Source organism: Hyperolius riggenbachi, chromosome 3 (assembly GCF_040937935.1).
Source record: "Hyperolius riggenbachi isolate aHypRig1 chromosome 3, aHypRig1.pri, whole genome shotgun sequence".
Taxonomy (NCBI): domain Eukaryota; kingdom Metazoa; phylum Chordata; class Amphibia; order Anura; family Hyperoliidae; genus Hyperolius; species Hyperolius riggenbachi.
Window position 1 is genome coordinate 391,184,027 of NC_090648.1, and position 72,089 is coordinate 391,256,115.

Below are 72,089 nucleotides of genomic sequence, written 5' to 3' on the forward strand. Positions count from 1 at the left end.
GGACACCTCTAAAATAATTACAATTTTTTTTTTCAAATTAATGCAGCTATTGTTGAGCGTAATAGCTGGTGGCGCATGGGCAGCAGCACCTTGTAATGTGTTCCTTGGCAGTGGAAACACACAGACAGCAGGAGGCAATACAGCAGCAGGCAGCGTGAGGAGGATGAGTGTGTGGGGCAGACTGGCATTTGGCAGCAGGCAGGAGGGCAGGCAGCGAGACATAGTAGGCCCTGGGTCCTAGTGGTGGTTCCAGGGCCGTAAATACACAGTATGAGGTGTCAGACAGCGGTCGTGAAGCCCACATTGTGTCCAATACACAATTGGGACATCACAGTTTTCAACCCGGACACCTCTAAAATAATTACAATTTTTTTTTGTTTCAAATTAATGCAGCTATTGTTGAGCGTAATAGCTGGTGGCGCATGGGCAGCAGCACCTTGTAATGTGTTCCCTGGCAGTGGAAACACACAGACAGCAGGAGGCAATACAGCAGCAGGCAGCGTGAGGAGGATGAGTGTGTGTGGCAGACTGGCATTTGGCAGCAGGCAGGAGGGCAGGCAGCGAGACATAGTAGGCCCTGGGTCCTAGCGGTGGTTCCAGGGCCGTAAATGAACATCATGAGGTTCCAGACAGTGGTCGTGAAGCCCACATTGTGTCCAATACACAATTGGGACATCACAGTTTTCAACCCGGACACCTCTAAAATAATTACAATTTTTTTTTGTTTCAAATTAATGCAGCTATTGTTGAGCGTAATAGCTGGTGGCGCATGGGCAGCAGCACCTTGTAATGTGTTCCCTGGCAGTGGAAACACACAGACAGCAGGAGGCAATACAGCAGCAGGCAGCGTGAGGAGGATGAGTGTGTGTGGCAGACTGGCATTTGGCAGCAGGCAGGAGGGCAGGCAGCGAGACATAGTAGGCCCTGGTTCCTACCGGTGGTTCCAGGGCCGTAAATGAACATCATGAGGTTCCAGACAGTGGTCGTGAAGCCCACATTGTGTCCAATACACAATTGGGACATCACAGTTTTCAACCCGGACACCTCTAAATTAATTACAATTGTTTTTTTTTCAAAATAATGCAGCTATTGTTGAGCGTAATAGCTAGTGGTTCATGAGCAGCAGCACCTTGTAATGTGTTCCCTAGCAGTGGAGAGGAGACACAGACAGCAGGAGGAAATGTAACAGCAGGCAGCGTGAGGAGGATAAGTGTGTGGCAGACTGGCATTTGGCAGCAGGCAGGAGGGCAGGCAGCGAGACATAGTAGGCCCTGTTTCCTAGCGGTGGTTCCAGGGCCGTAAATGAAAATCATGAGGTTCCAGACAGCGGTCGTGAAGCCCACATTGTGTCCAATACACAATTGGGACATCACAGTTTTCAACCCGGACACCTCTAAATTAATTACAATTGTTTTTTTTCAAAATAATGCAGCTATTGTTGAGCGTAATAGCTGGTGGCGCATGGGCAGCAGCACCTTGTAATGTGTTCCCTGGCAGTGGAGAGGAGACACAGACAGCAGGAGGAAATATAACAGCAGGCAGCGTGAGGAGGATAAGTGTGTGGCAGACTGGCATTTGGCAGCAGGCAGGAGGGCAGGCAGCGAGACATAGTAGGCCCTGGGTCCTAGCGGTGGTTCCAGGGCCGTAAATACACAGCATGAGGTTCCAGACAGCGGTCGTGAAGCCCACATTGTGTCCAATACACAATTGGGACATCACAGTTTTCAACCCGGACACCTCTAAAATAATTACAATTTTTTTTTTCAAATTAATGCAGCTATTGTTGAGCGTAATAGCTGGTGGCGCATGGGCAGCAGCACCTTGTAATGTGTTCCTTGGCAGTGGAAACACACAGACAGCAGGAGGCAATACAGCAGCAGGCAGCGTGAGGAGGATGAGTGTGTGTGGCAGACTGGCATTTGGCAGCAGGCAGGAGGGCAGGCAGCGAGACATAGTAGGCCCTGGGTCCTAGTGGTGGTTCCAGGGCCGTAAATACACAGTATGAGGTGTCAGACAGCGGTCGTGAAGCCCACATTGTGTCCAATACACAATTGGGACAGCACAGTTTTCAACCCGGACACCTCTAAAATAATTACAATTTTTTTTTTTTTAAATTAATGCAGCTATTGTTGAGCGTAATAGCTGGTGGCGCATGGACAGCAGCAACTTGTAATGTGTTCCCTGGCAGTGGAAACACGCAGACAGCAGGAGGCAATACAGCAGCAGGCAGCGTAAGGAGGATGAGTGTGTGTGGCAGACTGGCATTTGACAGCAGGCAGGAGGGCAGGCAGCGAGACATAGTAGGCCCTGGGTCCTAGTGGTGGTTCCAGGGCCGTAAATACACAGCATGAGGTTCCAGATAGAGTTGGGCCGAACCTCCGATTTTAGGTTCGCGAACTTCCGCGGAAGGTTCGGTTCACGTTAAAGTTCGCGAACCACAATAGACTTCAATGGGGATGCGAACTTTGAAAAAAAAAATAATTATGCTGGCCACAAAAGTGATGGAAAAGATGTTTCAAGGGGTCTAACACCTGGAGGGGGGCATGGCGGAGTGGGATACATGCCAAAAGTCCCCGGGAAAAATCTGGATTTGACGCAATTCAGCGTTTTAAGGGCAGAAATCACATTGAATGCTAAATGACAGGCCTAAAGTGCTTTAAAACATCTTGCAGGTGTGTACATCAATCAGGTAGTGTAATTAAGGTACTGCTTCACACTGACACACCAAACTCACCGTGTAACGCACCGCAAACAGCTGTTTGTGTAGTGACGGCCGTGCTGGACTGGTGCACACCATGGCGAGAGTGCAGGTTTTGGGGGCTTTACAGCCCATATGGTCGCCTGGCTGATGTAGCTGAATGACAGAACAGTGACTGTCCAGCTGATCAAATTTGGTCTGACCACAATGAAGCAACGACCTTATTATCTTTTGTGTGCCCCCCGAGACACTCATCTAGGCGCCGGTCATTGCTTCATTGTGATACGCAAGCCCCTTCACCACGGCAAGGTAATGATCACGAAGGGGAATGGGCGCATGTACATGCCTTTTCTTTTGTTGTTGCAGCTGCCCGCAGTGCAGCCAGAAAAATTAGGCAGTCATGTACACGCACCAGAAAAATTATTACAGCGGCCGCTGCTAGCAGCGGCCTAAAAAATTCAGCAATCCGCCTGGAGTCCCGGACCCTGTTGGTGGTGGCGGAGAAGGTAGTCAAGCGGCCTGCAGGCAGACATGCTGTGTGGAGGGACTGGGAGCGACTTAGTCTTCTTGGGGCAGGCCAGGCAGCCAGTCACATGGCGTGCAGGCAGAGATGCTGTGTGTGCGGGGACTGACTTAGTCTTGGGGCGGGCAGCAGCCCTCCGGGATCCATGCCTCATTCATTTTGATAAAGGTGAGGTACTTAACACTTTTGTGACTTAGGCGACTTCTCTTCTCTGTGACAATGCCTCCAGCTGCGCTGAAGGTCCTTTCTGACAGGACGCTTGCGGCAAGGCAGGAGAGAAGTTGGATGGCAAATTGTGACAGCTCTGGCCACAGGTCAAGCCTGCGCACCCAGTAGTTCAAGGGTTCCTCATCGCTGTTCACAGCAGTGTCTACATCCACACTTAAAGCCAGGTAGTCGGCTACCTGCCATTCCAGGCGTTGGTGGAGGGTGGATCCGGAAGGGATACGGCGAGGCGTTGGACTAAAGAACGTCCGCATGTCCGACATCACCATGAGATCGCTGGAGCGTCCTGTCTTTGACTGCGTGGACACGGGAGGAGGATTAGTGGCAGTGGTACCTTGCTGGCGTTGTGCTGTCACATCACCCTTAAAGGCATTGTAAAGCATAGTTGACAGCTGGTTCTGCATGTGCTGCATCCTTTCCACCTTCCGGTGAGTTGGTAACAGGTCTGCCACTTTGTGCCTGTACCGAGGGTCTAGTAGTGTGGCCACCCAGTACAGCTCATTCCCCTTGAGGTTTTTTTGAGGCTGTCCTGCCTGCCCTCAACAGGCAGGACAGCATAAAAGACGACATCTGCACAAAGTCGGATCCCGTACCCTCCATCTCCTCTTGCTCTTCCTCAGTGACGTCAGGTAAGTCAACCTCCTCCCCCCAGCCGCGAACAATACCACGGGAAGGTTGAGCAGCACAAGCCCCTTGCGACGCCTGCTGCGGTTGTTCTCCTGCCGCTGTCCCCTCCTCCTTCTCCTCCTCCCCCAAAGAAACACCTTGCTCATCATCCTCTGAGTCTGACTCGTCTTCTGCACACGACTTCTCTTCTTCCTCCTCCTCCCCCCTCTGTGCTGCCGCAGGTGTTAAGGAAACAGCTGGGTCTGATGAAAATTGGTCCCATGCCTGTTCCTGCCGTAACGGTTCCTGGTCACGCTCATTCACAGCTTCATCCGCCACTCTACGCACAGCACGCTCCAAGAAGTAAGCGTAGGGAATTAAGTCGCTGATGGTGCCCTCACTGCGGCTCACCAGGTTGGTCACCTCCTCAAACGGTCACATGAGCCTGCATGCATTTTTCATCAGTGTCCAGTTGTCGGGCCAGAACATCCCCATCTTCCCAGACTGTTTCATTCTACTGTAGTTGTAGAGGTAGTGGGTCACGGCTTTCTTCTGTTCTAGCAGGCGGGAGAACATGAGCAGGGTCGAGTGCCAGCGAGTCGGGCTATCGCAAATGAGGCGTCTCACCGGCATGTTGTTTTTGCGCTGAATTTCCGCAAAGCGTGCCATGGCTGTGTAAGACCGCCTCAAATGCCCACAGAACTTCCTGGCCTGCTTCAGGACATTCGCTAAGCCAGGGTACTTTGCCACAAATCTTTGAACCACTAGATTCATGACATGTGCCATGCAGGGTATGTGTGTCAGCTTCCCCATATGCAAAGCGGCAAGCAGATTGCTGCCGTTGTCGCACACCACGTTGCCTATCTCCAGGTGGTGCGGGGTCAGCCACTCATCCACCTGTTTCTTAAGAGCAGCCAGGAGAGCTGCTCCAGTGTGACTCTCCGCTTTGAGACAAGACATGTCTAAGATGGCGTGACACCGTCTTACCTGGCATGCAGCATAGGCCCTGCGGAGCTGGGGCTGTGTAGCTGGAGAGGAGAACTGCCACTCAGCCAAGGAGGAGGAGGACAGCGAAGAGCATGTAGCAGGAGGAGAGGAGGTGGCAGGAGGCCTGCCTGCAAGCCGTGGAGGTGTCACAATTTGGTCCGCTGCGACCTGCTTGCCATCGTTCACCACCAGGTTCACCCAATGGGCTGTGTACGTAATGTAGCGGCCCTGCCCGTGCTTGGCAGACCAGGCATCCGTGGTCAGGTGTACCCTTGACCCAACGCTCTTCGCAAGAGATGACACCACTTGTCTCTCAACTTCACGGTGCAGTTGGGGTATGGCCTTTCTCGAAAAATAAGTGCGGCCTGGCATCTTCCACTGCGGTGTTCCGATGGCCACAAATTTACGGAAGGCCTCAGAGTCCACCAGCCGGTATGGTAACAGCTGCCGAGCTAACAGTTCCGCCACGCCAGCTGTCAGACGCCGGGCAAGGGGGTGACTGGCCGAAATTGGCTTCTTCCGCTCAAACATTTCCTTCACGGACACCTGACTGCTGCTGTGGGCAGAGGAGCAGGAACCGCTCAAGGGCAGAGGCGGAGTGGAGGAGGGTGACTGTGAAGGTGGAAGGGAGAAAGCGGCAGAAGCAGATAATGCACCTGATGGAGGAGGAAGAGGAGAAGGAGGGTGGCTTTGCTTTTGTGTGCTGCTGCTGCTTTTGCTCAGGTGGCCATCCCATTGCTGTTTGTGCCTTTTCTCCAGGTGCCTTCATAAGGCACTTGTCCCTACGTGAGTGTTGGCCTTTCCACGGCTCAATTTTTGTTGGCAGAGCGAACAGATGGCTTTGGTCCGATCTGAGGCACACACATTAAAAAATTTCCACACCGCTGAGCCACCCTGGGATGTGGGCTCTATGGGGACCTCAGCAGCTGATGCTGAAGGGCAAGTTGGCTGGCTGTACATAGGTGGCGATACATGGTGCCGGACTCTGCCACCAGCTGTTTCTGACGAAGAGCTGCCCCAGCTTCTTTCAGCAACTTCTCTCCTCCTACTACTCTCTGACTCCACCTCTGAACTGTCCCCCTCTTCATCTCCTCTATTGGGAACATACAGAGGATCCCTATCATCGTCATCATCGTAGTCATCCTGCCCAGCTTCGCTTGACTCAGAAAAATCCAAACATGCACCATCAGTAGGTCCTTCATCCTCCTTACACGTTACATCCATAGTGTTGCCGCGTAACGCAGACATATGAGCTGGTGAAAATTCATCTGGCTGTAACAACAATGGCTGTGCATCAGTGATTTCACCACTAAATAATTCTTGCGAAGTGTCAAATGCAGCGGAAGTGGTGCTAGTAGTAGCGCTGGTGGCTGAGCAAGATGAGGTGTTCTGTGTCGCTAAATACTCAACCACGTCCTGACAATCTTGGGAGGTGATGGGATGTGCCTTCTTCCAAGCACTGTACTGTGGGCCAGGTCCACACGAAATTACATTTACACAACAGGTATGCAGTGGCGGGTTCACTGAACAGGTATACAGTGGCAGGTTCACTGAACAGAACAGGTATGCAGTGGTGGGTTCACTGAACAGGTATGCAGTGGTGGGTTCACAGAACAGGTATGCAGTGGCGGGTTCACTGAACAGTACAGGTATACAGTGGCGGGTTCACTGAACACAACAGGTATGCAGTGGCGGGTTCACTAAACAGGTATACAGTGGCGGGTCCACTGAACAGAACAGGTATGCAGTGGCGGGTTAACTGAACAGAACAGGTATGCAGTGGCGGGTTCACTAAACAGTACAGGTATACAGTGGCGGGTTCACTGAACACAACAGGTATGCAGTGGCGGGTTCACTGAACAGGTATACAGTGGCGGGTTCACTGAACAGAACAGGTATGCAGTGGTGGGTTCACTGAACAGGTATGCAGTGGTGGGTTCACAGAACAGGTATGCAGTGGCAGGTTCACTGAACAGTACAGGTATACAGTGGCAGGTTCACTGAACACAACAGGTATGCAGTGGCGGGTTCACTGAACAGGTATACAGTGGCGGGTTCACTGAACAGGTATACAGTGGCGGGTCCACTGAACAGAACAGGTATGCAGTGGCGGGTTCACTGAACAGAACAGGTATACAGTGGCGGGACGCGAACGTGAACCACTGAAGTTCGCATAGAACCGTTCGCAGGCGAACCGTTCGGCCCAACTCTAGTTCCAGACAGCGGTCGTGAAGCCCACATTGTGTCCAATACACAATTGGGACAGCACAGTTTTCAACCCGGACACCTCTAAAATAATTACAATTTTTTTTAAAATTAATGCAGCTATTGTTGAGCGTAATAGCTGGTGGCGCATGGACAGCAGCAACTTGTAATGTGTTTCCTGGCAGTGGAAACACGCAGACAGCAGGAGGCAATACAGCAGCAGGCAGTGTAAGGAGGATGAGTGTTTCTGGCAGACTGGCATTTGGCAGCAGGCAGGATGGCAGGCAGCGAGACGTAGTAGGCCCTGGTTCCTAGCGGTGGTTCCAGGGCCGTAAATGAACATCGTGAGGTTCCAGACAGCGGTCGTGAAGCCCACATTGTGTCCAATACACAATTGGGACAGCACAGTTTTCAACCCGGACACCTCTAAAATAATTACAATTCTTTTTTTTGTTTTTAAATTATTGCAGCTATTGTTGAGCGTAATAGCTGGTGGTGCATGGGCAGCAGCACCTTGTAATGTGTTCCCTGGCAGTGGAGAGGAGACACAGACAGCAGGAGGAAATATAACAGCAGGCAGCGTGAGGAGGATAAGTGTGTGGCAGACTGGCATTTGGCAGCAGGCAGGAGGGCAGGCAGCGAGACATAGTAGGCCCTGGTTCCTAGCGGTGGTTCCAGGGCCGTAAATGAACATCATGAGGTTCCAGACAGCGGTCGTGAAGCCCACATTGTGTCCAATACACAATTGGGACAGCACAGTTTTCAACCCGGACACCTCTAAATTAATTACAATTTTTTTTCTCAAAATAATGCAGCTATTGTTGAGCGTAATAGCTGGTGGTGCATGGGCAGCAGCACCTTGTAATGTGTTCCCTGGCAGTGGAGAGGAGACACAGACAGCAGGAGGAAATATAACAGCAGGCAGCGTGAGGAGGATAAGTGTGTGGCAGACTGGCATTTGGCAGCAGGCAGGAGGGCAGGCAGCGAGACATAGTAGGCCCTGGTTCCTAGCGGTGGTTCCAGGGCCATAAAAGAACATCATGAGGTTCCAGACAACGGTCGTGAAGCCCACATTGTGTCCAATACACAATTGGGACATCACAGTTTTCAACCCGGACACCTCTAAAATAATTACAATTTTTTTTTTCAAATTAATGCAGCTATTGTTGAGCGTAATAGCTGGTGGCGCATGGGCAGCAGCACCTTGTAATGTGTTCCCTGGCAGTGGAAACACACAGACAGCAGGAGGAAATATAACAGCAGGCAGCGTGAGGAGGATGAGTGTGTGTGGCAGACTGGCATTTGGCAGCAGGCAGGAGGGCAGGCAGCGAGACATAGTAGGCCCTGGGTCCTAGCGGTGGTTCCAGGGCCGTAAATACACAGCATGAGGTTCCAGACAGCGGTCGTGAAGCCCACATTGTGTCCAATACACAATTGGGACAGCACAGTTTTCAACCCGGACACCTCTAAAATAATTACAATTTTTTTTTTCAAATTAATGCAGCTATTGTTGAGCTTAATAGCTGGTGGCGCATGGGCAGCAGCACCTTGTAGTGTGTTCCCTGGCAGTGGAAACACACAGACAGCAGGAGGCAATACAGCAGCAGGCAGCTTGAGGAGGATGAGTGTGTGTGGCAGACTGGCATTTGGCAGCAGGCAGGAGGGCAGGCAGCGAGACATAGTAGGCCCTGGGTCCTAGTGGTGGTTCCAGGGCCGTAAATACACAGCATGAGGTTCCAGACAGCGGTCGTGAAGCCCACATTGTGTCCAATACACAATTGGGACATCACAGTTTTCAACCCGGACACCTCTAAAATAATTACAATTTTTTTTCTCAAAATAATGCAGCTATTGTTGAGCGTAATAGCTGGTGGTGCATGGGCAGCAGCACCTTGTAATGTGTTCCCTGGCAGTGGAGAGGAGACACAGACAGCAGGAGGAAATATAACAGCAGGCAGCGTGAGGAGGATAAGTGTGTGGCAGACTGGCATTTGGCAGCAGGCAGGAGGGCAGGCAGCGAGACATAGTAGGCCCTGGTTCCTAGCGGTGGTTCCAGGGCCATAAAAGAACATCATGAGGTTCCAGACAACGGTCGTGAAGCCCACATTGTGTCCAATACACAATTGGGACATCACAGTTTTCAACCCGGACACCTCTAAAATAATTACAATTTTTTTTTTCAAATTAATGCAGCTATTGTTGAGCGTAATAGCTGGTGGCGCATGGGCAGCAGCACCTTGTAATGTGTTCCCTGGCAGTGGAAACACACAGACAGCAGGAGGAAATATAACAGCAGGCAGCGTGAGGAGGATGAGTGTGTGTGGCAGACTGGCATTTGGCAGCAGGCAGGAGGGCAGGCAGCGAGACATAGTAGGCCCTGGGTCCTAGCGGTGGTTCCAGGGCCGTAAATACACAGCATGAGGTTCCAGACAGCGGTCGTGAAGCCCACATTGTGTCCAATACACAATTGGGACAGCACAGTTTTCAACCCGGACACCTCTAAAATAATTACAATTTTTTTTTCAAATTAATGCAGCTATTGTTGAGCTTAATAGCTGGTGGCGCATGGGCAGCAGCACCTTGTAGTGTGTTCCCTGGCAGTGGAAACACACAGACAGCAGGAGGCAATACAGCAGCAGGCAGCTTGAGGAGGATGAGTGTGTGTGGCAGACTGGCATTTGGCAGCAGGCAGGAGGGCAGGCAGCGAGACATAGTAGGCCCTGGGTCCTAGTGGTGGTTCCAGGGCCGTAAATACACAGCATGAGGTTCCAGACAGCGGTCGTGAAGCCCACATTGTGTCCAATACACAATTGGGACAGCACAGTTTTCAACCCGGACACCTCTAAAATAATTCCAATTTTTTTTTTTAAATTAATGCAGCTATTGTTGAGCATAATAGCTGGTGGCGCATGGACAGCAGCAACTTGTAATGTGTTCCCTGGCAGTGGAAACACGCAGACAGCAGGAGGCAATACAGCAGCAGGCAGCGTCAGGAGGATGAGTGTTTCTGGCAGACTGGCATTTGGCAGCAGGCAGGATGGCAGGCAGCGAGACGTAGTAGGCCCTGGTTCCTAGCGGTGGTTCCAGGGCCGTAAATGAACATCGTGAGGTTCCAGACAGCGGTCGTGAAGCCCACATTGTGTCCAATACACAATTGGGACAGCACAGTTTTCAACCCGGACACCTCTAAAATAATTACAATTTTTTTTTTCAAATTAATGCAGCTATTGTTGAGCGTAATAGCTGGTGGCGCATGGGCAGCAGCACCTTGTAATGTGTTCCCTGGCAGTGGAGAGGAGACACAGACAGCAGGAGGAAATATAACAGCAGGCAGCGTGAGGAGGATAAGTGTGTGGCAGACTGGCATTTGGCAGCAGGCAGGAGGGCAGGCAGCGAGACATAGTAGGCCCTGGTTCCTAGCGGTGGTTCCAGGGCCGTAAATGAACATCATGAGGTTCCAGACAGCGGTCGTGAAGCCCACATTGTGTCCAATACACAATTGGGACAGCACAGTTTTCAACCCGGACACCTCTAAATTAATTACAATTTTTTTTTCAAAATAATGCAGCTATTGTTGAGCGTAATAGCTGGTGGTGCATGGGCAGCAGCACCTTGTAATGTGTTCCCTGGCAGTGGAGAGGAGACACAGACAGCAGGAGGAAATATAACAGCAGGCAGCGTGAGGAGGATAAGTGTGTGGCAGACTGGCATTTGGCAGCAGGCAGGAGGGCAGGCAGCGAAACATAGTAGGCCCTGATTCCTAGCGGTGGTACCAGGGCCATAAATGAACATCATGAGGTTCCAGACAACGGTCGTGAAGCCCACATTGTGTCCAATACACAATTGGGACATCACAGTTTTAACCCGGACACCTCTAAAATAATTACAATTTTTTTTTTCAAATTAATGCAGCTATTGTTGAGCGTAATAGCTGGTGGCGCATGGGCAGCAGCACCTTGTAATGTGTTCCCTGGCAGTGGAAACACACAGACAGCAGGAGGCAATACAGCAGCAGGCAGCGTGAGGAGGATGAGTGTGTGTGGCAGACTGGCATTTGGCAGCAGGCAGGAGGGCAGGCAGCGAGACATAGTAGGCCCTGGGTCCTAGCGGTGGTTCCAGGGCCGTAAATACACAGCATGAGGTTCCAGACAGCGGTCGTGAAGACCACATTGTGTCCAATACACAATTGGGACATCACAGTTTTCAACCCGGACACCTCTAAAATAATTACAATTTTTTTTTTTCAAATTAATGCAGCTATTGTTGAGCGTAGTGGTGCTCAAATACCCCTTTTTAAAATTCGAGTTTGGTCGAATTCGAATAGTAAATTATTCGAGGTCAGTCGAATATTCGAGTCGAATAATTTTTACTATTCGATTCGACCTCGGACTTCGAGCTCACTATTCGAGTCGGTATTCGAGCTCATTATTCGAGCTGACTATTCGAATTGGCCTTAAATAGCTTCCAACACTTGTTTTGAGGGTGAATGATGCAAGAAACATCTTTTTTTCCAAGTAACAACAGCAAGTGATTATGTGGGGATGTTCCTTTAAAAAAAAAGGTGGAAAGAGAAGTTGTGTCCAGAATTTTGTTCAGTACTGTATATACTTCTTCTTCTTCTTCTTCATCTTCTATATCTTCTTCTTCTTCTTCTATATCTTCTTCTATATCTTCTTCTTCTATATCTTCTTCTATATCTTCTTCTATATCTTCTTCTTCTTCTTCTATATTGTCTTCTTCTTCTTCTTCTTCTTCTTCTTCTTCTTCTTCTTCTTCTTCTTCTTCTTCTTCTTCTTCTTCATCTTCTTCAACATCATCTTCTTCTTCTTCATCTTCTTCTTCTTCATCTTCTTCTTCATCTTCTTCATCTTCTTCTTCTTCATCTTCTTCTTCTTCATCTTCTTCATCTTCTTCTTCTTCTTCATCTTCTTCATCTTCTTCATCTTCTTCATCTTCTTCATCTTCTTCTTCTTCTTCATCATCTTCTTCATCTTCTTCATCTCCATCTTCTTCATCTTCTTCTTCTTCATCTCCTTCATCTTCTTCATCTTCTCCATCTTCTTCTTCTTCATCTTCTTCATCTTCTTCTTCTTCATCTTCTTCTTCATCTTCTTCTTCTTCTTCTTCATCATCTTCTCCATCTTCTTCTTCATCTTCTTCTTCTTCTTCTTCATCATCTTCTTCTTCTTCTCCTTCTTCTTCATCTTCTTTTTCTTCTTCTTCTCCTTCTTCTTCTTCTCCTTCTTCTTCTCCTTCTTTTTCTATATCGTCTTCTTCTTCTTCACTTATTTCTCTTTTCAATTTTTTTTTTAAAGAAATGCAGCTATTTTTGAGCGTAACAAATAGCTGGTGGCGCATGGTGGAAGCGCCATTGTATGTGCTCCCTGGCAGTGGAAACACACAGACAGCAGGAGGTAAATTCAGCAGCAGGAGGAGGAGGATGAGTGTGTGGCAGCAGGCAGTCAATGAGGCAGGTAGCGTGACATAATAGCCCTGGTACCTAGCGGTGATACCAGGGCTGTAAATAAACACAGCAGGCAGGAGGTCCCAGACAGCGGTCGTGCAGCCCACATCGTGTCCAATACACAACTGGGACAACACAGTTTTCAACCCGGGCACCTCTGAAAAATTAAACCTTTTTTTTTTGTATGGTTTTTTGGTTTTGTTTGTAAAACAAATTACACATATATATAGCTATTGTTTGACGTAATAGCTGGTGGCAGAGTGGCAGCAGAAGGTAAATCTGTGTACCCTGGTGTTGGGAAACACAGACAGACAGCAGCAGCAGCAGGAGGAATGGAGGAGTAATTATGTGAGCAGCTATTGTTTGACGTAATAGCTGGTGGCAGAGTGGCAGCAGAAGGTAATTCTGTGTACCCTGGCAGTGGGAAACACAGACAGACAGCAGCAGCAGCAGGAGGAATGGAGGAGTAGTGTGAGTGTGGCAGCAGGCAGGCAGCGTGACATAATAGCCCTGGTACCTAGCGGTGATACCAGGGCTGTAAATAAACACAACAGGAGGTCCCAGACAGCGGTCGTGCAGCCCACATTGTGTCCAATACACAACTGGGACAACACAGTTTTCAACCCGGGCACCTCAGAAAAATTAAACCTTTTTTTTTTTAAAAGGTTTTGTAGTTTTGGTTTTACAACCAATTACACAGATATAGCTATTTTTTGAAGTAATAGCTGGTGGCAGAGTGGCAGCAGAAGGTAAATCTGTGTACCCTGACAGTGGGAAACACAGACAGACAGCAGCAGCAGCAGGAGGAATGGAGGAGTAATTATGTGAGCAGCTATTGTTTGACGTAATAGCTGGTGGCAGAGTAGCAGCAGAAGGTAATTCTGTGTACCCTGGCAGTGGGAAACACAGACAGACAGCAGAAGGGCAGTACACAGCAGCCCACTGTAGGTGTTAAATGTGTGGCTGCAGGCGACGTAATAGTCAAAGTGAACCAGGCTGGCTTAGTGAGCAGGAGCCAGGAGGTGGTAAAGGGTGGTAAGGCACATTAACGATGGTTCTTCAGTTCATGTCCCCCTCTCGCCAACAACAGGGGCCAGGAACTTGCCTTCCACCCACGCCTGGTTCATTTTGCGAAACGTCAGTCTGTCCACAGACTTGTGAGACAGACGTGAGCGTTTCTCGGTGACCACGCCACCAGCTGCACTGAAGCAGCACTCGGACAGCACGCTGGAAGGGGGACAGGACAGCACTTCCAGGGCGTACTGCGCCAGCTCGCTCCAGATCTCCAGGCGCTTGACCCAATACTCCATGGGATCAACAGGGGCATCGCTGTCAAGCCCGCTGTAGGACCCCATGTAGTCAGCCACCATGCGGGTCAGGCGCTGGCTGTGACCGGAGGAGGATGCTGCTGCATGCACCTCCTCTCTAGTCACTGCTGCCGGAGCCTCTACAGTCCTGTAGAGCTCGTTGCTGAGAGACAGCAGGTCTGTGGGGCGCTTGCTGCTGGATGCAGGCACCTGCTGCTGCCTCTGTGCTGGCTGGACAGTGGGGGTGGAAGGCTGGGGGAAGGCTTCCTCCAAGCGCTCAACAAGGGCCTGCTGCAAGCTCCTTATTTGTTGCGCTGGGTCTCCTCCTGCAGGCGGCAGGAACTGGCTCAACTTCCCCTTGAGGCGTGGGTCCAACATCATGCTGATTCAGATATCCTCCCTCTGCTTCATCTGGATCACCCTGGGGTCCTTGCGCAGGCACGTCAGCATGTGCGCTGCCATTGGGAAGAGGCGGGCAACGTCTGCTGGCACATCGACGGCAGTGCTGTCCTCCTCATCCTCCTCCTCTGCCGCCTCATCCTCTCTCCACCCCCGCACCAACTCAGCTGCGCTGTGCTGATCCCCCTCATCAGCAGCAAGGTCAGGGACCTCCACCAAGTCCTCCTCCTCCTCCCCCTCAGAGGTGGACTGTGCAGCTGCTTGCCGCTCCTGCTGGTCCAAGGCTGCCGCTCCCTGTTCCAGCAAAGCATCAACGGCCCTGTTCAGCAGACAAACCAGGGGCACCCACTCGCAGACCATAGCATGGTCCCTGCTCACCATGTTAGTGGCCTGCAGAAAGGGAGCCAGCACTAAGCACACTTGCTGCATGTGCCTCCAGTCATCATCGGGGACGATGGACGGGATGTTGCTGGTCTTGTCCCTTCTCTGAGCGGCGGAAACAGTGGCCAGGGCAAGGTACTGGTTGACAGCGTGCTTCTGTTCAACCAGACGCTCCAACATCGCCACGGTGGAGTTCCAGCGAGTCGGAACGTCAAGGATCAGCCGATGGCGTGGCAGCTCCAGCTCCTTTTGCACGTCTTCCAGGCTCGCACAGGCTGCAGCCGAGCGCCGGAAGTGACGCACAACGTTCCTTGCCGTTTCCAGCAGTTCGCCCATCCCCTGGTAGGTGCGCAGGAACTTCTGCACCACGAGGTTCAGCACGTGGGCAAGACAGGGGATGTGGGTCAGGTTTCCCCTGTCTATTGCGGCAACCAGATTGGCCCCATTGTCGGCCACCACCTCTCCGACTCTGAGGCCTCTGGGGGTCAGCCAAATCCTCTCCTGCTCCTGGAGTTTGGCCAACACATGGGTTGCCGTCAGCTTGGTCTTCCCAAGGCTGACCAAGTGCAGCAGCGCTTGGCAGTGGCGGGCCTTCACGCTGCTGCTGAGGCGGGGGGTTTGGCCAGGTGTGCCGGAGGATGGCAGAGGATCGGAGGAACCTGCTGCAGTTCCCCCGACCCTGCGGGGTGGCACCACCCACTGTGTTGCTGCTGCTGCTGTGCCCGCTGCTGCTCTCCCATCCTCACCCCCTTCCACCAAGCTGACCCAGTGGACAGTGAAGGACAGGTAGCGGCCTGTCCCGAAGCGGCTGTTCCAGGAGTCCATGGTGACGTGGACCCTTTCACCAACCGCGTGCTCCAGCCCTCGCTCCACATTGGCCATCACAAAGTGGTGCAGTGCAGGAATGGCCTTGTGGGCGAAGAAGTGTCTGCTGGGGAGCTGCCAGTCTGGGGCTGCGCAAGCAAGCAGCGCACGAATGTCGCTCCCCTCCTGCACGAGCGTGTACGGCAGGAGTTGGGAGCACATGGCCCGTGCCAGCAAGCCGTTCAGCTGCCGCACGCGACGGCTGCTGGGAGGCAGAGCCCTAACCACCCCCTGGAAGGACTCGCTCAAAAGGCTCTGGCGTGGCCTTTTGCTGGCACGGGAATCAGCAGACACAGCAGAGGAGGCCACTGAGGACTGGCTGCCAGAACAGGCCTCAGTGTCGGCGGCAGGAGTTGCAGAGGCAGGAGGAGCAGTGCGTTTCCGCACTCCTGTTGGTGCTGCTGGAGAAGCAGGAGGGCGGGTGGCTGCTGTTGCCGCTACTGCTGCTGAAGGCTGTGCAGTGATGGGTGTGGTGCCACTGCCAGCACCAGATGCCTTCAGCCTCTGGAACTCCTCATGCTGGTGGAAATGTTTCGCAGCAAGGTGGTTGATGAGCGAGCTGGTGCTGAACTTTAAGGGGTCTGCACCTCTGCTCAACTTCCGCTGACAGTGGTTGCAAGTGGCGCACTTGCTGTACACTGTGGGCATGGTGAAAAAGCGCCAGATTGGTGACAAAAACAACCCCCTACGGCATGGAACCGCTGCTGCCTGTCTCCCTGTGGTGGTTGGGGGGGGGGGGCTTGGGTGCGGCTGGTGGTGGTACTGGCAGATGCTGCTGCTGCTGCTGCTGAGCCTGAGACACCAGCAGGCTGTGGGACCTGCCTACTGCTGCCAATGCTTGCAATGATGCACCTCCTTGCAAGGCCCACAAGCGCATCCTCCTCCTCCTCCTCAGAGCTGCTGATGACGACATCCCCTGGAGCTGGTGGCACCCAGTCTCTGTCTGTCACCACGTCATCATCATCATCCTCCCCCTCCTGAAACATGTACTGCTGGGATGATGACCCCCCAAACTCCTCTCCTGATGCATGGATGGGCTGCTTGACTGTCGCCACAGTCTTGCTGTCCAATCCCTCATCCCCCAAAGTGCCCATCAGCATCTCCTCCTCCAAATCGCCAACAACAGCAGACAATTGACTCATCATGCCTGGGGTCAAAAGAGTGCTGAGTGACAGGTCGGCGACTGACGGTGAACTGGCCTCCTCCCCAGGCCCTGCTGGGCGGCTGCTGCGAACAGGGGTGGTGGTGGTGGTGGTGAGGGTGGAGGCCTCGGATGCAGAGCTGATGGCGGGCTGCTCATCCTCCGTCATCAGTTGCACCACAGTGTCTGCATGCTTTTCCTCAATGGGACGTTTCCGACCCGGCTGGAGGAAAATCGGAGCAGGTGCTACACGCTGCTGCTGCTGTGTCTCTGCAGCGTGAGTTGCAGATGCTCCTGCTGGGCGGCGCCCAAGGCGTCCACGGCCAGTGGCTATAGGAGGAATGTTAGCCACTGACGCTGCTGCTGCGGAACTGTGCATGGTGGCGCAGCCGCACCTGCGGCTTGCCACAATGCTGCTCCCTCTCCTCCTGATTCCCTTGCTGCCCTTCCCCTTGCCCAGACCGCGCTGGCTGCCACTTCCAGACATCTTCGATGTTTTGGGCGTAAACACAAAAGTTTTTTAAAAGGGCGGGTGAAAAGTGGGGTACTTTAATGCAGTGGGTTGGTGGGCGAGGTGACTGAGTGAGTGTCTAGTACAGTAAGTAAGTAGTAACAGAGTCAGTAAGTACAACTAGAAGTTACAATAATCAGTAGTAATAATCACAAGGAAATAGAGTGTGTGTACACAGACAGTGAGTGAGTGCACGCACACGCAGGAGCTAGCCTATGAACAGTGACTGAGTGTCCCTACTAGTACAGTAAGTAGTAACAGTAAGTACAACCAGAAATTACAATAATCAATCAGTAATCAGAAGGAAATAGAGTGTGTGTACACTACAGTACACAGACAGTGAGTGCACGCACACGCAGGAGCTAGTAGCCTATGAACAGTGTCAGTGAGTGAGTGTCCTAGTACAGTTACAGTATATAACTATTCAGAAGGAAATAGAGTGTGTGTACACTACAGTACACAGACAGTGAGTGCACGCACACGCAGGAGCTAGCCTATGAACAGTGACAGTCAGTGAGTGTCCTAGTACAGTTACAGTATATAACTATTCAGAAGGAAATAGAGTGTGTGTACAGTACACAGACAGTGAGTGCACGCACACGCAGGAGCTAGTAGCCTATGAACAGTGACAGTCAGTGAGTGTCCTAGTACAGTTACAGTATATAACTATTCAGAAGGAAATAGAGTGTGTGTACAGTACACAGACAGTGAGTGCACGCACACGCAGGAGCTAGTAGCCTATGAACAGTGACAGTGAGTGTCCTAGTACAGTTACAGTATATAACTATTCAGAAGGAAATAGAGTGTGTGTACACTACAGTACACAGACAGTGAGTGCATGTACACGCAGGAGCTAGTAGCCTATGAACAGTGTCAGTGAGTGAGTGTCCTAGTACAGTTACAGTATATAACTATTCAGAAGGAAATAGAGTGTGTGTACACTACAGTACACAGACAGTGAGTGCACGCACACGCAGGAGCTAGTAGCCTATGAACAGTGTCAGTTAGTGAGTGTCCTAGTACAGTTACAGTATATAACTATTCAGAAGGAAATAGAGTGTGTGTACAGTACACAGACAGTGAGTGCACGCACACGCAGGAGCTAGTAGCCTATGAACAGTGACTGAGTGAGTGTCCTAGTACAGTTACAGTATATAACTACAATACAAAATACAATCAATCAGTACTAAAGGACAGCAGAAATACTGGTATAGATGAGAAATAAACAGAGGACAGGAGAGAACAGCTGCCCACACAGGCAAGGCCCTGAGGCCTAAAGCTGTAAGCCTGCAGCAGCTGTCTGAGTCTCTCTCTATGTAACACAAAAGCTACTAACTAAAATACAATGTCTATCTAACTAACAACAATATAGGTGTATATAGGAGGTGTATGTGAGCAAAAACGCTAGGTAAATGACCACAATAAAGCTCTTGCTAAGCCAACGCACAAAGGAGCAAATCTCTCTCTGTGCAAAGTCGGGCAAGGACGGAGAAACGGAACATGGCGGCCGCTATTTATAGGGTAGGGGCTGGCCAGGGTCCCCCTCAGTGATTGGCCGCCGTCAGAGGGCCTGGGAGCCCTCTGATTGGCTCTAAGGACATCAATCTGGGCTATGACGCTATTCGAGCTCGGTATTCGAGCTCGAATAGCGCTGTTAGCTCGAATAGCGCGAATAGTGAATGGGCTATTCGAGTTCACTTGAATAGCCCATTCGAATAGCTCCAGCTATTCGGAGCTCGAATACCGAGCTCGAATAGCTGAAAAAGAGCTTGAATATTCGAGCTACTCGAATATTCGAGCTCTGCTGAGCACCACTGGTTGAGCATAATAGCTGGTGGCACATGGGCAGCAGCACCTTGTAATGTGTTCCCTGGCAGTGGAAACACACAGACAGCAGGAGGCAATACAGCAGCAGGCAGCGTGAGGAGGATGAGTGTGTGTGTGTGGCAGACTGGCATTTGGCAGCAGGCAGGAGGGCAGGCAGCGAGACATAGTAGGCCCTGGGTCCTAGCAGTGGTTCCAGGGCCGTAAATACACAGCATGAGGTTCCAGACAGCGGTCGTGAAGCCCACATTGTGTCCAATACACAATTGGGACATCACAGTTTTCAACCCGGACACCTCTAAAATAATTACAATTTTTTTTTTTTCAAATTAATGCAGCTATTGTTGAGCGTAATAGCTGGTGGCGCATCGGCAGCAGCACCTTGTAATGTGTTCCCTGGCAGTGGAAACACACAGACAGCAGGAGGCAATACAGAAGCAGGCAGCGTGAGGAGGATGAGTGTGTGTGGCAGACTGGCATTTGGCAGCAGGCAGGAGGGCAGGCAGCGAGACATAGTAGGCCCTGGGTCCTAGCGGTGGTTCCAGGGCCGTAAATACACAGCATGAGGTTCCAGTCAGCGGTCGTGAAGCCCACATTGTGTCCAATACACAATTGGGACATCACAGTTTTCAACCCGGACACCTCTAAAATAATTACAATTTTTTTTTTTTCAAATTAATGCAGCTATTGTTGAGCGTTATAGCTGGTGGCGCATGGGCAGCAGCACCTTGTAATGTGTTCCCTGGCAGTGGAAACATACAGACAGCAGGAGGCAATACAGCAGTAGGCAGCATGAGGAGGATGAGTGTGTGTGGCAGACTGGCATTTGGCAGCAGGCAGGAGGGCAGGCAGCGAGACATAGTAGGCCCTGGGTCCTAGCGGTGGTTCCAGGGCCGTAAATACACAGCATGAGGTTCCAGTCAGTGGTCGTGAAGCCCACATTGTGTCCAATACACAATTGGGACATCACAGTTTTCAACCCGGACACCTCTAAAATAATTACAATTTTTTTTTTCAAATTAATGCAGCTATTGTTAAGCGTTATAACTGGTGGCGCATGGGCAGCAGCACCTTGTAATGTGTTCCCTGGCAGTGGAAACATACAGACAGCAGGAGGCAATACAGCAGCAGGCAGCGTGAGGAGGATGAGTGTGTGTGGCAGACTGGCATTTGGCAGCAGGCAGGAGGGCAGGCAGCAAGACATAGTAGGCCCTGGGTCCTAGCAGTGGTTCCAGGGCCGTAAGTACACAGCATGACGTTCCAGACAGCGGTCGTGAAGCCCACATTGTGTCCAATACACAATTGGGACATCACAGTTTTCAACCCGGACACCTCTAAAATAATTACAATTTTTTTTTTGTTTCAAATTAATGCAGCTATTGTTGAGCGTAATAGCTGGTGGCGCATGGGCAGCAGCACCTTGTAATGTGTTCCCTGGCAGTGGAGACACAGACAGCAGGATGAAATACAACAGCAGCAGCAGGTGTATGTGTGTATGCCAGTCGTCACTTCATGTCCCCCTCTCGCCGACAACAGGGGCCATGAATTCGCCTTCCACCCAAGCCTGGTTCATTTTGAGAAACGTCAGTCTGTCCACAGACTTGTCAGACAGACGAGATCGCTTCTCAGTGACGACTCCACCGGCTGCACTGAAGCAACGCTCTGACAGTACGCTGGAAGGGGGGCAGGAGAGCACTTCCAGGGCGTACTGCACAAGCTCGCTCCAGATCGGCAGGTGCTTGACCCAATACTCCATGGGATCAACAGGGGCCATGCTGTCAAGCCCGCTGAAGGACCCCATGTAGTCAGCCACCATGCGGGTCAAGCGCTGCCTGTGACTGGAGAAGGGTGCTGCTGCAGGCACCTCCTCTCTAGTCCTTGGCAGCTCTACACTCATGTAGAGCTCTTGGGTCAGAGACAGCAGGTCTGTGGTGCGCATGCGCTTGCTGCTGGTGGATGCAGGCACCTGCTGCTGCCTCTGTGCTGGCTGGACAGTGGGGGTGGATGTCTGAGGGAAGGCTTTCTCCAAGCGCTCAACAAAGGACAGCTGCAAATCCCTCATTTGTTGCCGCATGGTCTCCTCCTGCAGGCAGGAACTGGCTGAGCTTCCCCTTCAGACATGGGTCCAGCATCATGCAGATGCAGATGTCCTCCCTCTGCTTCATCTGGCTCACCCTTGGATCCTTGCGCAGGCACCTCAGCATGTGCGCTGCCATTGGGAAGAGTCTGGCCACGTCTGTTGGCACATCATCAGCATCCCCAGAGCCGAGAGTGCTGGCCTCCTCTTCCTCTGCCCCCTCCACCTCATCCTCTCTCCACCCCGCACCAGTCCAGCTGCGCTCTGCTGCTCCCCTTCATCAGCAGCAAGGTCAGGGACCTCCACCAACTCCGAGCCCTTCTCCTCAGAGGTGGCCTGTGAAGCTGCCTGCAGCTCCTTCTGGTCCAAGGCTGCCACTCCCTCTTCCAGCAGTGCATACAGGGCCCTGTCCAGCACACACACCATGGGCACCCACTCGCACACCATTGCATGGTCCCTGCTCACCATGTTGGTGGCCTGCAGGAAGGGTGCCAGGCCTGAGCACACCTGCTGCATGTGCCCCCAGTCCTCCGTGGAGATGATGGACGGGAGGTTGGCGGCGGCACGCCCAGTTGCAGTGAGGGAGGCAACTGTTGCTCGTGCAACGTACTGGCTGACAGCCTGCCTCTGTTCAACCAGAAGCTCCAACATCGCCAGGGTGGAGTTCCAGTGAGCTGGAACATCGAGCATGAGCCAGTGCTGTGGCAGGTGCAGCTCCTTCTGCACCTCTTTCAGGCTCGCCACGGCTGCAGGCGAGTGCCGGAAGCGACACACAACCTTCCTTGCCGCCTCAAGGAGTCGGTCTATCCCCTGGTAGGTCCGCAGGAACTTTTGGACTACCAGGTTTAGGACGTGCGCCAGGTAAGGGATGTGGGTCAAGTCTCCCCTGCTGATGGCAGCAACCAGGTTTGCCCCATTGTCGGACACCACTTCTCCGACTCTGAGGCCTCTGGGGGGTCAGCCAATTCCTCTCCTGCTCTCGGAGTTTGGCCAGGACGTGGTTCGCCATCAGTTTGGTCTTCCCCAGGCTGACCAATTCCAGCAGTGCTTGGCAGTGGCGGGGCTTCACGCTGCTGCTGAGGCGGGGGGTTTGGGCTGGTGTGCCGGAGGATGGAAGCGAATCAGAGGAACCTGCTGCTGTTCCGTTGACCCTGCATGGTGGCACCACCCACTGCGTTGTTGGTGCTGCTGCTGCTCTGACAGTGCCGGCCGATGCTGCTCCCCCCTCCTCACCCCCTTCCACCAAGCTGACCCAATGCGCGGTGAAGGACAGATAGCGGCCTGTCCCAAACCGGCTGCTCCACGAGTCCATGGTGACGTGGACCCGTTGACCCACCGCGTGATCCAGCCCTCTCCCGACATTGGCCATCACAGAGCGGTGAAGTGCAGGGATGGCCGTGCGTGCAAAATAATGTCAGCTGGGGATTGGCCAATCAGGGGCTGCACACATCAGGAGCGCACGCATGTCGCTCCCCTCCTGCACAAGGGAATAAGGCAGGAGTTGGGAGCACATGGCCCGTGCCAGCAAGCCGTTCAGCTCACGCACACGACGGCTGCTGGGAGGCAGAACCCTGACCACCCCCTGGAAGGTGTCGCTGAGCAGGGTCTGGCGAGGCCTTTTGCTGGCACGGGAAGCAGTGGAGGGAGCAGAGGAGGCCACTGAGGACTGGCTGCCAGAACAGGCCTCAGTGTCGGCGGCAGGAGTTGCAGAGGGAGGAGGAGCAGTGCGTTGCTGATGCACTCCTGCTGCCGACGGCTTTGAAGTGGTGGCGGGTCTGCCACTGCCACTGCCAGCTTCCCTTAACTTCACAAACTCCTCATGCTCGTGAAAGTGTTTCCCTGCAAGGTGGTTGACCAGAGAGGTGGTGCCAAACGCAGAGGGCTCCTTCCCTCTGCTGAGCTGCTTGCAGCACTGGTTGCAGGTGGCATACTTGCACTCCAAATATGGAAGGGTGAAAGCATTCCATATTGGGGAGGTGAAGTTGCCCCTTTGGCTGGAAGGTCCTGCTGCCGCTGGTCTCGTGTGGTGGTTGGAGGGGGGGGTTCTTGGTGCGGCTGGTGGTGGCACTGGCAGAACTCGTCTCCTGATCAGCACGCTGTGTGGCCTGCATACCACGCCCACTTGTGATCCTGCCCATGCCTGTGATGCTGATCCTTCTAGCAAGGCCCGCAGACGCATCCTCCTCCTCCTCCTCAGAGCTGATGACATCCCCACTCCCAGGACCTGGCAACCAGTCTTTGTCCTTCACAGTGTCATCATCATCCTCCCCCTCCGCAAACATGGCCTGCTGGGATCCCCCAGACTCCCCTTCTGCATGCATGAGCGGATGGACAGTCACCACTGTCTGACTGTCCAAAGCATCATCCCCCAAAATGCCCATCAGCATTCCTTCTTCCGCCAATTCTGCCGCAACAGCATTCCATAGCCCCGCTGTGCTTGGGGATAACATGAAGGTGCTGCTGAGTGACAGGGTGCTGGTGTTGCCCGCTAGGGCTGGAGAACTGCACTCCTCCTCCTCTCCCCCAGGCAGTGCTGGGCAGCTGCTGCTGCTCTTGCGAACAGGAGTGGTGGCGGGGGTGGAGGACTCGGTTCCAGAGCTAATGGTGGCCTGCTCATCCACTATCAGTTCCACCACAGCGTCTGCGTCCTTCTCCTCAATAGAACGGCTACGACCTGGCGGTGGAAGGAACATCTGGGCCACACGCTGCTGCTGCTGCTGTGTCTCTGCAGCGTGACTCCCAGCTGTTGGGCGGCCAAGGCGTCCACGGCCAGTGGCTAATGGCTGAATAGCCACTGGTGCAGACGCAGAACTGCGCATGGTGGTGGTGGCGCAGCTGCCACGCCCACAACCTCCTCTCTTGGCGATGCCCTTGCTGCCCCTGCCCAAACTGCGGCTGCCAGTGCCAGACATCATATGTTTTTAATATTATACAAATGAAAAATAAAACTTATGTATGTAAAGGCGGGTGGGACAAGTGGGGTACTTTAATGGGGTGGTACTGGTGGTGGTGGGTGTGTGAGGTGACGGACAGGTGTACTCTACAGCAGAGATCGGTTTAGCGCTAACGAGAGAGTGCGCAGTGCGCACACAAAGACCCTAGCTGACGCTGACTGACAGTGTCCCTATACACAGACTACAGTACAAGTCAGCGAATACACAATAGAAGTAATATATAAACAATAGGACGGGTGTAGCACTAACGAGAGGGTGCGGACAGCGCAGACGTGCACTGCGCACACAAAGACCCTAGGTAACGCGGTGACGGACGGTACCTATACACAGACTAGAGTACAGTACACTACAGTACTACTAACTAAACAATAGAAGAATCTAGCTAAATAATACAACAGGTGTGACTAGATTACAGAGAGCAGATACAGCAGGACAGGTATAGCAGTAAAGCTGGGCCTTGCTAACTACAAAATAGTACAACTCTATCTAACACAGAAGTAGTAGTAGTACAGGAGTAGAGTAGGACAGGTGATAGCACAGGTAAGGTAACTAGAGACTAGAGCACAGAGCAGCAGGGCAGGCTGCCTTGCCTAGGCACAGGGCCTAGCTGCTGGCTGCAGGCCTGCAGCAGCACCAGTGACAGTCTCTCTCCCTCCCTAGTCCCTAGTAATCACCCAAACTAAACAGCCTAAAATACAATCTATCTACAATACAAAGCAATACAGTTGAAGATCAAGTGTTGGAGTGTAAAAATGCTAGGTTTAGAACAATAGCAATGCACTTGCACACAGACAAAAAGCACTGGAGCAGTTCTCTCAGTACTATCAGTCAGTAAGTCGCAAGCAGGACGAGTGAGGCAAGATGGCGTCCGCTATTTATAGAGGGGGGCTTGGCCAGGCTCCCCCTCTGTGATTGGCTGCAGTCAGAGGGCTGGGAGCCCTCTGATTCGTTTGTGAGGACTCGAGGTGACGTCTGGCGTGACGCTATCCGAGCTCGTGACGCTATCCGAGCTCGGATAGCTAAGATATCTCCGGATATCTGATTGCTATCCGAGTGTTCTCGGATAGCACAGCCCGGATAGCTAATACTATTCGAGCTCGGTATTCGAGCTCGAATAGTGAAAAAAGAGCTAGGATATCCGAGTAACTCGGATATCCTAGCTCAGATGAGCATCACTGTTGTAAAGCATCATTGACAGCTTGTTCTGCAAGTGCTGCATCCTTTCCGCCTTGTGTGGAGTTGGTAACAGGTCTGCCACTTTGTGCCTTTACCGAGGGTCTAGTAGTGTGGCCACCCAGTACAGGTCATTCCCCTTGAGTTTTTTGATACGGGGGTACCTCAACAGGCTGGACAACATGAAAGAGGCCATCTGCACAAAGTCGGATCCAGACGTACTCTCCATCTCCTTTTGCTCTTCCACAGTGACGTCACGCAACTCCTCTTCCTCCCCCCAGCCACGGACAATACCACGGGAACGTGGATCAGCAGAAGTCCCCTGTGACGGCTGCTGCAGTTGTTCTTCTGCCGCTGCCGCCTCTTCCTCCTCCACAGAAACACCTTCCTCATAATCAACCCGCGTCTGACTCCTCTCCTTCCCCACACGACTCCTCTTCTTCCTCCTCCTCCCCCCTCTGTGGTGCCGCAGGTGTTGAGGAAACCTGTGGTTTGGCTGAAAATTGGTCCCACGCCTGCTCCTGCCGTAGCTGTTCATGTTCCCGCTCCTCCACAGCTTCATCCACCACTCTACGCACGGCACGCTCCAGGAAGTAAGCGTAGGGGATCAAGTCGCTGATGGTGCCTTCAGCGCGACTCACCAGGTTGGTCACCTCCTCAAACGGCCGCATGGTCCTGCATGCATTTCGCATCAGTGTCCAGCTGTTGGGCCACAACATCCCCATCTTCCCAGATTGTGTCCTTCTACTGTAGTTGTACAGGTACTGGGTGACGGCTTTCTCCTGGTCTAGCAGGCGAGAGAACATGAGCAGGGTGGAATTCCAGCGAGTCGGGCTATCGCATATCAAGCGTCTCACCAGCAAGTTGTTTTTCCGCTGAATGTCCGCAAGCCATGCCATGGCCGTATAAGACCGCCTGAAATGCCCACACAACTTCCTGGTCTGCTTCAGGACAACTTCCTGGTCTGCTACTTTGAGACAAATCTTTGCATGACCAGATTCAGCACATGTGCCATGCAGGGTACATGTGTCAGCTTTCCCAAATTCAAAGTGGAAAGGAGATTGCTGCCGTTGTCACACACCACGTTGCCAATCTCCAGCTGGTGCGGGGTCAGCCATTGCTCCACCTGTTTGTTAAGAGCAGCCAGGAGAGCTGCTCCAGTGTGACTCTCCGCTTTGAGGCAAGACATGTCTAAAATTGCGTGACACCGTCGTACCTAGCATGCAGCATAGGCTCTGGGGAGATGAGGCTATGTAGCTGGAGAGGAAGAGGAGTGGGCAGCACCGCTAGAGTTCAACTGACACTCAGCCACGGAGGAGGAGGTGGTTGACAGCGAAGAGGATGTAGCTGGAGGAGAAGGAGAGGAGGTGGCAGGAGGCCTGCCTGCAAGCCGTGGAGGTGTGACAAGTCGGTCCGCTGTGCAGCCACGTACTCCCTGCTTGCTGCCATCAGTCACCAGGTTGACCCAATGGGCTGTGTACGTAATGTAGCGGCCCTGCCCGTGCTTGGCAGACCAGGCATCCGTGGTCAGGTGGACCCTTGACCCAACGCTCTTTGCAATAGATGACACCACTTGCCTCTGAACTGCACGGTACAGTTTGGGTATGGCCTTTCGTGAAAAATAAGTGCGGACTGGTATCTTCCACTGCGGTGTCCCAATGGCCACAAATTTACGGAAAGCCTCTGACTCCACCAGCTTGTATGGTAATAGCTGGCGAGCTAATAGTTCCGCCACACCAGCTGTCAGACGCCGGGTAAGAGGGTGACTGGCCGAAATTGGCTTCTTCCGCTCAAAGTCTTCCTTCACGGACACCTGGCTACTGCTGTGGGCAGAGGAGCAGGAACCGCTCAAGGGCAGAGGCGGTGTGAAGGAGGGTGGCTGTGAAGGTTCAAGGGAGAAAGCGGATGAAGACGATGCACCTGAAGGAGGAAGAGGAGAAGGAGGGTGGCTTGTCTTTTGAGGGGTGTTGCTTTTCCTCAGGTGTTCTTCCCATAGCTGTTTGTGCCTTTTCTCCAGGTGCCTTCGTAAGGCACTTGTCCCTACGTGAGTGTTGGCCTTTCCACGGCTCAATTTTTGGAGGCAGAGAGAACAGATGGCTTTGCTCCTATCTGAGGCACACACCGTAAAATATTTCCAAACCGCAGAGCCCCCCTGGGGTGATGGCACTATGGTGGCATCAACAGCTGACCTTGAAGGGCATGTTGGCTGGCTCGCCATAGCTGGCGATACATGGGGCCGGACGCTGCCCCCAGCTGTTTCTGAGGACGAGCTCCCTCTGCTTCTATCATGGAGTCGTCTCCTCCTACTTCTCTCTGGCTCCCCCTCTGAACTGTCCCCCTGGTCATCTCCTCTATTGGGAACATACGTGACATCCGTACAATCGTCATCATAATCCTTATGCCCAGCTTCGCTTTCCTGAGACACCTCCTCAACTGCACCAACTTTAGGTGGATCATCATGCCCCTCCTCACACATTACGTCCATACTACCGCCACCTAACTCAGACGTATGAGGTGGTGTACCTGCGCCTTCTTCTTGTTGTTGCAGTAGTGGCTGTGAATCAGTGATTTCACCACCACCAAATAACTCCTGCGAAGTGTCAAATGCAGCGGATGTGGTGCTTGTACTAGCGCTGGTAGCACTGGCTGCGGGAGATGAAGTCTTCTGTGTTAAATACTCAAGCACGTCCTCACAATTTTGGGAAGTGATGGCACGTGCCTTCTTCTGAGCACTGTATTTTGGTCCAGGTCCGCACGAAATCACAGCAACACCACCTCGCACAGACCTGCCAGTGCCAGGTGGCCTTCCTCTGGGTCTGCCTCTACCTCTTCCTCTACCTGGTTTGTCCATTTTGTCCATCTCGGGGGGAAGCTAGGTATATGCAGTGAGGTGAGTTCACTCAACCCAAAGGTAGTTATATATGCAGTAAGGTGAGTTCACTGAACACAGAAGGTAGCTATGTGCAGTGAGGTGAGTTCACTCAACCCAAAGGTAGTTATATATGCAGTGAGGTGAGTTCACTGAACACAGAAGGTAGCTATGTGCAGTGAGGTGAGTTCACTCAACCTAAAGGTAGTTATATATGCAGTGAGGTGAGTTCACTGAACACAGAAGGTAGCTATGTGCAGTGAGGTGAGTTCACTCAACCCAAAGGTAGTTATATATGCAGTGAGGTGAGTTCACTGAACACAGAAGGTAGCTATGTGCAGTGAGTTGAGTTCACTCAACCCAAAGGTAGTTATATATGCAGTGAGGTGAGTTCACTGAACACAGAAGGTAGCTATGTGCAGTGAGCTGAGTTCACTCAACCCAAAGGTAGTTATATATGCAGTGAGGTGAGTTCATTGAACACAAAAGGTAGCTATATGCAGTCAGTTGAGTTCACTCAACCCAAAGGTAGTTATATATGCAGTGAGGTGAGTTCACTGAACACAAAAGGTAGCTATATGCAGTGAGGTGAGTTCACTCAATCCAAAGGTAGTTATATATGCAGTGAGGTGAGTTCACTGAACACAAAAGGTAGCTATGTGCAGTGAGGTGAGTTCACTCAACCCAAAGGTAGTTATATATGCAGTAGTAGGTAAATGCAGTACTGGGTAGGTAGTACAATGTGCAGCTCCCTGTCACACACACAAGTGTCACTGAATGTGCTGCTGAATGCTGGTGGCAGTGCCAGTGGGACACACAGTATGAATTAGCAATGCTGTCTAAAAAACACAAGTGTCTCACACACACAGGTAGTCACTGAATGTGCTGCTGCTGCTGGCAGTGCCAGTGGGACACACAGTATGAATTAGCAATGCTGTCTAAAAAACACAAGTGTCTCACACACACAGGTAGTAGTCACTGAATGTGCTGCTGCTGCTGGCAGTGGGACACACAGTATGAATTAGCAATGCTGTCTAAACACAAGTGTATCACACACACAGGTAGTAGTCACTGAATGTGCTGCTGCTGCTGGCAGTGGGACACACAGTATGAATTAGCAATGCTGTCTAAACACACAAGTGTCAGTTTCAAACACAGAAAAAAAAATTGATCGCAGCAGGATAAGCTCTGAAAAGAGCTTTTCTGGGGAGCTATTATAGCAATAAGATTCAGCTAAGCAAGCTAAGAAGGCAAGAGCCTGACTAATCTGTCCCTAGAAGCAGAGCAGGGGCAAGGTCCTCCAGCACCCAAGGCTGAGACACCAAAGTGCGCCCCTCCATCCCTCCCACCTCAGCTGTCACACACTGATTACTATTAGACTAAGAGGGCCACAGGGCCCACAACCTCCCCAACACCTTAACCACTTCACAACTGAGGGGGTTTACCCCTTCAGCATCCAAGCAATTTTCACCTTTCAGCTCCTTCCATTCATTTGCCAATAACTTTAACTCTACTTATCAGAATGAAATGTGTTTTTTTTTTTATCACTAATTAGGCTTACTTTGGGTGGTAAATTATGCCAAGAATTATTTTATTCTAAATGTTTTTTAATGGAAAAATAAGAAAACAATTGGAAAAAAATCCTTATTTTTCAGTTTTCGGCCATTATAATTTTTAAATAATGCATGCTACCATAATTAAAATCCACGTAATTTATGTGCCCATTTGTACCGGTTATTACACCATTTAAATGATGTCCCTATCACAATGTCTGGTGCCAATAATTTATTAGGAAATAAAGATGCATTTTTTTTCAGTTTTGTATCCATCATTAATAAAAAGCCCATAATTTATAAAGTAACAGTATTATACCATCTTGACATACATATTAAAAAAGTTCAGTCCCTAAGAAAACTATTTATGCATTTTTTATAATTGTAAATTTATTTCATTGTATTTTTTTACAAAAAAAAAATAAATGTTGGTAACTATTGGGGAGTGTGGGAGGTAAGGGGTTAATTTAAAATGTAAAAACAGGTCTTTGCATTTAAAAAAAATACTTTTAGTTGTAGTTTTACTATTTGGCCACAAGATGGCCTCAGTCTTTTTTTTATACGTCCTGTAAGCAAAATATGTATGCTTACAGGAAGTGTACTGAAGATGGGAAACTTATTAAAATGATCGTGCAGCTTCTCATAAAAGTCGCCGATAATTGCTACGGGGACTTAGATCAATGATTAGGAATTGCTTTCCCATTCATTGATCTCCTGGCAGGCAGATGGCAACATGAACGAGCGCACAAATAAGTGGGAGCGCTTACAGCAGTGGTAGCAGCGGGAGTACGTATATTTACTCCCCTGGGCGGTTAGATGAAGTCTGCAGGGGAGTAGATATACTGTACTGGAGCTGTGAAGTGGTTAATATCTAGTTATCTGGCTTGCAGTCACTGCTATGTATCCCCTTTTCTTATTTCTTTCTGCTTCATACACAATTAGGAATGACAGCTGAATGAATTGTGCTCCCCTCCTACACTGCGCCCTGAGGCTGGAGCCTCTCCAGCCTATACCTCGGCCCGGCCCTGCCTAGAAGAACAAGTCTGCAGCAGCTGTCCCTATTCTTTCTCTAGCAGGCACATGAGTGAGGCTAATGGCCGCCGGTGCCTGCCTTATATAAGGGGGGGTGGGGCTCCAGGGCTTAGCGTAGCCTGATTGGCTACAATGCGCCTGCTGACTGTGATGCAGAGGGTCAAAGTTGACCCTCACAGAGCATTATCGCACTTCCGGGAAAGTTTGCCTTCGTCGGCGAAGGCGAACGACCCGATGTTCGCCTGGAACAGTTCGCCAGCGAACCGTTCGGCCCACCTCTACAGAGGGCACCTCCGGACACATTGGATCACGGAAAACATCTGGGCACACTGGAACAGGAGCAACCACTGGGCATGCTGAGGAACTGTAGACCTCAGAAACCGACACAGCCAGACCAGATTCAGAGCAAGACAAAAAATCATCATGACCAGTGGTCACAGGTACTGGACTTTCAAAAGGAGACTCGGAATCAGACTTAGGAGTCTCTGTGACTACAACTGTATCCAACAAAAACTCATCATTGACTACACATGACTGAAGCTCCAAAAGAGCTGCAAAAGTAGTCAACATAACAATGATGCCTACTGAAGTGGGCAATACTTCAGGAGGGACTTAGGGGGCAGAAAGCATACTGTATCTTAAAAGCTCTGCACCCTTAGACAGGAACTCAGAGGCCTCCAAAACATCAAATAAAAGTTAAGGAACACGGGGGCGGCAATGAAGGAGCGAAGACGTGCTGCTGCTGAGCTCCCGGGCCAGCATGTAGAAATGGCTATATTTCAGACACTTCCACCTACATTTTTTTGGCTAAAGTGGCATGGACAGGGGGAAGAGGAGAAACGCCAAAGATCGTGCACCTCAGACCCCTTCTCAGAGACCAGTGACTCGCTATTTCCAGAAGATCCGGGACGGGCACAGAGGCCTCTAAGATGGTGGATGAGCCCTCTCCCGCACCTCCAGCCGCTGAACAAACCAACGCAAGCCTTACAGCTATGAGCGGGCTGGAAGATATTTGGAGATAACTGAGGAGCCTACCTACTAAGCAGGACCTTGACGAACAGACAGAGCGCATAGTATCATCCACGAGGGCGGAGATCTCTGGGATCCGATCCGACATCGCAAGCCTGACTGACCGGGTATCCTCCATGGAGGCGGACATTGCGCAACTCCGAGCAGAGGTCGCCACTCTTAAGGCAGATAAGGAGAAACAAGGCATCTCTACACAGACCCTCTGGGCACAGATGGAGGATATGCAGAACAGGGGCTGCGGCAACAATATTCGGGTCCGAGGCTTGCCTGAATCAGTCGAGGCGGACGCCATCTTGCCCGCCCTACGCAGTTTTTTAACAGTTGAAAATTTATTGCGTTTTTCAAGTGAACACAGAGTTAAGTACAGAGCATACTGTGATTTGGACATCAAAAAAGTACAGATTGCATAGTATTACATTGGAGACATTGTGGCTTGATGCAATAAAAAAAAAATATTTTTTTTTAAACAATATTTTATTGATACAGAAAGTAGAGTAAACATACAACAGCCTCAGATTAGGTGCAACAATCCAGGCATGATCTGAAGTCATAAAGAAAAAACATCTTATGAACAGGCACATCTTATCTAATAGTACAGAGTTCTACAGCAGAGGGAGGGTTAGCATGTATAGAAGAGTGTCAAAATATTATTCTCCTAATGAAGAGGGAATGAATCCTCAGTCTATTGCGCCCTCTGTTATTTCTCTAACCATGGAACTACTTCAGATCTGCATCAGTGAGAAAAAAAAATAGTGCTATTTGAGTTACTGTAGCAATTAGTTAGATTAGATTAAAGGGGTAGGTGTGTTCGTATTAATAGTAGAGGGTAATAATGGATCATATCTCCTCATGGCACAGAAGAGGCCTCTTATTATTCAAATAGAAAGTACCCACTAGCTACATATAAGTCAAGGACCACCATCTCATGGGTTGTCCATCTTATTCATCGTCCAGTTGGGGATCCCATCCCCAAACCTTGAGGAAGCGGATAGAGAAGAGAGAGCCAGAGTTTCCAGAAAGGTTGGATCGGCTTTGTTTAATCAGTTTCTCATAATATTTTTATAAATCTCCTTATCTGTAAAGTCGTACCATAGCGCCCAGGTTCTAGTGAATTTGTCAGATTTTTCCTGTTTTAGAGAGATTAGTTCTTCAATATTTACGATGCTCTGGACCCTTTCTAGCCACATTCTTACTGAGGGAGGGTTTGTTGATCTCCACAAGACAGGTATGCAGGCTTTTGCTGCATTAAGAAGGTGGCAGGGCAGGGATCCTTTATATCCCTTGCCTGTACCAGGCATAAGATGAAAAAGAAAAGCTTCTGGAGCCCAGGGTATGTCAAATTCTGCAATGGTTTTAATCCACATTTGTATAGATTTCCAATAAGTGATTATAAGGGGGCAAGACCACCATATGTGGAGAATGTCTCCGGGATGGGTAGTACATCTCCAGCACAGTGCTGATTGAGAGTTGTAGATTTTGTTGAGGAGAACAGGAGTACGGTACCAGCCAGCTAAAAGTTTAAAATTGCATTCTTGCATTGTGACATTCATAGAACTTTTGTGGGCTAGGTTGCATACTTTCGTCCAGTCCTCTCCATCAATTGTTCTGCTCAGAATGGTTTCCCATTTCTCTAAGAAGAGAAAAGGGGGTGAATCCTTTCCTAGTATTAGATCTAAGTATAATTTGGACAATAAGTGTCTCTGAGGATTGGCTTGAATGCACATAGATTCTAAAGGCATGAGGGATCTAGTGTAAGTGTCTTTTGAGGTAAGAGAGGCTATATAGCTGCAAATTTGCAGGAAAGCCCTGAAAGGTATTGGCTCATCCAAGTCAGCATTAAGGGCAGCAAGAGATTTCATTGATGGGGGAGATATCCCAGTTAGCAAGTCCTTTATCAGCAAGTCTGAGTATGAGGAATAGTTTTTTAAGAATTTCGGTTGTTCACCTGGGGGGAATGCCCTGTTCATTCTGATCGAGGATAGTGGGTTTGGGATCGAGGAAAGATTTGAGATGGATAGTATTGAGTGAAATTTTTGGAAGATTGGAGCTAGTAAGGGGTGGTTAGTTAAATCTGATAGTAATGGTTTAGATATGTCAGAGGTTTTTGTCCACGGGAGCCATTTGAGAGAGACTTCAAGGCTTTCATTCTACAGTGTAACCCAATCTTTTGAATCAATGTTGCAGTGCCAATCTACTACTCTGGAGAGGAGAGAGGCGTGGTAGTAACATGTCAAGTCTGGTAGGCCCAGTCCACCTTTGGGTTTAGGGTATGTAAGTTTGCGATGGTGTAATCTGGGGGGTTTGCCCGCCCAGACAAATTTCACTAATGATTTCTGCATCTCTTTAAAGAGAATCTGTATTGTTAAAATCGCACAAAAGTAAACATACCAGTGTGTTAGGGGACATCTCCTATTACCCTCTGTCACAATTTCGCCGCTCCCCGCCGCATTAAAAGTAGTCAAAAACAGTTTTAAAAAGTTTGTTTATAAACAAACAAAATGGCCACCAAAACAGGAAGTAGATTGATGTACAATATGTCCACACATAGAAAATACATCCATACACAAGCAGGCTGTATACAGCTTTCCTTTTGAATCTCAAAAGATCATTTGTGTGTTTACCTTCTGTCCCCTTCTTCTCTCATGCACTGAACATTACAGGCTTCCTGCAGACAGCTCTGCATGTGCCTGTGTTTGTAATTCCTCAGTATGTGTCAGCCAGCTACTTTCACAGCCTAACAGAGGAGGATTTTTATCCATCTCTCTTCTATCACTGATAAGATAGCAGAGAAGCTGCTGGCTTATGTAAATAAAACACACACTGGAGTGTGCATAGAGGAACAGACCAGCACGGAAGAGTTGGCAGCCTTCCAGACACAGGCCGACAAGTCTGACAAGGGAAAGATACATTGATTTATTACAGAGACCATGATAGTACAAAGTGCTGCAGTGAGCCAGAACAGATTAGAATAGGTTTAGGGACTTGTAGAATGGTAGAAAAAATGTTGTAATTTTTGTTACAGAGTCACTTTAAGCCATGTCTTTGGAAGTGCAATAGGAACTGTCTGGAAGATATAAAGTATACGCGGCAACGCGGTCATCTTTAAACTGGCTATACGGCCGAACCATGATAGTGGTCTCTCTCCCCACTCATCCGTGGTTGAGTGGAATTGTGTTGCTAGGGGATGATAATTGTATTTAAAGAGGTCTTTAAGATATCTTGTGACCTGAATTCCCAAATATCTAAAGGATGTTGAGGTCCATGTAAAAGGGAAACTGCTTTTACAGATCTCTACAATTTCCTCTTGGAGAGAGACGTTCATAGCAATTGATTTTTGAAAATTAATCTTTAGATTGGAGAATTCTCCAAAAGTTTTAAATTCCTTCAGAAGATTGGGAATCGAGATCAAGGGTTGTGTCACATAAAAAATCATGTCATCCGCAAAGGCTGCTACTTTATATTCCTTGGTTCCAATGCACACACCATGGATATTGGGGTTTTTCCGTATAGCGTTTAAAAAGGGTTCCAAGGAAAGTATAAAGATGAGTGGGGAGAGAGGGCACCCCTGTCTCGTACCGTTGTGGAGTGTAAATCGGTCAGATAGGGTACAATTTACTTTTACCCTAGCGTTGGGGTCTGAATAAAGAAGGGAGATCCACCCTTTCATGCTCTGGCCCAGGCCGATGGCGTCGAGAAGAGCCGCTATGTATTCCCATGAGACCCGATCAAAGGCCTTCTCGGCATCAGTGGAGAGAAGAAACCCCCCCACCGAATGCCGAGAGAGCCACCATTGGATATCTAGTGTTTTAATGGTGTTGTCTCTGGCTTCACGGCCAGGGACAAATCCAGTTTGGTCTCTTGTAATCATATGTGGAATATGTATAATGAGACGATTTGCAAGAATTTTTGCAAACAGTTTCAGGTCGTTATTTAGGAGAGAAATCGGCCTGTAGCCAGAGCAGTCTTGAGGGTCTTTACCTTCCTTGTGGATCACTGTTATATGTGCCTCTAGGAGGTCTAGAGAGTGTTTGTCGTCTTTTGGGACTGAATTAAAGGCCTTCAGGAAATAGGGAGACAGCACATCTCTAAACTTTTTATAATATTGAGTGGTTAGTCCATCGGGGCCTGGACTTTTACCTGTAGCTGATTGCTACAGCGCCAGAGTGAGTTCATCATTGCTAGGGGTGGGACGACGAATCCGGCGAATCCACGAATCCCTCGAATATTAGGAAATATTCGAGATTCGTGGATTCGAATCCCGACGCCATTTCCCACTATACGAATCCGCCGAATCCCGACGCCGCATCGCCGCGCATCCGCCGCTCGCACTCGTCCTCCTCCGACCCCCCCCGCACCTCCTCCGCTCGCCCCCCCTGCCCGCATCCACTCACCTATCCATAGCGGAGCGCAGAGCGGCAGACCTCTCGCCGACTTCCTGGTTCCCCCTAGTGACCGGCTCTTACAATGACGTCATTAGTAAGAGCCGGTCCGGCCACTAGAGGGAACAGGGAAGTAACGAAGAGGTCTGCCGCTCTGCGCTCCACGGGAAAGGTGAGTAGATTATGCAGGGGTGAGCGGAGGAGGCACGGGGGACGGAGGGGGGGGGGGGTTGGCGGGGGAGGGGGGTTCTATCTACCTACCTACCTACCACTATCCCTACCTACCTACAGGCCGCTATACCTACCTACCTACAGGCCCCTATACCTACCTAAAGGCCCCCTATACGCACCTACCTGCCTACTTAAAGGCCCCTATACCTACCTAAAGGCCCCTATACCTACCTAAAGGCCCCTATACCTACCTACCTAAAGGCCCCTATACCTACCTACCTACCTACCTAATGGCCCCTATACCTACCTACCTACAGGCCACTATACCTACCTACAGGCCTCAATACCTACCTACCTACCTACCTACCCACCTACCTACAGGCCCCCTATACATACCTACCTACCTAAAGGCACCTATACCTACCTACCTACCGGACACTATACCTACCTACAGGCAACTATACCTACCTACAGGCCACTATACCTACCTATCTACCTACCTACCGGCCACTATCCTTACCTACCTACAGGCTGCTATACCTACCTACCTACCTACCTACAGGCTGCTATACCTACCTACCTACCTACAGGCCACTATACCTACCTACCTACCTACCGGCCACTATCCTTACCTACCTACAGGCTGCTATACCTACCTACCTACCTACCTACCTACAGGCCGCTATACCCACCTACCTAAAGGCCCCCTATATCTACCTAAAGGCCCCCTATACGTACCTACCTACCTACCTAAAGGCCCCTATACCTACCTACCTACCTAAAGGCCCCTATACCTACCTACAGGCCACTATACCTACCTACAGGCCTCAATACCTACCTACCTACCTACCTACAGGCCCCCTATACGTACCTACCTACCTAAAGGCACCTATACCTGCCTACCTACATACTTACCTATACTTAAGGCCCTATACCCTGCTACCTATACTGAAGGTCCCTTTACCTACCTACCTACCTAAAGGCCCCTATACCTACCTACCTACATACCTACCTACCTATACTTAAGGCCCTATACCCTGCTACCTATACTGAAGGTCCCTTTACCTACCTACCTATACTGAAGGCACATATACCCTGTTACCTATACTGAAGGCACATATACCCTGCTACCTATACTGAAGGCCCCTATACCTAGTTACCTACCAATACTGAAAGCACATGTACTGTGCTATCTATACTGAAGGCCCCTATACCTTGCTACCGATACTGAAGGCACATGTACCCTGCTACCTATACTGAAGGCCCATATACCCTGCTACCTATACTGAAGGCCCATATACCCTGCTACCTATACTGAAGGCCCATATACCCTGCTACCTATACTGAAGGCCCATATACCCTGCTACCTATACTGAAGGCCCATATACCCTGCTACCTATACTGAAGGCCCATATACCCTGCTACCTATACTGAAGGCCCATAAACCCTGCTACCTATACTGAAGGCCCCTATACCTTGCTACCTATACTGAAAGCTACCAATATTGAAGGCACCCATACCTAGCTAGCTATACTGAAGGCACCTTTACCTCGCTACCTATGCCTGGGTACCTATACTGCGGGCAACTATACCACGGATCGCACAATTTTTATGTGCAGGATTCGTTAGATTCGGGATTCGAAAGGTTCGAGATATTCGAGAACCTTTTTAGATTCGGATCCGGATTCGGATTCGAAGAAATTGTGGATTCGTCCCATCCCTAATCATTGCTTATGCTGTCTTCCATCTCCTCCAAGGCCTGTTCACTCAGCTTCGGGAGATCATTGGTTTGTAAGAAAGCCTGTATGGCTTCCTTGGAGGACCTCTGAGATGTAGGGTCTGGGTTGATATCTTTTATGTGTTGAGTTGTGGTGCCATCTGTTTTCTTAATATCATTGACCTGGAGAGCCATTTTTCTTTGTCGTAGAGTACGGGCCAATAATTTGCCTGGCTTGTTGCCCTCTTCATAGAATAACTTTTTCCTGTATAAAAAGGCCCTTTCTGCTTTTCTGTTTAAAGTTACTAATAACGTCTGTCTGGCCTGTTTCAGTTCCTCAGCTATTGAATCAACTGGTGATTTTTTGTGTTGAAGTTCTAGGGTCCGTATTCTCTGGACCTGTAGATCTAGCATGGCTTCTAGCTCTCTCTTCCTTTGGGCCCCCAACTGGACAAACACTCCCCTGATAACCGGCTTATGGGCCTCCCAGAGTGTCATGGGTTTAAAGGGACTCCGAGCTCAGCAAAAAAAGTAAAGTTGTACTCACCAGGGTCTTTCTCCAGCCCAGTGCTGGTCGGGAGGTCCCATGCCGGCGTCCTGGCTCCTCTCCTTCACCCCGCTCCGGTATGGCTGACAGGCCGCAGCCCGGGCGACACTCGGTGGAGTGTCGGGCTGCAGCTTCCGCGTATGACGCGGATTACGTCACACGCCGGCCGCCTCGCGCATGCGCAGTACTCGCGCATGCGCAGTACTTTCACGCCGGCCGCCGTGATGACGCGAGGCGGCCGCCGTGTGACGTAATCCGCGTCATACGCGGAAGCTGCAGCCCGACACTCCACCGAGTGTCGCCCGGGCTGCGGCCTGTCAGCCATACCGGAGCGGGGTGAAGGAGAGGAGCCAGGACGCCGGCGTGGGACCTCCCGACCAGCACTGGGCTGGAGAAAGACCCTGGTGAGTACAATTTTACTTTTTTTGCTGAGCTCGGAGTCCCTTTAATGTCATCGGTGTCATTTAGATGAAAGTATTCTCTCAAAGTCCGCTCAACTTTGTTCCTGTTTCCTTCATATGCCAACAAAGAGGGGTTTAGCCTCCAGATCCACTGTTTGTGTGTAAGTTGAGGTTCCATAAGGGCAATAGTAACTGGTGCATGATCAGATATCGAGAGAATACCTACATCTGCTGAAATTAACCGATGTAAATCTCTCTGCATCAGGAAGATGGTATCTATGCATGAGTATTTCTTGTGCAGTGGGGAAAAATAGGTATTATTATTATTATTATTATTATTATTATTTAGTATTTATATAGCGCCGACATATTACGCAGCGCTGTACAGTATATACATATCTTGTCACTAACTGTCCCTCAAAGGAGCTCACAATCTAATCCCTACTATTGCCATATGTCTATATTATGTAGTGTAAGTACTGTAGTCTAGGGCCAATTTTTTAGAGGGAGCCAATTAACTTATCTGTATGTTTTTGGAATGTGGGAGGAAACCGGAGTGCCCGGAGGAAACCCACGCAGACACGGAGAGAACATACAAACTCTTTGCAGATAGTGCCCTGGCTGGGATTCGAACCAGGGACCCAGCGCTGCAAGCCGAGAGAGCTAACCACTACGCCACCGTGCTGCCCATACCCCTACCTGAGGGGTTTGCTAGACGCCAAGCATCTAGTAATTGGAGGGAAATGAGGGACTTTTTTATTTGTGCTATAGATTGATATGGTATGGATGATTTCCCATAAGAGGTATCTACGGCCGGTTCGAGAGGGACATTTATGTCACTGCCAATAAGCAATGTACCTTCACAAAATCCTCTTAGCTTGTAAATGATAGAACTCCAAAAGCGTGATTGCTTAGTATTAGGTGAGTATACTGAAGCTATTGTGCTGATCCATTAGACTGAAATTCAATTTTTTATGCAGAATAATTGACACTCCTTTGGTCCTGCCAGCTAGTGCCGTTGCATGAAAGACCTGCGTGTAGTATTTATCCCTTAAAACCGGGATTTGGTCTCGTTTAAAATGGGTCTCCTGTAATATGCCAACATCTGAATTTAGTTTGTGAAGCTCTCTTAGAAGAGAATGTCTTTTATTGGGGTTATTTAGTCCTTTCAGGTTGTACGTTGTGACACGCAGGGGTCCCATGCTGGTGACCAGACTGGCAAGAGCAAGTAAGACTATTGCAAATTTCAATAGGACCAACTTGGACGCGAAAAAAGTGATATTGGCCCAGACAGTGTGTGCCATGAGGAGAACACCACCCCTTGTCTGTGGAGTGATGCTGACTCTGGGCTGTGAGACCCTGCAAAGAATCTGCCAAGCAAGATCCGAGAAGGGTAACACGGAGTCAGGAAGTGATGGACAATAATCCCTGAGGGGTCTCTAATTTATAAGAGGCCCCTCACTGATTGCGTTTGGGATAAAGTTTGGGCCGCTCAGCAGCAGCCCACCCCCCTAATGATAGGAGGAGTGGGTCAGCCTCCGAGTCAGCTCCAGGTGGGGAAGTTGACCTAACCAGCAAGCGCGAGACTTTGGAAGGGGACAATGAGGGCCTGGAAGTAAAAATAGAGTAACCTCGAAAAGAGCAGGTGGATAACCTGTTAGTTGTGGACTGATTTTAGAGGGAACAAAGATTATATCAACCAAAAAGTTATCAGCTAGCTCTCATTGGCTCCTCTCAATGCAGGCAGTCAATTATTTTTCATTTATATTATAAGTAGGCTAGGGGAGGAAAACACTAATATTAAACTGGTCATCTTCAAATAGTACAAGCATCAAAAACAGTGTAGAGATAATGCAGAGCAAGGCAGGGGTGGGAGGAAATTGGGGAGAAAGAGCGGGGTAGGAGAGTAGAGGGGGGGGGGGAGGGAAAGCAGGAGAGGGGTATCTGGGGTGAAGAGGGAAGGGAGGTATAAGGAGGGGGGTTTAGCGTACAATAATAGCTAAGTATCTGCAAGTCTCAATAAAATGGTTAACATTCTAATCACAACCCATAATGAGCTTACGTACAACATATGCACCTTAAAGCAAGTGATTAGTGATCATATTTTAGTGTCCACAAAGCTAACAAGGGAAAAAGTAAGGGAAAAATAAGCCAGAGAACATTAACCATCTTCAAATAAACTGTGTGAAGTCCTGAACGTTACCCGAAAGCGGGACGCCCAATGAGTCAGTCCCCGGAAGGTTCCGTAGAAGATTCACTGTCTCTTTGCGAAGCATGTCTTTCCCTATCATGGATACGGAAAGCGCCATATGGGGTACCTCGCTTCGGTCTCATACCTCTGCCTCTGAATCTACGTGGGAGGTTGGTGGTGTAACTTCTCAGGGGTACAATAGCACCTTCATCGTGCATTTGTCCCAGTACTTTTGGAAGGCGGAATTCCTGGTACCACTCGGGGACCTCCGTATACGGAATCTCAAGTTCATCACAGAACTTCTCCAGATCTTCCGGAATGCGTAGTAGGCCAGAGCACCCTTCTTTAAAGGCATAGAGAGCAAAAGGAAACCTCCATTGATAGGTGATATTAGCCTTCCGTAGTTCATCTAGTAGCGGCCTAAGCGCGCGTCTGTTCTGCAAAGTTATCGGGGAAAGATCTTGGAACAGCTTAACTTTGTCTGAGTTAAAAAGTATTGCGTCTTGCGTTCTGGCCTGTTTCATTATCTCTTCCTTGATGGTAAAATCAACTAAGTGGCAAACAATGTCTCGTGGCGTAGTCCCTTCTTTCCCTTTTGGCCGCAGGGCCCGATGTGCCCTATCCATTGCTATAGTGCTTTCTTTCGGTCTGTCTAGTAGACTATTAAAAATGGATTGTAAGGCCGAGTGTATATCTTCTGGACCCACCGACTCCGGTATGCCTTTCACTCTTATATTATGTCTCCTGCCTCTGTTGTCAAGGTCTTCCATCTGCCTATTTAGTTCAATAAGTTGGGTATTGTGCGTAACCGCCGCTAGTTGCAGCTCCTCAATAGCAGCATCTCGGCTATCTCCCGCTTATTCTATCTCCCCCATCCTGGAGACTAGGCCCTGGAGATCTTCCCTCATCTTGTAAACAGCGCCCATCATGCTGTTTTTAATGTCAGCGGCTAGAGACATCATGTCATGCATTGTTGGAAGCTGTTTCATATACTGGAACATGTCTGTAGTGCGTACCGGAGAGGTTGTTTTCTCATCAAGGAGGTCGGGTGGGTCCGGGCCTCGTGTGGACGCTGGCGCCATGTTGGCTGCTGCCATGCTGACCGAGGTATTCTTCTGCTGCTTAAAGATAGCAGGTATGCTGCGGCTGGTTTGGGATCTTTCTTCTCCCTGAGGCTTAGGGATGGGATTCTGCTTGTTATTCTTCTCCGCCATTGCTTCTAAACACTGACTGCGGTGCATCAAGAGGAGTCAGGAGCGGAGCTCTCTCTTCACGCCACCATCTCGCTCGCTGGCCAAGCCACGCCCCTCACAGATTATATTTTATCCTCTCTTTGCATATCAAGTACTTGGCTGTTGGTATCAGAGCTGCTCTGTAAAGAAGGAGGTTGAGATTAGAAGTGGGTATTTAACACCCACCGAAGAGAGAAGGAGAAAGGAAAGGAAAGAGAAGAAAGTGAAGAGTTGTCCGCCTCCGGCCCATGACCCCGTCTCATCCCTAATCTAGGATTGGGATGAAGTTTTCATTTGTTGGGTCCAGGATTCTGCTCTCCCAGACTCCCCATATTTTACCAAATTTCTTAGGACTCTTTCTGTTTAAGTACGTCACCCTATATAAGGGTAGTGTGTTATTAATAGTTCTGGCCCCCATTCCAGGTATAGGAGTAGACTGTTTCCTCCAGAGTTTTAAGATTTCCTTTCTAGCATAAAAACAAAGCAATCGTACCAGATTTTGTCTATGAGTTGAAAGATTAGGTTTATCCAGTTTCCCGAGTAGGAGCATGCCCATATCTAGTGGAAATGAGGTTTGTAACAGTGTGTTGATTATGTTAAGGACATTTTCCCAAAATGAAATGATCTTGGGACATGACCAGAAAATGTGTGTGAAGGTACCCGTCCCCACCAGACATCTCCAGCAGACATGTGGGTTGGTGTTGCTCATCCTATGCAATCTTTCAGGAGCGAGGTAGACTCTGTGCAGGAATTTAATTTGGATGAGCTGATCACTAGCTGCAACTACAATGGTAGGGAAGTCTGCCAGGATTGAGTCACAGTCCTTTTCAGTCAAAGTGGGTATATCAGCTGACCATTTTTGGAAGCCTTTGTTGAGTCTTGGATGATTACAATTAAGAAGTTCAGTGTAAATAACAGAGAGAGTTTTGGGAAGATCTTTAGTCATAAGCAGTTGTTCTAATCTATCAGTATTCAAGTCCGGAGGTCTAGAGCCGAATTGTGATCTATGTGCATGTCACAGCTGCAAATATCTGAACAGGTGCTTGTTAGGAAGGTCAAACTGCGCCTTTAGCTCTTGAAACGTGCTTAGAGAATTATCGTGTTGGATGTGGGTTAGATTCTTAATACCATACCTTGCCCAAACTGCTGGATCGGGAATAGTAGTAAAGTGCTTTAGGCTTGGATTTCCCCATAGTGGCCTAAAAGGAGAGATAGTGTTAGGTTTGATCATATTGGCTCTGGCCGCAACCCAGGTCTTCCAGGTTGTGGACATGGCCCCTGTGGTTTGGGGATTGGCTTTGGGACCTCTATATGGGAGGTTAGTGAGTTGCTCGTAGGAGCCCAACACCGCTGCCTCTGCATTTACAGCCTGGTTCGATTCATCCTGTGAAAACCACTAACGTACAGTGACGAGCACTGAGGCCCAGAAATATTTTTGGAAGTGTGGAAGAGCAAGCTCCCCCCCCCCCCCCCCCCCCCCCCCCCCCGTGTTTGGGAAGCTGTAACAGGTCTAAGGCAAGTCGTGGTTGTTTACCTGCCCATAGAAAGGATAAACATTATTTTATCTATACGTTTGAATAATGAGGTTGGGAGCCACACTGGGCATTGTCTAAACACATAGGTAAACTTGGGCAGAAAAATCATCTTAAGCAGGTTTATTCTGCCTATCAGATTAAGTGGAAGCCTATTCCAAGTATTACATTTGTTCTCAAGTTGCTGGATAATAGGGTCTACATTGAGAGCCCGATAGTTATTGATATCTTTAGTTATCTGAATACCTAGATATTTAAATTGGTCGACCACCATGAGGGGGGAATTCATTAAAGCTGACAAAAGAGATATGTCATCTAGGGGAAATAGCATTGATTTACTCCAATTGATCCTAATTCCCGACATCGTCTGAAATTCCTCAAAGAGGTGAAGGGCTGTATAGAGTGAGGAAAGAGGATCATTCAGGTACAGAAGGACATCGTCCGCGTATAGAGATATTTTCTCGTGTAGCTTACCCAACCATAATCCTTTCACTAAAGGAGATTGGCGGATGCGCGCAGCTATTGGCTCCATTGCTATTGCAAATAAGCTGGGGGACAGTGGGCACCCTTGTCTAGTGCCTCTCTCTAGACCAAAAAATTGTGAAATCACATTTCCTGTACAGATTTTAGCCCGGGGGGGAGGTATAAAGCATCTGAACCCACTTTATAAAATTGATTCCAAACCCAAATTTACTCATGGTTGCCCAGAGGTACTTCCATTCCACTGAATCGAATGCCTTTTCAGCATCTAATGAGGCTACCACTCGTTGTCCGGTGTTTACATGGGAGGCAGCGATGTTGGTTAACAGCCTGCGTAAGTTAATATCCGTGCCTTTACCAGGCATAAACCCTGATTGGTCATGGTGTATTTTCTTACATATGCATAGGTTTAGTCTAGGTGGCCAATATTTTTGCTAGGATTTTAACATCCGCATTAAGGAGGGATATGGGTCGGTATGAAGCACATCTTGTAGGGTCTTTTCCTGATTTAGGGAGCACGATTATTAAAGCCTCCGACATGGAGGGAGGAAGAGAGCCACTGTCAAAGGACTGTTGGAAGGTGTTTTTCAATTTGGGGGCTAGCAGTGTGGAATATTGTTTATAAAATTCGGCTGGGAACACATCTAAGCCCGGGGTCTTACTTGTCTGCATATCTGCAATCGCATCCATAATCTCATTGACCGTTATTGGGGCATCGAGTGTCTCCTTGTCTTCTAGAGGCAGGGTCGGCAAATTAATATCTGTCAAGTAGTGCACAAGGTCAGCATCACTCTTAGTAGACTTACTAGTGTATAAATTGGAGTAGAAGCGAAAGAAAGTCTCATTAATTTCCCCTGGGTCAGTAGTAAGATTATAAGTTTCGTCCAGTAGCCGAGGTATAGTAACATTAAGCTGAGCGTCTTTGGATAGCCAGGCTAGTAGCTTCCCAGTTCTATCCCCTTGTTCAAATATCTTTTGTTTTTGTTCAAGGAGACTCTTTTTTGTAGAGTCTACCCGGTACAGTTCGAGTTGTGATAGGGCTAGCTGCCATTGAGTATATGTGTCAGCGTTTTTTGTGGTAATGTACTCTGTTTCAAGATCTGTGGCAGCTTTCTCCTTCCATTGTATATATGCTTTAGTTTGGTCTCTGGCAAATTTAATGGCCCCAATATATTGCCCCCTTATAGCAGCTTTGCTCGCGTCCCATACCCATTGTTGAGAAGTAGAGTCTAAATTTACCTCCCAGTATAACTTAATTTGGCGTTTTATAATATCATCTATCGTGGGATCAACAATCCATTGCTTGGATAATCTCCAAACTCTGTCCTTAGGTTTGGGTCCTAATAATAAATTGAGTTCCAGAGGAGCATGGTCAGAAATCCCTCTAGCCAAAAATTGAGTAGCTTTAATTAGTGGGAGGGTATCATGAGGAGCTAGGGCCATGTCTATTCTAGAAAGGGAACCATAAGAGGCGGAGTGACAGGAAAAAGCTCTTGTGGTAGGATGTTTCCACCTCCATACATCTACCAGGGAGTATGCCTCCAACCACTTACTAAATTCCAGCGTATCTCTGTTATTGCTTTTAAGATGGTCAGTAGTGGGATCATGCACAAGGTTAAAATCCCTGCACAGTATACATTTCTGGGAAGGCATCTGTGCAATGATGGATACTATTTTATCCAAAATGGCAATATCAGCCGGGGGAGGCAGGTAAACGTTCGCTAGGATCAATTCCTCTTGGTTGACAGTGGCTCTTAAGATGATATATCTACCACCCGGGTCAATTTTAAGTTCATGTAAAGAAAAGGGCAGATTTTTCCTAACAAGTGATGCGACACCCCTAGAGTATGATGAGTATGTTGCATGATATGCATGAGCCACCCAGGGCTTTTTGAGTGCTAAAATCTTTCCTCCCACTAGATGTGTTTCTTGGAGACAGCAAATGTGGGGTGCGTGGTGCTTGATAAAGTTAGTAACTAGTGTACGCTTAATTTTGGAGCCTAGGCCTCTCACATTCCAAGAGAGAATGTTAACAGACGACATCAAGATTAGGTAAAGTATGCATAACAGTGGTTTGAATTATCAGGGAAATTTCCCATCCATTGAAGAGATCTAGGTAGCATAAAGTCCTGGTAACATTGTTTAGGAAGAGCATGAAGGAGCCCAAGCCGGAGGCGGACAAAAGAAGAAAGAGAGGAGAAGAAATTACAGAAAAACAGTGCATACATAACCATTGTAGGTACAGAACATATCCCCCAAACCCAACAACCCCCCACCCTACATCCTGCGATCTTAACATGGACCTCGGGACGTCTTATAACCCCTAAACCCTAAACTTGTCTTTATAAAACAAAGAACCTACAGTCCAAAATTAGGACTGGCTTGTATTTAGAACTTCAACCTATCCCAGGTTGAGGTATGTCCTGGGGGAAGGGAAAGAGAGAAAAAAAAACTCAACAGGGGCAGCGGTCTACGTGACCAAGAGGCCGCTGCCCAGCTGCACTCAGTTACTAAACTGAGGGTTAAACTTAGTTTAATCGGAACCTTTAAAGATAACAAAGTCATACTATGTCATCCGCCAGACAATAATACACAGGTTGTGTTACCTTCACATTAGCTGCGTCTCTCAGGGACCTGTGAACAATCATATCTAAGGTATTAAAAAGTATTAAGAAGGAGGTGGTGGTGGTGGTGGGGGGGGGGGGTAGGGGGGTTAAGAGCACGGAGTAAGCCATACCATGGATTGGAACTCTCTTGCTAGAATGGTTATGGATACAGATGGGGGGGGGGGGAGGAGGAGGGTGTCGCATCCAACCCACACCAAGTCTATATTGTGCTTGTGACTAAGTAGTTCCAGGCATTGTTGTGTTACCTGCCCCAGTCCCAATACATCTCTATGGATCTTTAGGAGTAGCCTTATGTCTCTCTGCTGGGTGTACCTAGTGGAAGAATACAGAAAACATATTCCCTACTATCATGTGCCAGGTGGGATCTAGGAGTCAATCTGCTATGAGGTAGGGGCTGGCGGCGTGTCCCCAGACACACAGGCCCCCAGGGATGGCTACTCAGGGAGATCTATGATTAAGACATAGTAAGAGAAGGGCTAATGATTCCCTGAGTGTCTTACTTACAATATCCAGGCGGGTATAAATACGCTACAGCACCATCAATATGCAGAAGGTAAATTTGCCTGTGTTAGCCTATTAATCTGAGTCCCCGCCATCCAGCCCCCGTTCTCCCACCACAGTTTAAGTGACAGCAGGAATTTAAGCATAAGCTGTGGGCATTCTAGTAGCGTGCACTGATTTATAACAGGAATAGTGGTTCCACACGGTGGAAATAAACACATATACCTAGTATATATAGCTGTTTCCCAATTCGCTTGTGGTAGGTGTTCTTAAAGAGAACCCGAGGTGGCATTGTATTACGTAAGTGGGGCACAGAGGCTGGTTGGTCACACTAACACCAGCCTCTGTTGCCCCATCGTGTGTCTCAAAGACCCCCCTGCTCGCCGCTATACCCCCGCAGACACACGATGGGGCAACAGAGGCTGGTGTTAGTGTGCCCAACCAGCCTCTGTGCCCCACTAACGTAATACAAGGCCACCTCGGGTTCTCTTTAAGGATATAGAGAAAGAGATGAAAGGAAGACCCCTGTAGAAAATTAGCATTCAAATGTACAGGACTAAAAAGAGGAGACAGCTGTACTGCATTCCCTGTTGTGTCTGTATTTGTTAGAGGTAAACCATATACAATCATATATAAATACTCTCTGTGAAGAGAGAGGGTAGGGGGGTGGAAGGTGGCTCCCTGTAGAGAAGAAGCCCGCAGCAGCTCCCAAATATATACCTTGCATGATTGTATTAGTATTGTGCTGCAGGAGGGCCTGCATAGGCATCAACCACAGTATACGGGCAAAGAGTTGTCAGCAAATACGCACAACTGGATTCTGGTATCTTGCAGTTTGCGGCGTTATTCCGCCATCTAACGACAATAAATGGAGTTGTAGCAAGTAATTCGAACTGGGTAGTTGTAAGCCGATCTCCTCCTCCCGCACAGTAGTTATACAGGGAGCCACCATCGTTCCCAAACAGATCAGTATGCAATCACCAATATCATACCATCTAGCAGTATAAAGTTACATGAAGGGTAGAGTAGGCTTAGGCCCGGTTCACATTAGCGGTTGCTATCCGGAATCGCCGTGCCGGAGCCGTGCCGGAGCCGGACCGCATGTGGACCGGACGAAACGGACGCACGGCATAGCAATGAAAGTCTATGCGACCGTTCACATGCGTCCGTTTCGTCCGGACCGGAGCCGGACCGGATCCGGACTCCGGCGTCCGTTCCAACATGCGCTATTTTTTGGTCCGGCTGGTCCGGCTGACGTATCCGGACCGGAGCCGGAATGTTGCATCCGGCCAATGGAAACCAATGAGAACCGGAGAGCGCACAACACACTGGCTATAAAAACCGGATGTTATACCACACTTCCTATGCTGACTCTATGGTATGGTGGCCATTTTGGATGGGGACCACATGGCACCAGCGTTCACAGAGTGGAGCAGCAGTGACTTCATGCTGGAGCTGTTTGGCAGCAACATGTCTGACGATATGTCTGATAACGAGGGGGTGAGGCCCTACACATCAGAAGACCTCATCCTACAGGTGCAGCAGGTACCAGCCCTGTGGGACAAGGGGGATGCGGACCACAGCAACATCAAAAAATGCAGAGGCCTGTGGAAAAAAATTGCCAAGCTGTATGTGGAGGACTTTGAGCACTTGAGCAAGAGACAGCAAGGCACAGAGGGTATGTTGACTAGAAGTTTTTGGGGGGGCTTGTGGTTTAGCTTGTGATGTATTCCACTTTTGCTATGGATTTGTGTCACCCACGTGTTGCCCACCCACCCGTGGCCCACCCACCTGTTCCCCACCCACCTGTACCCCACCTGTGATGTATCCCACCCACCTGTGATGTATCCCACCCACCTGTACCCCACCTGTGATGTATCCCACCCACCTGTGATGTATCCCACCCACCTGTACCCCACCTGTGATGTATCCCACCCACCTGTACCCCACCTGTGATGTATCCCACCCACCTGTGATGTATCCCACCCACCTGTACCCCACCTGTGATGTATCCCACCCACCTGTACCCCACCTGTGATGTATCCCACCCACCTGTGATGTATCCCACCCACCTGTACCCCACCTGTGATGTATCCCACCCACCTGTACCCCACCTGTGATGTATCCCACCCACCTGCGATGTATCCCACCCACCTGTGATGTATCCCACCCACCTGTACCCCACCTGTGATGTATCCCACCCACCTGTACCCCACCTGTGATGTATCCCACCCACCTGTACCCCACCTGTGCTGTATCCCACCCACCTGTACCCCACCTGTGATGTATCCCACCCACCTGTGATGTATCCCACCCACCTGTGATGTCTCCCACCCACCTGTGATGTATCCCACCCACCTGTACCCCACCTGTGATGTATCTCACCCACCTGTACCCCACCTGTGATGTATCCCACCCACCTGTACCCCACCTGTGCTGTATCCCACCCACCTGTACCCCACCTGTGCTGTATCCCACCCACCTGTACCCCACCTGTGATGTATCCCACCCACCTGTGATGTATCCCACCCACCTGTGATGTCTCCCACCCACCTGTGATGTATCCCACCCACCTGTACCCCACCTGTGATGTATCCCACCCACCTGTACCCCACCTGTGATGTATCCCACCCACCTGTACCCCACCTGTGATGTATCCCACCCACCTGTACCCCACCTGTGCTGTATCCCACCCACCTGTACCCCACCTGTGATGTATCCCACCCACCTGTGATGTATCCCACCCACCTGTACCCCACCTGTGATGTACCCCACCTGTGCTGTATCCCACCCACCTTTGATGTATCCCACCCACCTGTGATGTCTCCCACCCACCTGCGATGTACCCCACCTGTGCACATAAAACATACACAATGACCAATTATTAAACATCAATTTATTGTAAAAAATTAAGACATTTAAAATCACTTAAAAACTTGAAACTCCAAAATAAACACATTTCAACAAAACATTAAAAACCAAACATTCACCCTCGTCCTGGTGGTGTGGTAAAATAAAGTCTCAGTTGGTCCCTGTTCCGCAGTGACACTACCCTTGGCCTGGTTGCATACCTCCGCAGGGGCATTAGTGGAAGCACATTTGGGGGTTCCGGAGTCTCTCTTTCCTCCTGCCGCACAAAGTTGTGGAGGATGCATGCTGCCTTCACCACGACAACTGCGTTGCCCGGTTTCAGCAGCATGGGCGTGTGGAACACCCTCCACTTTGACACCAGGATCCCAAATGTGCACTCCACCATTCTCCTTGCACGGCTCAACCGAGCATTGAAGTGTAGCTGGCTGGCATCAAGTCCCCTGTCTGGGTACGGACGCATTACATGGTCGGACAGGGCGAAGGCCTCGTCCCCCACAAACACATAGGGGTAGGCTGGTGCCCTTGTCCCAGGCCAGGGTCTGTCACGGGGGAGACGCAGTCTGCCTTCCTCCATCAGCCGGCAAAGGGTCGTACGCTGGAAAGTCATTGGAACTACCGTACGACCCCACGTCCACGTACACAAACTTGTAGTCCGCATCTGCCACTGCCATTAGAACAATGCTGAAGTATTTTTTATAGTTGAAATAATGGCTGCCACTCCCCACGGGTTTCTGAATCCGGAGGTGTTTCCCATCCAGTGCGCCAACACAATTAGGAAACTTGCACTCGGTCCAGAAGCCCTGGGCGATCTCCTCCCATTTCGTGGTGTCCGGCACAGGCATGTATCTCAGTCGCGTCCAAAGGATCCTCGAAGTCCTCACGACGATGCCTGCCACCGTGCTCTTCCCAATACGAAATGTGACATGTAGCGATGTATATGTTTGTCCAGTTGCGATGTACCTACAAGAGAAATAATCGAAATCAATTTTTCATGTCGTTACAGGAGAAAGGTTCAAGACAAGGTGGCGCAATATACGTGATGCATACGTGAAATGGCTACGGAAGAAAAAACTTGCCGAACGAAGTGGCAGTGGCGGGGGAAAGCGACAAAAAGACTACCAATTTGCCAAGCAATTGTCTTTCATCAATGCAAGCCTGGAACCTAGACTGTAAGTACCACTACTGTGGGCAGGAACTGAGAGCTCATTTTAGCAGACAACTACCATGACTGCAGTTGGCTGATGGTGTAATGGTTAAGGGCTCTGCCTCTGCCACAGGAGACCAGGGTTCGAATCTCGGCTCTGCCTGTTCAGTAAGCCAGCACTAATTCAGTAGGAGACCTTTGGCAAGTCTCCCTTACACTGCTACTGCCAATAGAGCGCGCCCTAGTGTCTGCTGCTCTGGCGCTTTGAGTCCGCAAGGAGAAAAGCGCAATATAAATGTTATTTGTCTTGTCTTGTCTCATGACTTCGGCCATGTATTGCTATAAACTGGCCTCAATTCCCATGGCTAGCGAACTTTTCTCACAAGCTTTATCAAATGTTTGGTAGAAACGGTTGATAAAGTGTTTGCTAGTGTTTGCTAGCTCTGTGAATTGACGCCACATGCTGTTTGGCACACCAATAAATATTGTTTTTATCTACAGGACTGAAGACAATTTGGAGCAAGAGGAACCGACCCAGGAGGCACGGTTCAGCAGTGAGGAGAGCTTGGTGGATGATGACGTCGCCGATGTAACCTATGTCCCCGAGGAGAGAAGTAGGAGGAGGGAGTCCTTCACTATCCCAGCTCTCTCCTTTGATGATGACTTGGGAGAAGAGAGCTTGGATGTTGAGGTTGCAGGACCGAGTGTGGATGAAGCTGCACCTCCACAATCGACCGCTATGGAAGCTCCCGGGGAACAAGAACAAAGTGAGGAGCACCGAGAGACTGCAGCACAACCAGCGCGCAGGGCAACCCCGACACAGGCCAGAGGACGGGAAGATGCTGCCACACCACCAGTGAGGACCACCACACCAGTGAGGCGTCGAGGTACCCTCCCCCCAACAAGGAGAGAGACAGAGTCCGAGATGTCCGGGGCTGTCTCCGGACTTCTCGGGATTCTTCAGAGCCACCAAACTCTCATAACCCGGCAGTTGCAAGATGAGGACAGGGGCCATATCATGGAGCAGTACAAGTCCCACATCACTTCACTGCAATGTGAGCTCGATGCTGTACATGGGCACTACAGGGACGAGCTTAAAATGATGCATGAGATGCACAGAGGAGAAATCGACCAACTGCGTGCGCAGCATCATCAGTCGGTGGGCCAGCTGCAGAACATGATGCAGCAAATGCATCAACAAAGCAAGGAACTACTGAAATTGCAGGCACACCCGTGTTTTCACACTGTGATGTCTCTAATACCATATTTGGAAAAGGTGCCTTCCCAAAACTTGATGGCGTGCCATTCCACTTTGCTGGAGGTGATCAAACAGCACATGGACACGCCATTATTGCAACCACCAATTTTTAGACCACCACAACCAACAGCGGTGCCCACCTGGCAATCATCACAGATGTACACCGGCTACAGAGGCAGTCAATATGGGCCACCGCTGTCAGGGTCCAGCTCATCCACGACCAGCACCCAAGAGAGTCCAGATTTCCAGGCAGCAACTCCCACCTTTTCTAGTAGTGGTGCCGATACAATTTGAAAAAAAAGTCAAATTGTTCCTGGACATGCTCCTCTGAATACCTCCGATCCTCGGAGGAAGGATACCATCACAGGGCTTTTTAGCCCAACCTTTTCCCTGCCCCATCTCCTTCAACCAAGGTTCAGAGGTGTTCAGATGACCATGTCAGGGAACTTTTGGTTTTGCTGGATTTGAACTTTAGGGCCTGGTGTCCCCGAAAGACACTACCTGGGTCACAACCTTGTGCCTTTTGCACTGCACCTGTAGTCATGCACCTGTCCCTTTGATTCTTCTTGTTCCTTACTTTGTTGTTCCTAATCACTTGCACAAGACCCTTGGAGCCATGGGTGAAGGACACCTTGACTGGTTGGTGAGAGGCCTAGCCTTTTCACTGACCTGTGTCCTTCATCCATGGCTCAGAGGGTCATGTGCCAGTGGTTAGGTTTTTGAAGCACTTCAATTTATTAGGGCCTGGTGTCCCCGAAAGACACTACCTGGGTCACAACCTTGTGCCTGTTGCACTGCACCTGTAGTCATGCACCTCTGCCATCGGTTCCTCTTGTTCCTTACTTTGTTGTTCCTAATCACTTGCACAAGACCCTTGGAGCCATGGGTGAAGGACACCTTGACTGGTCGGTGAGAGGCCTAGCCTTTTCACTGACCTGTGTCCTTCATCCATGGCTCAGAGGGTCATGTGCCAGTGGTTAGGTTTTTAAAGCACTTCAATTTATTAGGGCCTGGTGTCCCCGAAAGACACTACCTGGGTCACAACCTTGTGCCTGTTGCACTGCACCTGTAGTCATGCACCTCTGCCATTGGTTCCTCTTGCTCCTCACTTTGTTCTTGTTCCTAATCACTTGCACAAGACCCTTGGAGCCATGGATGAAGGACACCTTGACTGGTCGGTGAGAGGCCTAGCCTTTTCACTGACCTGTGTCCTTCATCCATGGCTCAGAGGGTCATGTGCCAGTGGTTAGGTTTTTAAAGCACTTCAATTTTTAGGGCCTGGTGTCCCCGAAAGACACTACCTGGGTCACAACCTTGTGCCTGTTGCACTGCACCTGTAGTCATGCACCTCTGCCATCGGTTCCTCTTGCTCCTCACTTTGTTCTTGTTCCTAACCACTTGCACAAGACCCTTTGAACCATGGATGAAGGACACCTTGACTGGTCGGTGAGAGGCCTAGCCTTTTCACTGACCTGTGTCCTTCATCCATGGCTCAGAGGGTCCTGTGCCAGTGGTTAGGTTTTTGAAGCACTAATAATTTAGGGCCTTTTGTCCCCAAAAGACACTACCTGTAGTCATGCTCCTCTGCCATCGGTTCCTCTTGCTCCTCACTTTGTTCTTGTTCCTAACCACTTGCACAAGACCCTTGGAGCCATGGATGAAGGACACCTTGACTGGTCGGTGAGAGGCCTAGCCTTTTCACTGACCTGTGTCCTTCATCCATGGCTCAGAGGGTCATGTGCCAGTGGTTAGGTTTTTAAAGCACTTCAATTTTAGGGCCTGGTGTCCCCGAAAGACACTACCTGGGTCACAACCTTGTGCCTGTTGCACTGCACCTGTAGTCATGCACCTCTGCCATCGGTTCCTCTTGCTCCTCACTTTGTTCTTGTTCCTAACCACTTGCACAAGACCCTTTGAACCATGGATGAAGGACACCTTGACTGGTCGGTGAGAGGCCTAGCCTTTTCACTGACCTGCGTCCTTCATCCATGGCTCAGAGGGTCCTGTGCCAGTGGTTAGGTTTTTGAAGCACTAATAATTTAGGGCCTTTTGTCCCCAAAAGACACTACCTGTAGTCCTGCTCCTCTGCCATCGGTTCCTCTTGCTCCTCACTTTGTTCTTGTTCCTAACCACTTGCACAAGACCCTTGGAGCCATGGATGAAGGACACCTTGACTGGTCGGTGAGAGGCCTAGCCTTTTCACTGACCTGTGTCCTTCATCCATGGCTCAGAGGGTCATGTGCCAGTGGTTAGGTTTTTAAAGCACTTCAATTTTAGGGCCTGGTGTCCCCGAAAGACACTACCTGGGTCACAACCTTGTGCCTGTTGCACTGAACCTGTAGTCATGCACCTCTGCCATCGGTTCCTCTTGCTCCTCACTTTGTTCTTGTTCCTAACCACTTGCACAAGACCCTTGAACCCATGGATGAAGGACACCTACACTGGTCGGTGAGAGGCCTAGCCTTTTCACTGACCTGTGTCCTTCATCCATGGCTCAGAGGGTCCTGTGCCAGTGGTTAGGTTTTTGAAGCACTAATAATTTAGGGCCTTTTGTCACCAAAAGACACTACCTGTAGTCCTGCTCCTCTGCCATCGGTTCCTCTTGCTCCTCACTTTGTTCTTGTTCCTAATCACTTGCACAAGACCCTTGGAGCCATGGATGAAGGACACCTTGACTGGTCGATGAGAGGCCTAGCCTTTTCACTGACCTGTGTCCTTCATCCATGGCTCAGAGGGTCCTGTGCCAGTGGTTAGGTTTTTGAAGCACTTCAATTTATTAGGGCCTGGTGTCCCCGAAAGACACTTGGGCAGCTATGCCCTGCAACTCTTCCAGCACAAAGTTGGTGGTTGGTGTTCCTTAAAACTGACCGGGCTATACCATAGATATGTTATTTTTTTGTCTTCCATGTTGGAAGAATGTTTCCATGTTGGAAAGTGGTTGTTTTTGCAATAAAAAAATTTGTTTTTACATACCTCAGTGTGATGAGTAGTTGTTCTTGTGGTGTGACTGCTCTCCTGAACGTGGTATCCTTCTTCCTAAGGTCATCCTTCACCATCTCCAAAAGGGTATCAAACCTGTCAGGAGATGTAAAGGAAGAAGCTGTAAAGTATGTTGTGGGACAAGGTGTTGGGTGGAGGATGGGGGAGGTGTGTTTACAGAGGTTTGGGAGTGTTGTGGAGGGTGGGGGTGTAGTGTATAGCTAGGTATACAGGGGTGTGGGGGTCAGGGTGGTGTGTTTAGCTAGGTATACAGGGATGAGGTGTTGTGGGGGTGAGGGTGGGGTGTTTAGGAATGGTGGGGGTTGGTGTATTTAGGCCTATATACTTACAGGGGAATAGACATCCGAGTGTAGCTGTAGAACTTCTGTGGGTGTCGTCTGAGGTCCCGGTAGAGGGCCTGGAACTCTCCCTTCCTCTGCCTCCTGGCTAGTAGAGGGTGCACCCACCATCTCCTGCGAGGAGCACGCCTTCTCCCCACATAGTAGTAGGTAAACAACAGGAAGGAGAGAATTCCCAGGTAATAAGCGTAAAAAATGACTGGATCCATGGTCCCAACTGCTGTCTCTGTATCCAAGGATGGTCTCCACACGTCCAGCTGTCTCCAACAGTGACCCCAGAGCTTCTGCTGACCTCCCAGAACCCCAGGTATTTATACAGGTTGTTATCTCTTTAAGAATCCGGATCCGGACCGCAACCGTGTTCATACCGCACGGAAACCGTATGCAACCGGACCGGATCCGGACCGGATCCGGACAGGAACCGTACGGTTCAGGTCCGATCCGGCTCCGGTGCGGTCCGGACATCCGGTGCGGTTTTCGCAAAACCGCAAGTGTGAACGGGGCCTTAGGCCCGTACATATATACACAGTATACAGGATCTTCTAAAAAAATTTGCATATTGTGATAAAGTTCATTATTTCCTGTAATGTACTGATAAACATCAGACTTTCATATGTTTTAGATTCAAATACACACAAGTGAAGTAGTTCAAGCCTTTTATTGTTTTAATATTGATGATTCTGGCATACAGCTCATGAAAACCCACATTTCCTATCTCAAAAAATTAGCATATTTCATCCGACCAATAAAAGATTCTCTATGGGGTTCAGGTCAGGAGAGTTGGCAGGCCAATTGAGCACAGTAATACCATGGTCAGTAATCCATTTACCAGTGGTTTTGGCACTGTGAGCAGGTGCCAGGTCGTGCTGAAAAAATGAAATCTTCATCTCCACAAAGCTTTTCAGCAGATGGAGGCATGAAGTGCTCCAAAATCTCGTGATAGCTAGCTGCATTGACCCTGCCCTTGATAAAACACAGTGGAGCAACACCAGCAGCTGACATGGCACCCCAGACCATCACTGGATGTGGGCACTTGACACTGGACTTCAGGCATTTTGGCATTTCCCTCTCCCCAGTCTTCCTCGAGACTCTGGCACCTTGATTTCTGAATTACATGTAAAAGTTGCTTTCATTCGAAAAAAAGTACTTTGGACCACTGAGCAACAGCCCAGTGCTGCTTCTCTGTAGCCCAGGTCAGGCGCGTCTGCCGCTGCTTCTGGTTCAAAAGTGGGTTCATGCTTTCATCTGCTGAAAAGCTTTATGAAGATGAAGATTTCATTTTTCAGCACGACCTGGCACCTGCTCACAGTGCCAAAACCACTGGTAAATGGTTTACTGACCATGGTATTACTGTGCTCAATTGGCCTGCCAACTCAGTGCTGGGCCGAAATTACGCATGAGCGTAATTACGCATCGTAATTCAATGTAAATTTACGCGTAAGACCGTAAGTGGTATCGTAATTACAGTGTCTACCGTAATTGCTAGGCATGCGTAATTTTACAAACACTTACGCGTAATTTTACGCGTAATTACTAACGTAAAATCTCCCATTTTCTAAGAGTAGCCAATCAGTCAACATCCTAAGCAACCAATAGTATCTTCTCCCGCCCTTCAGTATAAGCGTACGTTTTGACGCATACGAATGATATGTACGCAATAACTGTCACATTGACGGCTATTGCGTACATATCGTCCGCATGCGTAAAAAAATATGCATTAATGGGTATTACGGCACTACGCGTAACATTGTGGTGTAAGCGCCTTCATTACGGTATCCTTACGCGTAATTGCGTAAGTTTACGCGTAATTACAGTGATGTACCGTAGATAATTTCCTACGCCGTAACCGTAATTGCGTAATGCGTAATAGCGTAAAATTACGCGTAATGATCCGTAAGCGTAGATTTTTCCATTACGACCAGCACTGTGCCAACTCTCCTGACCTGAACCTCATAGAGAATCTGTGGGATATTGTGAAGAGAAGGTTGAGAGACACAAAACCCAACACTCTGGATGAGCTTAAGGCCGCTATCGAAGCATCCTGGGCCTCCATTACACCTGAGCAGTGCCACAGGCTGATTGCCTCCATGCCACGCCGCATTGAAGCAGTCATTTCTGCAAAAGGATTCCCAACCAAGTATTGAGTGCATAACTGAACATAATTATTTGAAGGTTGACTTTGTTTGTTGTAAAAACACTTTTCTTTTATTGGTCGGATGAAATATGCTAATTTTTTGAGATAGGAAATTTCGGTTTTCATGAGCTGTATGCCAAAATCATCAATATTAAAACAATAAAAGGCTTGAACTACTTCAGTTGTGTGTATTTGAATCTAAAATATATGAAAGTCTAATGTTTATCAGTACATTACAGGAAATAATGAACTTTATCACAATATGCTAATTTTTTGACAAGATCCTGTATATAAATGCTATGTTGTAGGTGTGGTACAGGTACACATATGGAAGGGGGGATGACACACACACACACACACACACACACACACACACACACACACACACACACACACACACACACACACACAGTAAAGATAAGTGCTATGATGTAAGTGTGGCGCAGATACACATGTGGAAGGGGGGGGGGGGACTGAGAAAGCCAGCGGAGCCCGAGTATTCGCATTCACTCGAGTCCGGCACATCAATAGTGTTTAGCGTTTAGCGTAGGGAGCCTCCATCAGTGTATTTTGCAAAGGGATTATGGAGGCACAGTATGTAATGGGTAACCTTCAAGCCCCAGGCAGATAGAGGTGGTAATAATCGGGACCAGATAGTATACATCCTTCTAATATACTGTTCCCCACACACATCTTATCCCAAATCACTACACACTATCTTTAATGGCGTACTTAACCGCCCCGCGGACCAGAAGATTAAGTTTGATCGGGCGCACAGAGCCCTTCGGGCTATGCCCTTCGCCCAAGACCAGCCACGGGACGTTATTTGCCGGCTCCACAACTACAAGGACAAGGAGGACATCAGGATCGCTGCACGTGACAAAGGCCCTCTGACATGGGAAGACTCCATGGTCGTTCTCTATCAGGACCTGGCTCCTTCCACACTGGCTCAACACCGCGCCCTGCGCCCTCTCTTGCAGGCTATACAGAAATCCGGCGTAAAGTATCGGTGGGGCTTCCCGTTCCAGCTGGTTGGCCAGAAAGGATCTACAGCTAGTGTGCTACACTTCCCTAGTGATCTTACCTCCTTGACTAAGGCCCTCTCCCTGCCATCTGTGGATCTCTCGGACTGGGACCCTGATGTCGCTTACTCCGATTGCCCACAGAAGCCGAAGAAAGCCAAATAAGCCAGGCTGGTCTGTGGGTACTGTTCACCATTGATGGCTGCCTCTTTGTTTTTTGTGCCGCCTTTCTCTTACGATGGTTATCCTCCCTCTATTAAGGCCTGTCTGTGTTCAAAATACCCCACACTATATTACTTCTCATAGTGGATACCTCATTAGTTCCTGTGTGACTGTAACTGCTCACCCTCCTAGGCCTAGAGTTTGCCACATTTGGACCTATTCTGGATTCGAGCTCCACGTTTCATTTTTTCTGCCCCATTTTTTCCTTTTGCAGTTACCCCCCCAGCCCCCCCTTCTTCTGATCGATGATAGACTGCCGCACCCCCCTCCCAGTGGACGCTCTCTTCATAAGTCGTGGCGTGGACTCTTCATTATCATGCAACTGATTACATAGTCTGTAGGCGATAAGTCTGCGAATTCTGAATATGCTTTTTATTTGTTTAAATGTTCGCTGCATGCACTAGTTCGATGTTATACATTGCTATTATGTCCCCTATGGGGACGGTGTGCTTGGCTTGGGGGGTGCGGGCGGAGGTCTTAGGCTGAGGGGAGGGTGGGGGATAGCTCCCCCCCCCCTTTTTTTTTTCCACCAGTTTTCCATTACAAGTGTTATTTCTCTCTACTAATGGTGGCGTATTGCTGGGATTGCTGGGACTGGTCCGGGGCCTTTGATAATGGAGACTAAAGAGGAGGGGAGATTTTTTAGAGGGTTGAGGAGCTATGCCAGGTAGGAATGATAATTCAAACTAACGTTTCTATTTGCATGGGATGACCTCTACCTTCTAGCAACAGGACCTGAGGGGGTTTATAATGGGGGAAGATTCTTCGGAATATAGAACACAAAAACATACTCAGGGGGAGAGATATAAGTCTTAAGGTCTATTAAAAGTTATTATAGGCTAGAATGTGTTTGTTTCTATAAGAATACCGGTTCTTTCCCATACCATGTCGCTAACTGTACGTTAACAGTAGAGTAGGTGTTAGTCTACCTGTTACTTGCGGTTTCCCGGGGGCCAGGGGGCACCCACTGTTTAGTTGTGGGCTTCCTTACCCCAGGGCAAAAAAACGAAACGAGACGAGGAAGTAAGTGCCGTCTCGTAGAAGAATAAAAGCTGGTCCGGATTGGACCAGCTTAGGTAATCCGTTAGTCATGTGTAAGTTACTTACACGCTTTCTGTGGCTTTCTACACGCTTGTCTTTTGTGTTATGCTACATTTGCTCTCTTTTTTCCTTTCTATCTTTCCCTGTCATTGTCTCTTTGGGGTTCGGGTCTGCGCCTCCCAGGTGCCAACACCTACACATTTACATTCCAGCAGTCACTTAAATTATACTCTCTAAACGCCAGGGGTTTAAATGTTCCTGAAAAAAAGGTCTTCACTGTTGCACCTATGCCATAAAGAACATGCCAATGTGGTCTGTTTGCAAGAAACATACTTCAAAGGCCCTTCTGTGCCCACATTTTACAATAGATATTACAAACTTGCCTTTTTTAGTACCCCTCAGGATTCTAAAACCAAGGGGACTGCTATCCTAATTTCTAGGGACACCCCCTTCACCTTGGTGGATCAATACGAAGACCCACAGGGCCGGTTCAATCTTCTCAAAGGTACAATTTACTCCCAAAAGATCACCATTGGCTCCTTTTATGCGCCCAATGTGCAACAGGTGCAGTTTTTTCAGGCCTTTCTAGCTAAAGTAAACTCGTTCGCAGAAGGTAGCATTATGCTTGGGGGTGATCTCAATCTTACCCTAGACCCTAAGATGGACTCATCATCAAAGTCCCCGATCTCGTACAAATTGTTACGCAAGTGCCAATCCCTGTTACGTTCTATGCAATTGGTGGACGTGTGGAGACTACATAATCCATCCTAAATCACCTACACCTTTTACTCCACCCCTCACAATTCATATACGAGAATCGATTACATTTTCATATCACATAACTTACTTTCAGTCTCACTCGCACCTTCTATTGGGAATATGCACCTTTCTGACCATGCCCCGGTCACAGTGGGCCTAGATCTGGGGGAGAATAGACGTGGCCCTGCTTCCTGGCGTCTAAACAATTCCCTTATTGAAGACAAAATAATATCTTCTAAACTCAAGTCAGAGGTCAAGGAATTCTTCCAGATCAATACCGCACATGACACCTCCCCTATGGTGGTGTGGAAAACCCACAAATGCTTTGTTAGATGGCTATTTATTAGGGAAGGAGCTAGACGTAAGAGGGACCGGGATAAATAACTCACAGAGGTATTAACCAATATTGGGGAATTAGAATTGAGGCACAAAAGGGCGGGCTCCCCATCAACCTTGTCTTCCCTCACCAAAGTGAGAGAACGCCTTAAGTCACTGCTATTTTTCAAAGCTAAGTACGCGGATTTACGTTGCCGTCGTACTTTCTATGAATTTGGCAATAAGTGTGGCTCTATCTTAGCTAAGGCCTTAAAAGCCCAACAGACTGCCAACTATATTCCCCAAATTAAGGATAAACACTCCACTTTACACTACAAATATGAGGAAATTGCCAAGGTGTTCAGGGACTTCTATGCTGACTTATATAATCTGCCTCCGGGTAGTACACATCCCTCCAAAGAAGCTAAGCGTAAGAAGATAGAGGAATATTTGAGATGCTCCCAAATGCCTAAACTCCCACCAGAAGATATTAAATTACTGGAGGAGCCTCTATCCGAGGATGAACTCCATATAGCCCTCTCACAGACACCAACGGGCAAAGCACCCGGGCCAGATGGCTTTACTCCAGAATACTATAAAAAATTTGGCCCCACCATATCATCGCATATGCTCAAAGCCTTTAACTCCACTACAGGTTCGTCCCCGGGGGGGTCCTTTCTCCACACACGTTACATTCCCACATTACGGTACTGCTAAAAGAAGGGAAAGACCCTGCACTCTGCAAAAGCTTTAGGCCCATTTCTTTGTTAAATGTGGACCTGAAGCTATTCTCTAAAATGCTAGCAAATAGACTGGCTCCCCTCTTGCCAAAACTGATTCATCTCGACCAGGTGGGTTTTGTCCCTGGCCGAGAAGCCAGGGACAACACTATAAGGACTTTAGATGTACTTCACTGGGTGAGGTCCTGGTCCGAACCAACCCTCTTACTCTCTAACGATGCCGAAAAGGCTTTTGAGAGGGTGGACTGGGACCTCATTGAAAGCATGCTTAGATATATAGGTATAACAGATGAAATGCTAAAAAGTATTCTGGCTTTATATTCGTGTCCTTCGGCTAGGGTCAAAGCTAATGATGTGCTCTCTGAACCCTTCACTATACACAATGGGACACGCCAGGGTTGCCCTCTGTCACCTCTAATCTTCATTCTCTCCTTAGAGACATTTCTTTGCATGGTGGGAGCTAACCCAGATACAAAGGGAGTAGCCTTCCCGAGGTCATCTTCCAAGGTGGCGGCGTATGCGGATGACCTTTTATTTTACCTATCTAATCCGCATATCTCACTTCCCAACCTCCTGGCAGAATTCAAATTATATGGGGAAATTTCAGATATGTCTATCAATTATGATAAAAGTGAAGCCCTGGGAATCCTTCTCCCAGGTCAGCTTAAATCTATCCTGCAGAGTAACTTTCCTTTTAAGTGGCCCAGTCGCTCCCTGAAGTACCTTGGCATTCAAATCACCCCAAATCCTCGTGATAGGTTTACTCATAACTTTCCTTCAGCACTAGAAAGAATTAAACATGACCTACAGAGATGGAGCAGGCCCCAATTTTCTTGGTTTGGCAGGAACTGTATACCTGTAATTAAGATGACAAATTATTTATTTCAGACAATGCCTATATTTATCCCATCCTCGTTTTTCAAACAGGTTGCCCGGGCTTTTTCCCAGTTCATCTGGAACGGCCGCAAACCAAGGTTAAAATATTCTATCCAGACAGCTCCTAAGGAGATGGGAGGTATGGCTGTGCCGAATCCTCGGCTATATCACACTGCAGCAATCCTTATAAGGGTCATTGTCTGTCATAGACATGCAGCACACAAACGCTGGGTGGGACTAGAAGAGGAGATAATAGGTGCTAAATAGGTGCTAAATTGGACCTCTTGTCGTGGTCGCTGCGAACGCCCAGGGTTTCGTTGACGGCCTTGACAATGATTACACTGATTACACTGACTCTTAGAAAGCTCAGAAATCTCAGGGACAAACTATCCTTGTCTCCCTGGCCCTCCCCACTGTTACCTATCCTGGACAATCCCAACTTTGTGCTGGGCTTGAACAAGAGGGGCCACCTATCTTGACGGACTGATCCCCCCCTTCGAGCTATGTATTTAAACTCGGGTGGGAACTGGGTTGTTCTGGAAGACCTCAAAGTAACTTTCAACTCGCCTGGCCTGGGCGCTTGGAGCTTGCTCCAGTTCAAGCATTCCCTTATGTCCCAAGGCTCTAAGGCGAGCTTCTCTAGACCACTCTCTTCTTTCGAAAAACTTTGCATGGGTGAAGGCACAATTAAAGGCTCTCTCTCCCTGACATACTCCTTACTAATTGATGTCGAAAACCCGTGTCAAACTTATAAAGATAAATGGGAAAGGGATTTAGGCATGACATTTGTTCTCCTATAAATCCTCCATTTCTTCTAGAAGCCAGGACTCCGAGGAGGCGGGCTACAAAATTTTCACCAGGTGGTATCTGACCCCATCCAGTTTACATAAAATGTACCCTTCGACCTCTTCCCTATGTTGGAGATGCGGATTGGAGACAGGCACTCTGTTGCACATTTTCTGGTCTTGTGGTGAACTCAGGCGGTTCTGGACGGATGTGCGAGAGATAATGCACGCTTTAACGGATTTTCTTCCCCCAGACTCTTCCGCATTTTTCCTATTACACCATAACCAGTGGTCAATTAGGAGGTACAAAAAAACTATAACTAGACACCTAATTAACGCAGCAAAAATTCTGATAGCTAGACGATTCAAGTCACCTAATGCTCCTACTCTGCAGGACTGGTTTCGAGAAATAGATTGGATTGAGAAAATGGAGGACTTAACCTCCTCAATGCATGGGACACGGGAGCAGTTCTGGAAGACCTGGTTTGGCTGGTTCGAATTTAAAGAAACACCCAGATATGCCTCTCTCACATCCAGAGAGATCTGCCCTTCTACCATGCAATAGGCCTTATGAAAATTCCCTCTTTCATAGCCAACATCCCCCCTAGGCGTTGGAGTGTATCTCTCAAAGTGGAGCATGGGATTGGCGTGGACCACGACCCTCAACTTCTACTCTCTTTTTACCTTTATCTTTCTCTTATTGTCCTTTTTATTCCTCTTGTTATGTTATTCCAACATACCATGGCAGCTTTTCTGTTTAGTTAGTTCACAATCAATAGTTACCTTTTACCTAAGTAAATTCACCCAGAAGCTTTGCCTGATAGCTTATTGGGACTGGGTTATATGAGATCTACTATGGGATCCCGGGTGTTTGATCCCTCTGGGCCCTGGGCTCCCTGTATACCTAACGCTCTACGCATGGCTCAGTTTATATGCACTATATTGAACTATACAATGCTGATGGTTCTTCTGGAATGAATAATATTGCGTGGTACACTGCATGGATATTTTTTGTTGTTATTTTTGGTGGCGCTGGTTTGCTACCAGAAATTTCTTTATACTGTACCAGTTTATTAATATTGCCATGGTTTTGCTGATGTTTTATATTTTTTAAAGAAAACCTTGTTATAAAGAATCTTAAAAAAAACAAAAACACTTCAGGAGCACAAATTCCTAAGTTTTCTGGCAAACTCATCAATGATTCTGAACTATCCATGTTACAGGGCAAAATGTCAAATACATTCAGAGGACAGAGCTGAAGTTTTAGAAATGGTTCTACAACACACTGCATTTTATTCACATGAACAGACTGTACACCGGTTAACTGCACAGGAATATCTGCTGCAACAGACCCTGACTCCCTGACTTTAGTTTCACTGAACACAGAATCCTGCATAGCAGTCAAACTTGACTGCAATTCCAGAATGGCAGAAAAACAGGTGAGTATAGCTGCAACACCAAAAAGAGCCTCTGAGCTCCTGCTGGAGATTTTATACAAGGCACTATTGACTCATACAGAGTACAGGATGGAAAGTCAGTACTTTCTTTAGAGCAAGAAAGGGATTCACAAATGTCAGTTTGATTGGACAACATTGTTTCATTCATGGTACAGGGCAAGCTCACAGAAATATTTTCTGGACAAAACAAAGATTCCTTAGTATCAGATTCGCACAACCAAAGCTCTGTATCACCCTTAAACTCGGCCAGCAATGTCGAATCAGGGGAGTCAGAACGCAAAATTTGCGGATCCCACATCGCCTTCGGTTGTAGAGCTGAAGCTTCTAAAGAACAAGATTCCGAAATCTGTGGACCAAATTGTGGAATGTTAAGGACAGGAAAATTGGAACAATTTTCATCTGGCAGTGTGTTTTCACAGGTGTCAACAGAGTGAGGCGTAGGTTTCTTTGCAGAAGAAGTTGAGACAGAAACACGAGGAAATGTATTTGGCACATTAACATTATTCTTAAAGTTGCATTGTTTAGGAATTTTCCCCATAGCAAGTTCATAAATTGAAGATCTTAAAAATTTACTGGGGGAAAAAGATCTGTTTTTAATTGAGGAGGTAACCCATATATCGCTGGCAAAAATAACACATTCATTTTGATCATAATTTGCAGGAACACCTGAGATAAAGGCATCAGATCGCACAGATTAAAACTCCACACAAGCAGTTGCCATGGGAAACAGACTTTCAGAATTCACACATTCTGTTGCTTTGGGGAATGAAACACACTCAAAATTTACTTGCTTCACCTTAGGAAAATTGGAACAATCGCCCGCTGACAATGTGTTTTTACAAGAGTTAACTGATTGGTGTGTATGTAATTCAGACAACATCATTTGCCACACACAAATCACCGGATTCACCAAATGCTCCTCACACTCACCAGATTCAATCAAGGTGCGCATAGAGTCAATACAGGCATTTAAAAACACCTCATCCTTCACGAAATAAAAAGCACAAAACGACTTCCAATCAGTGTCAAACCCTTCAATCAGGGCCCTGATTTCCCAGGAGGCAAATGGAGGCTCCCACAAACTTATATCCCAAAAAAACTCATACGGATTGGGGTCAGGAACATATATACCTGATTATGGATGATCTGCAGAATCACCAATAATCCAAGTATAACTAACCTCTGGACACCTATATAGTGTGAGTGTTTGGTGCAACAGTAATGACTTTGAGTGGGACCACCCGAGGAGCAGGTGGTCCTTGGCAGTATGGGAAATACCTCCCTCTGGGAAGTGCAAAAACCTTCCAGCAGCCTGAGACATCCAAAGGGGTGGAGCCCCAGGCTGGATAGCAGGAAGGACCTGTGGCTGAGTGACACCTGGAAGGTGGGTGTCACAAGCAGGTCTGGAGACTAATCTCTCAATGGAGAGAGATAGCTCTCAAGGTCGGGCAAGCCAGGTCGGCAACACATGAGCAGACAAGGTACAGAGACAGAAGGCTGATTCGGTAACCAAGGGCAGGCAGGGTTGGCAACAGGTAATCAGATATGCGTAGGTACCGAATCAGAAAGCAGAGGTATAGTCGGAAATGCAATAGGTCATAACAGATATCAAACAATGCCTAGTCTTGGGTGTGAGGTCCGTGGTCTCAACACCCTGGAACTAGTCTGAAGTATAACGTGATGGTACACAGTATCCCTAGTCTTGGGTGTGAGGTTCGTGGTCTCAACACCCTGGAACTAGTCTGAAGTATAACACAATGATAACACAGAATCCCTAGTCTTGGGTGTGAGGTCCGTGGTCTCAACACCCTGGAACTAGTCTGAAGTATAACACAATGATAACACAGAATCCCTAGTCTTGGGTGTGAGGTCCGTGGTCTCGACACCCTGGAACTAGTCTGAAGTATAACACAAAGATAACACAGAAGTAATCTGGCTCAGTGTGAATTCCCAGGTCCTCCTGGTTCTAACACACTGTGGGATCTGACTATGGTCTGAGTGCTTTCACGTAAGTGTTCGCAACGGCAGACAACTTGAGACTGACCAGCAGTGACTATATATAGAGCGGCGCTCTCCGGCGCCACCCATCAGCGATCAACCAATAGTCACTTGCTCTGAGGTCAGCTGACCAACCTGGTCAGCTGATCCCTCCTCGTTTGTCATAAAGGTTCTGCCTCTCAGCGCGCGTGCGCATATTCCTCAACCTGTGTGAACTAACAGACCCAGCCACACCAGACTCACGCTACTGCGTGCAAACCGCCGCGCTGGACGCGGAATCAGCCGCCTTGCCGCCAGTACACACGGTGGCTTTTCCGCGATCTATTACAATCACATTCAGATCTGTTAGTAAATTCAGGCTGAAAAATTCCACCATATTTTACTGGAGCAAACTTTTCACTTGTAACAGCTACAGGAAGCGTCTCTTTCAGATGAGTATGTTGTTTAGACTTTTTTTTCTTTTTAATCTTTACAGCTTTAGATTGCTGCTGGCCAGATGAAAAATAACCTTTGGAACCTTCTCTAGCGATCTGAATAGTGTTGCAGGGAATTACTGGATCAACAGATTGAGCTACAGCCAGCAACTCATTGGAATATGGTAATGACTGAGCGGTGCTGCATGAACCAATTTGATCAGCAATTTGCACTGCAGGAAAAAACTCATTGCAATAGCGTGGCATAGGAATTTCAAGCTTACAAGAAAATAAATAAGCAAGAAATCTGCGAGGGTTATGTATCAGATTCCAATGTTTAGACCATTTATCAGCCCACACAAACAGATCCCCTTGGAGAAGATTGTAAGCAATCTGAGCACCCCAAGTGGAAATTTCAGTGGCCTGAAATTCAGGATTCGCCAGAAATCTCAAACACTCTGATATAAAATCATCTCTGGTTTCAGAGTTCAGCGTCTTAAATCTTTTAAAGACACAAGAACCATAATGAACAAAACCGTACAATTCAGATATTCCCTCTACACTGGGAATTTGGTATGGCTCGTCATAATGTAATGATCTGGGGTCGATTTCCACAGTCAGCGCACACCAAGTGCGCTGAAGCAGATGGGAATCCCCACAATCACAGAAGCAGAGTACCCAATATATGCAAATACATTTGTAGAGGGGAATTCCAACCAGCAGGTGGAGCTGTGGAGTACAGAGGAACAAGACCTCTGTACAACCACAGATGCCAGATTGAAATTGCATGACGTGAAGCAGCACTGGGCAATATAAACAAGGTAGCAACTCAATTAGAGATGTCGCGAACCTCTGATTTTTGGTTCGCGAACTTTTCCGCGGAAGGTTCGGTTCGCGGAAAAGTTCGTGAACCGCAATAGACTTTAATGGGGAGGTGAACTTTGAAAAATAGACAAAATTATGCTGGCCACAAAAGTGATGGAAAAGATGTTTCAAGGGGTCTAACACCTGGAGGGGGGCATGGCGGAGTGGGATACATGCCAAAAGTCCCGGGAAAAAATCTGGATGTGATGCAAAACAGCGTTTTAAAGGCAGAAATCACATTGAATGCTAAATTGCAGGCCTAACGTGCTTTCAAACATCTTGCATGTGTATACATCAATCAGGGAGTGTAATTAGAGTACTGCTTCACACTGACACACCAAACTCACTGTGTAACGCACCGCAAACAGCTGTTTGTGTAGTGACGGCCATGCTGGAGTACTGCGCAACATGGCGAGATTGCTCTTCCTCACTCAGTGATGTCAGGTAATGTGTGACTTCCTTCTCAACTTTCCATGGCATTGTTAAAAAGCTTACGTTTTTTTTTTTAAATTACATTTTCTACTTGCTGTGTACTTGTTCAGTACCGCTACAATGAGAATCCTGTGGAGGCGGGCAAGTCTGGCATTGTGACCCCGGGTAATGGCCGGGGAATGAGGGGTTTGAATCCGGTGTGGAGCCTGAGCAACGGCTACCACTACACATCCAAGGAGGGCAGCAGGCAGGCATGCACGCCCGCCCGCCCCGAGGTAGCGACCAAAAATAACAATACAGGAAGAGGACTTTCGAGGCCCTGCTGTGTATTTGAAATGAATGTACTTTAAATCCTTTAATGAGAACCAGTTATGGCGGGCAAAGATGACACCACATTCCATTCACGAGAATCATATGGAGGCGGGCAAGTCTGCCATTTGTGAGTGACCCCGGGTAATGGACGGGGAATGAGGGGTTTGAATCCGGTGTGGAGCCTGAGCAACGGCTACCACTGCACATCCAGGCAAGGAGGGCAGCAGGCAGGCAGGCTTGCACGCCCGCCCTGAGGTAGTGACCAAAAATAACAATACAGGACTCAGGAGGACCTTTTTTGCGGCCCTAATTGTCATGAATCAACTTTAAATCCTTTAACGGGAATCCGTTATGGAGGGCAAAGATGACACCACATTCCTTTCACGAGAATCATATGGAGGCGGGCAAGTCTGCCATTTGTGAGTGACCCCGGGTAATGGCCGGGGAATGAGGGGTTTGAATCCGGTGTGGAGCCTGATCAACGGCTACCACTGCACATCCAGGCAAGGAGGGCAACAGGCTGGCAGGCATGCACGCCCGCCCTGAGGTAGTGACCAAAAATAACAATACAGGACTCAGGAGGACCTTTTTTGCGGCCCTAATTGTCATGAATCAACTTTAAATCCTTTAACGGGAATCCGTTATGGAGGGCAAAGATTACACCACATTCCTTTCACGAGAATCATATGGAGGTGGGCAAGTCTGCCATTTGTGAGTGACCCCGGGTAATGGCCGGGGAATGAGGGATGGAATCCGGTGTGGAGCCTGAGCAACGGCTACCACTGCACATCCAAGGAGGGCAGCAGGCAGGCATTATGCAATACAGGACTTTGAGGCCCTAATTGTAATGAATGAACTTTAAATCCTTTTAACGGGAATCCGTTATGGAAGGCAAGTCTGCCATTGTCACCGCGGGGAATGAAGGTTGGATTCTGGCCCGAAGTGGGAGCCTGCTGAGACCCATGCTGTAGCTGCCCTGACCGTGCTTTGCAGACCAGGCATCTGTGGTCAGATGGACCCTTGAGCCAGCGGAAGACAAACCAAGTCGAAAGCATTTGCGAAGAATGTTTTACGGAGGGCAAGTTTTTTTGCCCTTTTTTTAAATTGTTTGAAAATGATAGATGGTTGTATTTTTAAATTGTTTGAAACTTTAGATGGTTGTATTTTTAAATTGTTTGAAAGTTTAGATGGTTGTATTTTTAAATTGTTTAAAAGTGTATCCATTCAAGTGCAAGTTATGCACTGACTGCCAGGTATAATGTGCAGTCACAGATAGAGTTGAGCCGAAATTTTCGTAATTTCGCATTACTATAATTACGCATGCGAAATTTGCTATTACGATGCGAAATTACGGTAGCGTAATTGCCATTAAAATCGTAATTGAAAATACCGTAAGCGTAATTTTCAATGCGTAATTTCGCGTTTCGTTCATGCCGTAATTTCGCATTAAACGCTACCGTAATTTCGCGTTAAACCGTAACGCTCCGTATAATGTAAAAAAGCCGCCGACTTTAAGGGTTAATAGCAAAGCCCCCTTAAATGCCAAGAGCCTCAAATTTGGAGAATATATTAAGGAGATCAGAAGGAATAAGAGGAAACATTTTTTTTTCAAAAAGACCTTATAGTTTTTGAGAAAATCGATGTTAAAGTTTCAAAGTAAAAATGTATACATTTAAAAACCCGCCGACTTTAACGGTTAATAGCAAAGTTTAAAGTTTAAAGCTTAAAGTTTAGGAACACCAAATTCCCAGGGTATATTAAGGGGATCAGTGGGAATAAGAGGAAAACATTTTTTTTTCAAAAAGACCTTATAGTTTTTGAGAAAATCGATTTTTAAGTTTCAAGGGCGAAAATGTCTTTCAAATGCGGAAAATGTCAGTTTTTTTTGCACAAGTAACAATAGTGTATTATTTTCATAGATTCCCCCAAGTGGGAAGAGTTTTACTTACTTCGTTCTGAGTGTGGGAAATATAAAAAAACGACGTGGGGTCCCCCTCCCAGACCTCTTAAACCCCTTGTCCCCCATGCAGGCTGGGATAGCCAGAATGCGGAGCACCGGCCGCGTGAGGCTCCGCACCCTGACTATACCAGCCCGCATGGTCCATGGATTGGGGGGTCTCGGAAGGGGAGGGGCAGCCAAGCTTTTCCCTCCCCCTCCGAGCCCTTGTTCAAACCAAGGACAAGGGGCTCTTCTCCACCTCCGATGGGCGGTGGAGGTGGAGGCCGCGATTTCCTGGGGGGGGTTCATGGTGGAATCTGGGAGTCCCCTTTAAAAAGGGGTCCCCCAGATGCCCACCCCTCCTCCCAGGAGAAATGAGTATAGTGGTACTTGTACCCCTTACCCATTTCCTTTAACCCCCTTGGCGGTATGAAAAATACCGCCAGGGGGAAGCGCAGCAGTTTTTAAAAAAAAAAAAAAAAATTAATCATGTAGCGAGCCGAGGGCTCGCTACATGATAGCCGCTGCTCAGCGGCATCCCCCCGCCCGATTCGATCGCCTTCGGCGAT